This window comes from Eriocheir sinensis, chromosome 29 (assembly GCF_024679095.1).
Source record: "Eriocheir sinensis breed Jianghai 21 chromosome 29, ASM2467909v1, whole genome shotgun sequence".
Taxonomy (NCBI): domain Eukaryota; kingdom Metazoa; phylum Arthropoda; class Malacostraca; order Decapoda; family Varunidae; genus Eriocheir; species Eriocheir sinensis.
Genome location: NC_066537.1, coordinates 17364481 through 17436569, shown reverse-complemented (window position 1 = coordinate 17436569; position 72089 = coordinate 17364481). Strand labels below are relative to the sequence as shown.

At 43.0% G+C, this 72089-nt stretch overlaps 2 protein-coding genes and 1 long non-coding RNA gene across 5 annotated transcripts in view; 1 reads left to right on the top strand and 2 right to left on the bottom strand.

Moving 5' to 3' along the window:
• The window catches only part of LOC127005226 (uncharacterized), a 26208-nt gene extending 18894 nt beyond the window's left edge, over positions 1–7314 (bottom strand). The window contains exon 1 of the long non-coding RNA XR_007758382.1: positions 1–7314. This exon is cut by the window's left edge and continues 18393 nt beyond it. This is a non-coding gene — a long non-coding RNA (uncharacterized LOC127005226).
• Positions 7315–13336: 6022 nt separating this feature from the next.
• On the bottom strand, positions 13337–20112 carry LOC127005222 (protein ABHD13-like). Its single transcript, XM_050873949.1, has 5 exons — positions 19799–20112; positions 16903–17440; positions 15740–15971; positions 14538–14754; positions 13337–13494 (listed from the first exon to the last, which is right to left on the bottom strand). The coding sequence occupies exons 2-5, from the start codon at positions 17231–17233 to the stop codon at positions 13468–13470; spliced, it is 807 nt and encodes a 268-aa protein (XP_050729906.1). The 5' UTR covers positions 17234–17440; positions 19799–20112; the 3' UTR covers positions 13337–13467.
• Positions 20113–26295: 6183 nt separating this feature from the next.
• LOC127005219 (juvenile hormone epoxide hydrolase 1-like) lies at positions 26296–67314 on the top strand. 3 transcript variants are annotated; one of them, XM_050873943.1, is made up of 10 exons: positions 26296–26472; positions 29674–29853; positions 33280–33458; positions 34026–34255; positions 36229–36361; positions 36689–36891; positions 37217–37379; positions 38261–38338; positions 38499–38603; positions 39269–39470. In XM_050873943.1, exons 2-10 carry the CDS (start codon positions 29674–29676, stop codon positions 39366–39368), a joined length of 1371 nt encoding a protein of 456 aa, XP_050729900.1. In that variant the 5' UTR covers positions 26296–26472; the 3' UTR covers positions 39369–39470. The 3 variants fall into 3 exon arrangements, with proteins under 3 accessions (XP_050729900.1, XP_050729899.1, XP_050729897.1); XM_050873942.1 differs by lacking the exons at positions 29674–29853; positions 33280–33458; positions 34026–34255; ... (4 more) ...; positions 38499–38603; positions 39269–39470 and adding exons at positions 52814–52993; positions 58080–58258; positions 58616–58845; ... (4 more) ...; positions 66332–66436; positions 67111–67314 and having other exon boundaries at positions 26302–26472; XM_050873940.1 differs by lacking the exons at positions 26296–26472; positions 29674–29853; positions 33280–33458; ... (5 more) ...; positions 38499–38603; positions 39269–39470 and adding exons at positions 49064–49234; positions 52814–52993; positions 58080–58258; ... (5 more) ...; positions 66332–66436; positions 67111–67314.
• Positions 67315–72089: the final 4775 nt, after the last annotated feature.

Below are 72089 nucleotides of genomic sequence, written 5' to 3'. Positions count from 1 at the left end.
TTGCTGTCTGCACCTGTGTAGTAATAATGCCTTGTACATACTACTACCTTAGGAATACAGCAGCTACCACTATCATCAAACTGACTATTCATGACCTTGGCACAGGTGGCAGGAGGGGGCTCAAACAGGTTGCCCAAGGGTCTGTTTCTTATACATATATTAGGTCTACACGTGTGTGTAAACAAAATTACTTCTGTTAACAAGTGCTAATTATTTCTTGAATCAAGAACTTTTTACCATACAGCAAAGTAATAAGCCAATTCAGTTTCAGTCATTCATGTTGTGTGCGTGTGTGTGTGTGAGTTTACTGTATTATTTATTTAATATTTTTGTTATTATTTTAAAACATCAGTTATCAATCTTTTCTTTGAGTACATACTTTAATGATAGATATAATTCTTTTTTATAAATACATACTTATCAATCATTTCCTCCTATGTATATATCAATCTTTCTTCTCAGGCCAAGCCTCTTTCCTTTTATTAATTACAGTGGGGCCCCGTGCCTAGCGATAAGAAGAGACTGATAAAACGTCACTGGTTCTGAAACCATTAGTTTGTGGGCAAACTTCAAACAGTAAAAAATACAAACATGCAGGAGCATTTCAGAAGTTTACTGTTATCTCTGTTTCACCTACTTTTAACAACTAAACTTAATTTATATATAAACTAAACTACTAATAGGCAAAGGCAACAAAAACTTGCCATTAAATGCTTGGAATGTGCTCTCTGATGAATAAAGAAGTTAGGACTTGGGATGTGTCAGCTTACTGGGAGCTTGTCCCATCATAACCACGAACCCGGCCCTCCTGCACAGCCAGATGCACAGCAGCCTATCAGTAAACTCAGTAAAGTCCATGGGTTAACAGGGCTGAGCAGGGCAACAGGAGCAATATCACACACCTGCTTTCAGTTGACCCATGGTGAGGGGATGAACCAACTGGAACAGTAGATCAGCTGATCCTAACATATATGGTGTCCCACACAGCAGCTTCCTCACAATATTCCCTCAGCAGCCCTTATAGGCATCCCTTTACCAGAAACAGCAGTCAGATGAATGAAACATTTGTAGAAAATAAGAAGATGGAGAAGAGGTGACACTGGCCACACCTACAACTAAGACATCTGTTTTCAGTATTTTGTTTACAATCACTGAACCAGCCTCCGCCCATTTTGGTGGGATATTCGGCCCCATCTTGGCAAGACTTCTCAGCTCTATTGTGTAATGTTGCACAACACTGCATGACCAATGGGTCAACTAAACACAAGCAGCAGGTGCACACCCTTTCACACAACTCCCTGCACAATGTCTCCTCAGGCCTTCTTGACACAACTTGCCCACTCTTTCTTCTCAGCCAATGGGAATATTTTTGCTAGTTCCACAACTTTGATCATTAGTTATGGAACTCAAGACTATTTCTATACTATCATTAAACTTGAAATCACTGGTCAGAAAAACGCTAGTCGCGGGGGCCCTGCTGTATGTTATTATTAATCCTTCCCCAAGGGAGGACTCCCCTTCTGGCTGCCGACTTGAGAGGTGTCTTAATAACTCCTCGAACCTCTTTCTTATCAATTTTTGCAACATTCACGGTCTTCGTTCTAATTTTCATTCTGTGGAGCACCATCTCTCCTCCTCTAAACCTCACCTTCTCTTCCTCACCGAAACACAGGTTTCTGAGGCTACTAACAGCAATCTCTGTTCTGTTCCCTCTTACTATCTCTATCCTAAATTTCAATCCAAAGCTGGATGTTGCATCTACGTACACAAAGACATCACTTGCTCTCGTGCCCACGACCTTGACTCTTCAGAATTTTCCACCATCTGGCTAAGACTTCATTGTCATTCTATTACTAAATACATCTGTGCTGTCTATCTCTCACCTAACTCTACTAACTGTTAAATTCGGTTAAATTCTTTAACTACTTGAACTCTAAAGTGAGCACATCTTGACCCACCCTCCCTTTGCTGAAATCTCCATCCTAGGAGATTTCAATGTTCTCCACCAGCTTTGGCTTTCATCCTCTTTCACTGACCAGCCTGGTGAAGCCTACAACTTTGCTATCCTCAATGATCTAGACCAGCTGGTTCAGCACCCTACACGTATTTCTGCCTGTCTCGGAGAGACACCCAACATACTAGACCTCTTCCTTACCTCTAACCTTTCTGTTTATTCTGTCAAACTATTCTCTCTGTTGGGCTCCTCCGATCAAAACCTTGTTTCTGTATCCTGTCCTATTGCTCCTGTACATTCTCTGGACCCACCGAAGAGGCGATGCTTCTGGCATTTTGCTTCAGCTCGGTGGGACGACCTGAGGATGTACTTTTCTGATTACTCATTTTTATAACAACCTCTTAGATGAGAAAAGTATCCAGATACATCCGGAACTAACTCGGATAATTTTGTCATCTTCAGTTCCTTTATATGAGGAACCTTTTTGTAGCTTCTTTTTAGTTAACAGCCTTTGATATCTCCTGTATAAAAGACAAAAATTTCAGTCCTTTACTAAGCTTACTTAGTCTTGTCTTGAAGCCCAAGTCCTTGTCAGCCTTTTTTTTTTTATTTTTTTTTTATTTTTTTTTTTTTACATGTCAGCCTATAGCAACGGTATGCTTTCTTCAGGGGCCTGGTGGTCGGCTCAAGCCCGTCATGGTGCAGGCATCCTCTCTCTTATCTCTTTCACATACCTACACCTATATTCATTTACATCCACACACACACACACACACACACACACACACATGCACGGATGGACACTTGCACGCTCAAACACATGTATGCATGTATTTGTACACACATGCACTAATTCACACACCCTAACAAGATCTTAAGAAAAGTAACAGATGAGGAGGATTGTAAAATACAACAAGGGGACTTAGGACAAGATGTGTAAGTCAAATGAGAAATTAAATTCAATGCATAACAACAAAAAATATTGGAAATGGGTAAAAGTACAAAGAAGCTGTCACAAAGTTATTCAATGAGAAAAGAACAGATCACGAAAGAGCAAGAGGAAAGAGGTTTGGGAATATTGGTCTAGGATAAGTTTGTCATCCAGAAACCACATCAATAAGATTTTAGATCAACAACTGCAAATGATATTTTACTACATAGATGGGATAAAGAAATTAATAAAGTCCTGATCTGGCCCAAACTGGAATATGTAGAAGTGGTATGGTTCCCACACAATAAAAAGGACATGACTAAGACTGAGAGAATACAAAGTGCAACAAGCAAGACAATCCCCAGGCTGGTGGATTTATTGTACAAAAAAGACTGAAAAAGTTGTAGCCTGTCTTTGGAAGAAAGAGGTGACATGATTACAGTATTCAGGAGAATGATGGGAGTAGACAGAATTGATAGAAAAGATCTGTTTGTAAGGGATAAAAGTGAAAAAGAGAACATGGAAAGAAACTGAAGAAGACAAGGTGCTTGAAAAATATCAAACAAAGTTTTTCACATGGATGCACTGATCTTTGGAATGTCCTAGGCAGGGAAATAATCCAGCCTAAAAGCTTACATGAATTTAAAGCAAAATTTGACTGACTGAGACAGAGACAGGACCCCATGGGTGTAGTTCATATTCTGTATATCACAAGTGCATACACACACTTTCTGTCTTCACCTTACAGGGTGAAGGCATGGTCCCTGGCACTCCAAAGCAGCCATGGTCAACCTGTTGACCAACTCACTTCATCTCTCCACACCCACCCTCCCTCCATCATTCTAGAATACCAACACAATTTTTTTGTGTGTGTCATGCAATGACAATACTGTGATAAAAAAAAGTGCAGTGTATCCATGGTGCCAAAGAAAGGCAGCAATGACTGTGTGCCCATCTATCCATCTACCCACTCTGTCTATATGCCAAAGTTCCCAGGATAGGCCAAACTGCCTATTCTGATGCTGGCAGTCTGTCCAATGACAATGCATTGTTGGAGTCCTCACCAATTAGCCAAACAAGCCTGCAACCATTCACCAAGGCTGTACAAAAGCCCCTCCAATGTCAAGCACCATCTCTCAGCAAAGCAGTGAACCCTGCTCCACTTATTTTGCTGGAACTGACATTGTACTTTACTATTCAGCAAGTAACCTGAGTGACTTTTTGACACTGCTCCACCTGCAGTCTGCCATCAGCTATCACATGACCAATGGGCTGACCTGGCGATCACCTGGCAATGACCTTGGTTGACAGTCGAGAGATACTGTCCAGTATTGATGCCACCACAATGCACTCCACCTGACTTCCACCTCATACCCCATCATCCACACTATCACACCAAACCCCAAACCCCTTCATTTTGTACTTGTTGTTTTTATTCTTCTGTAAATTGTAGTCTGTAAATTTTCAGCCTAATGACTGATGAGATTTGAAAAAATATTATTACTATTTTCCATGATTATTATTTTACACACACACACACACACACACATAACCAATTTAAAATGCTTAGTAACAGACAAATCTGCTCTAAGATTTTTCTAATAGGTTCCAATAAATAACAATAATAAATGAACTACCACAGGGCTACCGTGAGAAACTGCAAATATTTTTTCTAAACTTCTCTCTTCATGTGAAACCAAATTCAGGATATGAAATGCAGACTTTATAGAAGTCTTCACTGATAAATGCCAAGGGTATCCAGTCACCACTCTTCTCTGGACACCCCACAGTTTTCACCCTCTATACAGAAAAGGTTCAAGGTTTTTTGAACTTAGGTTTCCCCAGAACTGTTGTAATTTTTTTTAATTCCTTGCTACATTTTATCAGTCCCTGTCAGCTCTCATCTGACTTGTACCCTTTTACAATTTGCGTACTGGCTGAGTGCACATTTTACTTCCTGCCAGACTTTGTTAGTTACTGGCACCACTCCCCTGCTGATCAATGGTTCCTCTTATACCTCCCTACTGTACTTGGTTTCATTACACTCGTCCATTCACATATGTGGATTTTAATAGATGTGGCGCATGTGTATTGCTAGCTTGTGATTGGGTGGATATCAATGTACTCTATATCACTGGTAAATATTCAAATATTAAAAATATTCAATATTCATGAATATTCAAAATATTTCTTTACTAATATATTGGAATGTTTATGCATACAAAGTGCCCCCACACCTTATATAAATTCTAAACATGCTGATTTGTACTGATATTATACTATACAAACACATGAAAGACAAGTTTGTATCAAACAGTTTAGTCATATCATATGCAAACAAACAACAGGCTTTAAAACTATCTATGCTTATCTCATTTCAGGCACATGTAAAGACATCTAGCTCTGCAAGTGCAAATAAAAGCTATTTTAATAATCTAACACTCTTGCGCACTTGACGCACATGTGCGTCAAAATATCTTCATGCAAAAGACGACTTGACGTACATGTGCGTCAAAAAACTTATTTAAATTTATGGAAAATAACTTTTTTGGTGGAAGTGCATCAATTTTTGGTGCATCAAAGATGAGCAAAAGTTTTATGAAAGTAAGGAATTGGCAACTTTGTCCCTTCCATAGATAGGCAGGGCAAGTGGTAAATGAGTCGGTATTTGCGCGTCAGGCAGGGTGTTCACTCACTCTCTCCGACTGTCTCCATTTTCTGTGGAGAGTTTCCCGTACGTAGGATAACTCGTGTTGCTGAGGGGTAACTCCATCATCGGAGATAGCGTGCTGATTTCAGTTTTCCATTACTTTTTGGGGATATAATTTACATTTTGGAATGATAATACCACCATTGGAAAGCTTGTAAAACGATGGTCAAATGGAGTGTAGCACATAAAATGTTCATGAGAAAAGTTTTGAGCTATGATGTTGGGAACATTATTTGTTCTTGGTTTATGTTTATTTTTGAAGGATAAAATGCCTTAAATTATCTATATAATGGAGTTTTATGTAATCACTTTACAGATAAATTTCTTGCAAGTCTAGTGGTATGTAATATGTGCCTACTTATGAGTTTGTATGGGATGTAAACTGGATACTAAGCAGGTTTATGCAAGGCGCACGGATACGCCACAAATGCTTCTCAACAAATGAGGTATTGGAAAGAAAACTTATGAAACTTACTGGTGTGTGAGGGTTAATGCATGTAAATCACACAGGTAATATTCCAAATAGCCTAGCATCACATTCAACAATATTTCATATTTCAAATATTACCCATGTAGCCTAGATTCACACGCAATAGGTCATTAGAATACCTTTTATTTGTAGCCAGATGTCTTTTTATGTGCCTGAAATGAGATGAAGCATAGATATTTTTTGATGCCTATTGTTCTTTCATGTATGATCTGGCTTTCATTTGTTTATATGGTATTTTATCAATACAAATCAGTATGTTTGGGATTTATGTAAGAATATTTGAGGATTCTTTGCATATATAAACATTCATATATATTACTGAAGAAAGAGTTTGAATATTTAGCACAAGTAGCCAACAATATAGAACCCGATTTTCACCCAATCACGAGCTAGTAATGTGCATGTACCACATCTACGATCATAAGTGGACAGATGGAATGAAATCGACTCTAGTGAGGGTGGCTGGCCTGGTGAGTACAACACAAGCCTTTGCTGTGGGGACCTGCAGCCAAAACTTCTCATCACTCAATTAACATACCAGTAAGTTGTTAAAAAAATCAATCATGGTACAAATCAGCCACAGGCTTGACGGACTATTTCACCTGTAAAAGGAAACATGGGCCTTAAAACACATGTATAAGCATACCAAGTGCAAGCACCAAACATTTTTAAATGTCAATTTCTCTACTGCTGTCACTGAAAATTTACGTATTCCCAACTTCTTAACCATCCTCACTTTTATTTGTCCATCCCTTTGTGTGGAGTGCAGATAACAAGGTGCTGCTGCTGATCTAGAGAATTTGGGGCTCAGAAAAGCATACAACTCCAGGATGAAGCACAGGAGGCTGGGTGCTCCTCTTGAAGACCTGGGTAAAGACAAGGGTAAAATAATAGCTGTGTACACATCCCCACACACACACACACACACAAAAAAAAAAAAAAAAAAAAAAAAAAAAAGTACAGTTTTCCATACAGGAGTGTGGATACATGGAATGGACTAAACAGAGACATTGTTGAAGCAGGCATTGTCTTTGACTTGTACAAAGAGATACGCAAGTCCTCGTCGAAAGACCGACTTGGTCAGCTAGGCTGACGTAAGCTGATAGTCAGTCTATCGGCATCCTCCCCTCCCCATCATGAGCCGTCACCCGGCAAGGGTTTGTGGTCCCTCCTTGAAGGAACGTAGGCACTTGACCATGATGGCCTCCATATAGCCTGTGTCCCCACCTGGGAGGTGGAAAAAAAAAAAAAAAAAAAAAAAAAAAAAAAGGGGAACATATAGAATGCTCGTCTACCAAGTCACCACTCGTAAAGCAAGGCATTTTTGTGGGATCTTTTTTGCTCGTAAATCAAAACACTCGTAAACTAGGGCACTCATAAACCGAAGTTTGACTATTAGAATAGCATTTCACTACTTGGATGGGGATATGATGAAGAAAATAATAACAATATTGATTAGACCAAGGTTAGAGTATGCAGCAGTTGTTAGTCACCACAAAAGAAAAAGTATATAAAGAGGAGACCTGATAGTGTTGTACAGGAATACAAGTGGAATGGACGTGTTGGATAGAAATGATTTAGTTGAGATGGAAGGGAGGATGCAACTAAGAGGACATAACAAGAAATTGAGAAAGGGGACTTGTTTGAAAGACATACAGTTTTCCATACAGGAGTATGGATAGAAGGAATGGACTAAACAAAGACATTGTTGAAGCAGGCAGTGTCCATAAAATGAAGGAAAAGTTGGTCAAATATAGATTGAGAGATAGGACAATCTGAGCTTGAGCTCAGGCCCTGCATACTACAAACAGGTAAATACAAATAAGAAATACATGCACACCCACATACACACACATTCCCTCCTTCCCTCCCTCACTCAATCACTCACATTCTTAATAAACAATTGATATATATTCTCTCTCTCTCTCTCTCTCTCTCTCTCTCTCTCTCTCTCTCTCTCTCTCTCTCTCTCTCTCTCTCTCTCTCTCTCTCTCTCTCTCTCTCTCTCTCTCTCTCTCTCTCTCTCTCTCTCTCTCTCTCTGCCTGGCCTGAGAGGAACAGTGTTGGCACCACCACACGGCACATCTTGTACTTTGACAGGTACTGAAGGACAAAAATTGGAGGTAAACAATGAGAAGGTAAGAAAATATTTGACCTACAGATTTTGTCTCCATTTTCATTTCTGAGTAAAATGATAACTTAGCTGTATTATACATACATAAAAATGACATGTCAAACTACTGAAAATATATTATCATATGGCACAGAATTTTCACATAAAGGAGTAATATAAAGTTCTCTTTCAATTGTTATATCAACAATAATCATTGCAATGTGTGTTTCTACTGCTTGGTCACTATAGATTATATTCTATCTCTCTATCTATATCTCTCCTTGCTCTCTCTCCCTTCTCAGGAATCTTCTGTCCAGGGGTGTCTCAGAAGTGTCTCCATCTCTCCCTGTTCCGGCACTCCCTTTCAACACACTCAATCCTGTTACTTCCAACTCTCTCGTTCCAATACTCACTCACCCCATTGATCCACTTCACAGGTGGTCTTCCCCTGACACCCCCTCCCTCAATCCTTCCCTCATACACTCTCTTCACGAATTCATTCTCCCCCATTCTCATCATGTGTCCAAACTATCTCAATGCACCACGCTTCACCCACTCCACCACTCAACACTCCACTCCTTTCGCTGTCACACCCATACCAAACCGCTCATACATGCTTTCATTACTTTCTCCATCCCATCCTGAAACACCACATGCACCTCTTATATATAACTCATTTCCACTGCATGTATTCTTGATTGCTGTGCTGCATTCCATGTCCACATTTTTGATGCACATGACAGAGCTGGCAGGATAATACTATTCCTTATTCCCCTCTTTACCTTCCTGCTCACACTTCTTCCTTTCATAACTCAATCCAATGCACCCACCACCTGTCTGCCCTTCACTGCTCTTTCCCTCACCTCACCTTCCATACTGCCATGCTTACATAAAACTGTCCCTAAATATTTAAACTCAGTCACCTCCTCCATCCTCTCCTCCCCTAACCTTATCCTACACTTCGTTGTACCCTCTGTTCTAACTCTGTACACCTTTGCAAAATCCATGAAATGCTCTCTCATCCTCTCAAATACTATAACCTTACTCTTTCCAGCATGAACTCAAAGCTTTCTCCTCTTACACACCCTGTCAGACTCATCCACTATCCTCTGCAGCGTCCCCTCATTCTCTTCCAACAACACTGTATCATCTGCAAACAGGCCTGCCACCAATGACTCCTCTGTACCTCTCAGCTTTGGACCAAGCTCCCCCATTCTGCCTTTCATTCTTTCTCTGTCCATGTACACATTAAAAAGCCATGGTGACATCACACACCCCTGTCTCACACCCACATCAACACCAAAACTCTCACTCAACTCACCATTCACGCATAGAGGCACTCGCATCCTCATAGAAGGATCGGATGCCCTCCAGCAAACGCCCCCTAAACCATATATCCTTAGAACATCCCACAACCCCTTCTTGTCAACCTCGTCATATGCCTTCTCTAGGTCCATGAAAGCAGCAAACAGCTTCCTATCCTTCTCTAGCTATTTTTCAACTAACATTTTTAGTACAAATATTTGGTCTACACAAACCCTCCCTTTCCTAAAACCCCCTTGATCATCACTTACAATTTTCTCAGTTATTTTCTTCATCCTCTCATTTAAAACCCTTCCATACACTTTTCTTGACACACTGAGTAGACTTATTCCCCTGTAACTATTACAATCACCTCTGCTTCCTTTCCCTTTGTACAGCAGCACAATAATAGCCTTTCTCTAGTCCTATGGCACCTCACCCTGTTCCCATGCTAGGTTACATATCCATAATATCCATTCCACAACTACACCTCCATATTTCAGCATTTCTGCTGTTATGCCATCAGCTCCCGGGGCCTTTCCTACTTTTAACTTATTCATTGCCTCCTCTATCTCCCCTCCCTCCACCCTCTCCTGTGGATCTGGCCGCCCCACATTGATCTTTATTCCTGCACTAGTCACTTCTTCTCTCCCTCCCACACTCTCATTCATTAAAGTTTCAAAGTGCTGCTTCCATACCTCCCTTATCTCCTCATTCCCTCTCACAAGCACCCAATCTTTCCTCTTCATCCTAAAAATGTCATTCTTTTCTCCCCCCATTTATCTTTTAACTTCTTTCCAGAAAAGTTTTTTATTCTCCTGATATTTAGCCGAAATTTTCCTGCCAAAATCCTCATCCACTCTCTTTACTTTCCCTAACCAATCTCTTTACCAACATCTTACTCTCCCTGTATTTTGTCCCATCTCCCTCTCGTTTCACCCGTCACATTTCTCTGTAACATTTTCTTGTAGTTCCTTCTTTTCTCCTTAATCCCTCCAAACATCAAAATTTTTCTCGGGAGATCCCTAATGACGCAAAAGTCAGCGAGAAATACACTTTGAAACTGAGAAAAAGTCATAAAAGATGTTTTATAGAAAATTTTCTGGCATACCCTGCCGTGAAGTCCATTTCTTTCCAGGTTGTTGCATTTGGCTGGACTTCAATGATTCCCGAAAAATTCCAACTTTTTACTGGTGCGACGTACAGAAAAAAATATTGAAGAAAAGTTGCTCATTTTATCACAATGGAGTCTGTAAAATATAGTTTACAATCTTTGACCTGGAAATTTACTGCCCACAGAGAGCAAAAGTTGTGGTGAAACTCAATAAATAGTTTTGGTAAATTTTTGTAGTTTTTTTTTTTTCTGGATTGAATCTCATTGAATAAAAGTTGTACAAAATCATCCGTATAACGCAACTGTGAAATCAGATTATAATTTGGACTGACCGTTTGGCTGAAATTCCATGATTCCCGAAAAATTCCAAGTTTTTACTGGTGCGACGTACAGGAAAATTTATTGAAGAAAAGTTGCTCATTTTATCACGATGGAGTCTGAAAAATATAATTTACAATCTTTGATCTGGAAATTTACTGCCTACAGAGAGCCAAAGTTGCAGTGAAACTCGAAAAAATATTTTTTATAGTTTATCATTCTGGAATCAAATCCCAATGAATAAAAGTTGTAGAAAATCATCCCTATAACTCAACTGTAAAATCAGATTATGATTTGGACTGACCGTTTGGCTGGAATTCCATGATTTCCAAAAAATTCCAACTTCCACTTCCCACTCCTCTGAACACTCCTGTGAACAAGATATTGGTTCATCTAGAACATCATGTATATCAGTGGAGGTGTCAAGACTACGGTCAGCACGCACACAACGAGCAGAAACTAAAGGAAGACCGCCGAAACAGATCGGCTGAGGGAACATAATCGCTCTGCAGATGCCATGATGTGTAGGCAGGAACTGTAGACTATTTTTAGCACGGAGTCGTCTAAGGGGCAAAAGAGGTGACAGTTAGTCACTTAGCATCGACAAATACATAGTTGCGCGCGCCGTTTAATTCCCAGAGAGCTTTTCGCTCTCCGGCGCTGGCGTCATGCTCATCAGAAAAAATTTACTGACGCCAGCGTCAGTGGTGTCATTAAGGGGTTAACTGCCTTTTTTATCTCATCCATCCACCACGCACTCCCTTTCTTTCCTTTTCCATATGACCTATTCCCGACTACTTCCTCAGTTGCCCTGACCACTGAACTCTTTAAACACCTAATAAACCTCATCCACTCCTTAATTGTGTTCTAACTGTGCTCTTGCTCTTCCAAGTACTTCCTCCACTTTCCTCCTATACATCTCCCTGTGGCCACTGTCATGCAGTTTCTCACTTGCCAGTTCCTTCCTACCCTTTTCCCTCTTCCCATTCCCTCTGAATTCCAATTTCTTTTTCATCCTAATATTGGCTACTATCTTGAAGTGATCAGATCCATTATATATTCTTCTCACAACTTTTGCATCTATTACTTATTAGATGTGATTAAGATAAATAACTTGTTCTTTTAGTAAACTCCAGAGTATAGTAAAACTATACAGGCAATCTCCATTAACTGACCACTCACTATTCAACATTTAAGATTTCTGATATGTCAAAGTGACTGCCTTTCTTGTTTTGACAAACTCTTTTCATAGTTTTTCATAGTTTCATTTCATAGATTTTTCAAATTTTATGCCAGATATTAATTTTCAAATACTAATTTTGAAACTGTGCCCCAGACATTCCCCTGCCCCCCAACTAATGCTGCGGATAGCAAGTCAAGTGGAAGTTTTTGCCTCACACACACACACTGTGCCTCGTAATTTGACAAGTGTTTGTCGCATCAAAGTGTTAACACATGGAACAGCTTGCGGGAAGAGGTGGTGGAGGCGAACAGTGTCCAACAAATGAAGGAAAGACTGGATAAATTGGAGAGGGGACTATTAGAGCTTAGCTCGGGCCAGGTAGACTACAAATAGGAAAATACACACACACACAGCACCTTGCCACTGGAGAAACCTACTGTATTTCTCCATTTTTGTATATTGTAGATTTTCAACCTAAAGACTGTCAAGAAATTAATAAACCATTTATTATTATTATCATTATTATTATTATTATCATCATTATTATTATTGTTATTGTTATTATTATTATTGTTATTATCACATACACAAACATACGTGTGTGCGCATGCGTGCTTGTACCTGCATGTGTATGTGTGTGTGTGTGTGTGTGTGTGTGTGTGTGTGTGTGTGTGTGTGTGTGTGTATTTACCTAGTTGTGAAATACAGGAAAAGAGCCGTACTAGGCTCGTGCTGTCCCATCTCCATAACGCTTATTATCCAGTTTGGCTTTAAATTCAGTGTGTGTGTATTTACCTACTTGTATTTACCTAGTTGTAATTTTACAGGGCCTGGGCTTACGCTCGTGTGGTCCCGTCTCCGTATCTATAATTATCCAACTTTTCCTTGAAGCTCTGCACACTCTTCGTCGATAATATTTCTTCACTTAGTCTGTTCCAAACCTCTATATTTCTTTGTGGGAAGCTATATTTCTTTATGTCTCTTTAGCATCTTCCCTTCCTCAGCTTTTTACTATATCCTCTAGTATTCCTTCTGGAAGGTTCTTCTCTTAGTAGCAATTTCTCATTATCTACTTCTTCCATTTTACTCAAAAGCCTGTGTGTGTGTGTGTGTGTGTGTGTGTGTGTGTGTGTGTGTGTGTGTGTGTGTGTGTGTGTGTGTTATCATGCAGGCATGCATGCCTGCATCAACACTATTATGGGCTTAGCAACTGACCTTATTCTTGTGGCACCAGTGGGGGAGGCGTGCCAGGAGCCTAACACTGGAGAAGAGCACCTTGGCCATGTCTGGGATGGAGGTGAAGGTGTTCTCCAGCACCACTGCTGCCACCCGGCTGCTCACCTCAGCCCGGCTCACACAGTCCACAGCCACTGCCCCACCTACCCAGGCCAGACAAAAAAAAAATCAATAGTTACATGGGTTAAAAACAGCATTACTACTGTATTGTCACTTCAGCTGTTGATATTCTTCCTATCATTCTGGCATAACTAATGTGATGTTCTACATAGGGAGTTTTCATGATTTTGAACTTGTTTTGCGAGTTTTAATTAAGAATTGCTATGACAGTTACATTTGCCTGTGAATGAAGTAGTATTCTTGAACTGCATTTCTACTGTAAATTCATTATTCTAACTGACAATTAGACATGTAGCGTATACCTATCGTGACATTCTCTGCAGAGTGAAGCCCCACAACAAGCATTTTTCTAACTACTGATTTCAAGTTTAGCGATAGGATAGAAACACTACTACTACTGCTGGGCCTGTGTCTGTGGAGGGCGTCAATTATTCGCATAAAATAATCATTCATGGTAGTGTGTGTCCCTTAACCTCCACATATGTGGGGCATCACCTGCACAGATACATGGGATTTCTTTATTTTTCCATAAAAAGAAACATCCATTGATAATTTTAAGTGAAGAGTTTCCCCATTATCCACGTCTTTCAGTTACACTTTATCAAAATTTGCCGTTAGAGAAATGCATAATCCTTAAGACACATGATTTATAATTATTTTTTTTTACAATCATCAACCTCTATCATTATATTTTTATATTTTGCTTCGAGCAATGAGGTGGTTCAAAGTTCAAACTGGCATAGAAAGACGAGTCCTCTGTGACTGATCCTCAGAAAGCTTAACATATTACCAAATTAGTATTATTCTTACTTCCACACTGACCATAACAGTAATGATGATGATGGTGGTGGTGAAAATAATGAGGATCATGATAATGGTGGTGGTGGTGGTGGTGATGATACTGATTGTAGTGATAATGATCATGATGATGGATGATGCTGATGGTGACAATGTGATGACAATACTCTCAGATAACAAAAATACAATGACTATTATGTACCTTATCAGAAAGGCTCAACTTTAGAGCATGCAATAAAAACTACAAAATTCCTTGCTCTTAACTCACCAGAGTAGCTTTCAGAGACTGACCTAGGGATCTGCCAAAAATTATGATCTTATTTTGATCAATGTCTGGGCGAGTCTTAAGGTAGGAGACGGCAGCTTGTGCATCCAAGTACAGCCCCTCCTCGGACGGTGCTCCCTGACTCAGGCCATACCCACGGTACTCCAGCAGCAGCAGGTTTACCCCTACGCAGCGGTACAAGCCATACACATTGCTCAGCCTGCCCAGGAAATAGGAAACAATGCAGGGGGAGGGGGCATGAGACCACTATATTCTCTCATACACACTTTCATTACTCATTCCATCCATTCTACTCACACCACAAGCACTCCTCAAATAACTCATTTCCACTGCCTGCACTCTAGACCTCTGACTTTCATTCTAGGCCCACGTTTCACTTGCATACGTGAGGGTTGGTACTATTATTGTAATTCTTAAATCCCTTTTTACCTCCATGCTCACACTTCTGCCATTCATGATTCATCCCAAGGACCTTACCACCCTTCTTCCTTGCAGTGCCCTTTCTCTTATCTCTCCTTCCATACCACCATGCTTACACATAACTGATCCAAGGTACTTAAACTCATTGACCTCCTCCATTTCTTCACCATTCAAAATTATTTTGCATTCTTTCTCACATTCAATTCCCACTCTATATGGGCATACAAAATTGACAAACTCACTTCTACTTCACTATCACTTTACTTTTGTTGACACACACACACACACACACACACACACATGACTATGAAGACAGATTGAAGGAGATGGAATTGACGACACTGGAACAAAGAAGGGAGAGAGGAGATCTGATCATGCTGTATAAGTTGGTAAATAAGTTTGATGAGGTGGATAGAGATGATCTCTTCTCAACTGCGAGAACGCAGGGGCTAAGAGGACATGGAAAGAAACATAATAAAGGAACCTGTTTGAGTGACTTGAAAAAGTATAGTTTACCACATAGAAGTGTTAACACATGGAACAGCTTGCGGAAGAGGTAGTTTAGGCGAGCACTGTCCAACATATGAAGAAAAGACTGGATCAATGTAGATATAGAGACAGGACTATTAGAGCTTAGCTTGGGTCCGGTAGACTACAAATAGGTAAATACAAATAAGTAGGTAAAAATACACACACACACACACACACAAACACACAAACACACAAAAGCATGCTCCAATAAAACTCTACAACATGGTATGCACCTGTGGCCAAGATTTCCAGCATTTCCATGAAAGTATATGAAGGTGGGGGCAGTGTGGATGGTTGAAGGGTCCTGTTTTATGAAAACAGCATGGAGCTTGGTACCATCACGGGCATACAGGAACAGGTTCTCTGATGGCAGGCCAAGTGTGGCAGGTGGCTGCACCAAAACTCTCGAATCGGGTGGGAAGTTAGGCCAGTACACTAGGAGGTCACTGACCTGGTACACCACGCCTGCATGTAGGAGAGAAGAAATAGTTTTGATACAGGATGTAAGGGGCGTGTGTGTGTGTGTGTGTGTGTGTGTGTGTGGAGGGGGGGGGGAGAGAGAGAGAGAGAGAGAGAGAGAGAGAGAGAGAGAGAGAGAGAGAGAGAGAGAGAGAGAGAGAGAGAGAGAGAGAGAGAGAATTAGATAAAAAATTAATGATAGGTAAAAAGAAAAATGTGAATGAGCAGACAGAATAATGGATATACCAAACAGGGAATAAGAGGGGGGATGGGAATGGAAAAACATGCCATTAAAATGGAGAAGTAGGAGTGTGAGAAGTAGTGTGCGGCAGGGATGAAGTGAATACAAGAGTTACTGTATTTCCTGCCATTAAGACACTTTTTTTCGAAAAAGAAGATTCGGAAAATCACCCTGCGTCTTATACCCCGATGGTTAGGTTTTGGTAGGACTAGGGGTTATTGTTACTGGTATAAGACCAACACCTCCATTCGACTCAAAAGTTCCTAATGTCCCCAGAATGAAATCAACCATATTTTGCGGCAGATATGTAGTTAAGCACGCTAACCACTATACTACCAAGACGCGCTAGACTAGAGGATGGTTAAAGGAAGGGATGGTGGGGAAGAAAAAGCATTAAGAAGAAGGAAAAGTCAAATGGTTGGGAAAATTTGGTGGTGAAGTTTAGGAAGGGAAGGAAATGATAAACAAAAACAAAAATACTAGAAAAAAAAAAAAAAAAGTGGATGGAGTTGAAACATTGAAAATAGCAAAGATAGAGAATGTGAGAGGGTGAAACAATAGGGAAATTTTTGCACACAACAAGAGAGTACATTTATAACCACTAAGTTTTCAAGTCTTCAAGCAAAAGAAACAAAACTGAAACAAACCCACAAGACAAAGAAACAAAAATAAACCCCAATAAGGTCAAGGCCTTACCTGAGAGAGCAAAAAGCAGCAGGAGTAGGGCAAAGAGACCCCCATACAGCCAGAACAGCACAAAAATCCCTACAACCACAGCTGAAGACGTCACCCAGAATCTCCGCATCACCGCCAACACCAGACCTGCCACAAATTTTATCACAGCAAAATCTGCCTTTTGCTTTGGGGTCATGTTTTCCTCCTCGCAGTCCTGGTTTCCATGGTGATGCCCATGGTGGTGGTGGTGATGGTGGTGGTGACAGACCCTGGGCCGTGGCGGAGGGTTGGGCGGAAGGCATGGCTGTCCACTCTCTAGGTCCTCATCTGCCATCCTATCCATGCGCACCATGGCCTTGGGATGGGCTGAGGTAGAGGAACACTTAATCTGCTTATGATATTGTCATTCTATCTATTGATACTTGGGATTCTGTTTGGCTCTCTGTCTGGGGCAGCAGAACAACGGTCCAGCCAAGCTTCCATCACAGAGGCTTGGCAGCTTACTTAAGCCTCTCAGGAACACCCTCTTGCCAGGACTGGGAGGTAGCCAGGCTTCATCCTGAAGATAAAGGCATTATAAATAAAAAAAATAAATAAAGATAAGAGGGTGTGAGAAAGGAGGAAACAAGGGAAATGAGTGGAGGAAATGGGATGGGAAAAGAAGAGAGGGAGGGTCAGGTAAAGGTGAGATAAAAAGGAGAGAAAAGGCATGAGTGGGAGGGAAAAAGATTAAAAAAGAAAAACTGGGAGGGAGGTGAAAGGAAAAGAAGAAAGAAATGAGAAGGAAGGAGAAAAATACGGGGACGGAGAGGGAGAAGAAAGAAAGGAAGTGGGGGAGGAGTGAACCAGGGAAAAGACTAACGGCGCAATAGGCCGCGACGGAAAAATAAAAAATAAGTAGGTGATGTAGGTGCTTATTTAGGTGTGTTCCTACTTACGTTGATTTATATCGTTTTCATTTTTTAGGCTAGAAAATGCTTATTTAACCGCAAAAAATATTTGAAATAATAAATGTATAAAAATACCTATAAACTGCAAAATCCTGCGATATAGTGAAAAATCTGTGATATAATACAATTTAAAAATCTGCGATACAGCGAGACTGCGATAAGTGAACCGCGATACGGCGAGGGATTAATGTACTTTAGAGAATTTGACAAGTGATTACTGTGTGGATAGCTAATTCAGTCTGCCATGACCTCACAGCACCACCTATGACAAATAAGCCCACCTCAAGATCACTCACCCACCACAATGACCCACAGCATGCATGGTGGGTTGCTCTATGCTGCCATCACCTACAATTAGCTCGAATTAGGGGTTTTGAGCCGAGCCCCAAACGGAGTCCGCCGTTTCAGCGGACCGACTTACGGGAGCCCCAATCAGGGTCTGCCGAAACTGCCGGGTTAGCAGGGGGGTCGAGGGGGGCAAAGTCCCCCTGTTAGCAGGTCATAAAGTTCGGTTGGAGTAGTTTAAATATGCTCCCCCACCCAAATACCCCGACTTCCCGCGGGTCCCCCAAGATCGTTGGGGGAAGGGGATTAATTCGGCTTCTTTACTTTTAAGTACTTCCGCCTTTATATTATGGTTGAGGGACATGTATTTTGTTTTTTTAACTATATATATGATATTTGGAGGCGTATTATCGTATTCTGGAGGCGCGGAGTCAATATCCACAATCACCTTGTATACTGGGAATACGAACCCGTGAAGCAGATTCAAAATGCGGTCAGTCAGGATTCACGTGCTCGAACAGCTCGGGCAGGAGGTTCGAGAGCCTTCACTGCTCTAGAACCCGCAGTACTGTTTAAGACGCAGTGTTGGGCGGATCACGGCTAGCCGGTGGCTTTGCTTGTGTCAGTGATAAACAATGAAGATACACTGTGTTTGGTGCCACGGACTCTACTTGGAGGACAGAAACCTTGCGATGAGGTGACAACCTACTAGAGAGAGAGGGCATGAGTGTGGTGTAGGCGGTTTATCTCAGCGCAGATGGCCTCTGGCGCCACGCCAGATGGTGAAGTGAGCATCGTTTGGTGGTTTCACTACGCTTCTCTCCCAAAACAAGCTTGGGGATCCAGTGAGTGCGTGGTTTCCATATGGGAAACACTAAATTCGTCGCAAACGCTAATTTTAGTGGTGGTGGGGGAAAAAATACCTAAATTTAGGGAATTTCCCTAGATCTAGGGAGTTCCAGTCATGTATGGTGCGTGGAAAGTATGAGTGCTTGTATGCGTCACTGTTAATGTGGTATGTTTGGTATTTATAGAGGTGTGTGTTACGAGTACGTTGACTGTTTGCGTTGTGTAGGTATGTTTGTGGGTCAATGTCAATGTGAGTGTTTGTGATCTTGTACATAAGTGTAAGTCTGTGTGCTTGTCTGCATAAGTGAAGAGCTTCCATGTTTATCTATTGTTTGATCGTGTTGTGATGTCAGGCGTTCGAGTGTAATTGTTTGTAATGAACCTAGCCGCCTTGGTGTTGATTTATTCTAACCTTTCAATGTTTCTGTGTGTGTAAATATCCCACACTGTGGAGCAGTATTTAAGTGTTGGTCTCACAAGTGTGTCATAAGCTATGTGTTTTATGTCAGGTGTGCAGTTACATAAATTCCTCCTCAGGAACCCCAGAGTTCGGTTGGCTGTGGCACCGATGTGGTCCATGTGAGTGTTGAACTTTAGGTTAGTGGTGAGGTGTACACCAAGATACTTGTGTGTGTGGACTGATTCAAATTCTGAATTATGGAGAGTAAGTGTGATGGATGGGGTTGTGAGCTCTGGTGAATCTTAATAGTTTGCACTTGTCAGGGCGAAAATGCATCTGCCAGGTGCGCTCCCACCGCTGGAGGGCGTCCGCCCCTTATCTCATTTCCTTGGCTCCCTTTATCCCATTGTTACCTCCTCCCTGGATCCCTCACCTTCCAGCGCTGAGGCACAACACAGGTGGCGGGGCACCCCCGGGGCAGGCGTGGAGCCGTGGACGAGCACCAGCAGCAGTAGGTTCCCTGGCGGGCTTGTGTCGGCACCTCCTGCAGGAGACAACACCGGCAGTCTTGCGGGGCACGTCGCGCCAGGCTGAGCCAGGCCAGTGTCGTCACCGTACCGCCGCCGAGACTGTACCGCCGTCAGCCGCAACAACACACACAGGGCCGGGGGCCGGGGGCTCCCACTTTCAAGGATATTTTCTAGTTTTAAGGGAGATACGGTGTCAGGAAATTTTCAAGTGCGTGATCTAAGGAATGTTTAAAGAAATTTTTAAGCAAATTTAGTGAAAAGGGGATAGATAGGTCATAAGAATTTCATAATAATGCAGGGGGTAAAGCTAGCGCAGTTTCCATCTAAAAGGAAAAAGAAAACGGTTAGCATCAGCTGACAGCACTGAAAATGCTAGTTTATAAGTTAGTCTAAAAAAATGTCATGGGTAAAACTCCGGGCCAAAGGTCTCATATGAACCATCATTCATGACTGCGCAGTCATGACTGATATGTATGAACTATGGAGGCCTCTACGATCACAAACTTTTACATACTAGACTGCTCGCCAAGGCCCTCCAAGTGAAGCCGGGCCCTAAGGGGCCGTGGGTGTTCCCAGGTCATCCAAAACTGACGACTTCACACAAGTCATTCCCATCCTGTTTCCTGACCCCAACATTCATTTTTAAGAAAAAAAAACTAAGACCACCATCATCTTCCTGGGAAAATTCTGCATATACTAGCATAAAATTGTAACAATAATGTAAAAATACACATACGGAAATCAGAGTTAAATAAAGCAGGGAGCACACATTTTCTTGCACTTATTTCCCTTCAACTCCTTATAGTCATCAGCTGGTTTTCGACGCATCACTTTTATGAGCCAAGATCCTAAATCTGCATGCTTTTCGATCTGCTTCTGACGGTGTAGATCGAGTACGTCACGATCGAGGTAAAAATATATACATAGGGTCAAAATCGCCTCCGAACATAAGACGCGCCGAGACGGTGGAGTGTCGATCCGTGCGTCCCTTCCACAGCCTACCTATACTATTATGATCATATCATATCATATTATTCTCTCTCTCTCTCTCTCTCTCTCTCTCTCTCTCTCTATATATATATATATATATATATATATATATATATATATATATATATATATATATATATATATATATATATATATATATATATATCCTACTTCCTTCTTTCCTCTTTCTCCTTCTTTCTTCTCCCTCCTTTTCTTTTCCCTCTCTCTCTTCCCTCTTTCCTTTCCTTATTTCCTTCACATGTCATGAGAGTTATTATTATTATTATTATTATTATTGATGTAAGATTATAATAATAATAATAATAATAATAATAATAATAATAATAATAATAATAATAATAATAATAATAATAATAATAATAATAATAATTATTATTATGACAATAATAATAATAATAATAATAACAATAATAAAAGTAAAAATAATAATAATAATAATAATAATAATAATAATAATAATAATAATAATAATAATAATAATAATAATAATAATAATCATAACAATAAAAATAATAATGATAATAATATTATCAATAGTAATAACGGTAAGACAACATTAATAATAATAATAATAATAATAATAATAATAATAATAATAATAATAATAATAATAATAATAATAATAATAATAATAATAATAATAATAATAATAATAATAATAATAATAATAATAATAATAATAATAATAATAATAATAATAATAACAACAACAACAAGAATAATAATAACAACATATGCGGGGTGGCAAGGGTCAGATTAGACTGGTTTTTCCTAAGTGGACGAGTCTTCTTCAACATCCTCTGCTTGCGCACTTTCACTCGCCTCCTTTCCTTTCCAGTCTTGAGGTAAAAAATTCTCTCTCTCTCTCTCTCTCTCTCTCTCTCTCTCTCTCTCTCTCTCTCCCAAGAAATCAAAAGTGGTAATGGGTGGATTGTAAGTTGTTTATCTTTACGTTTACTGCCCCATCAACATGCCACGAAAGCAGAAAAAAGTAAATTGCTTCCAGACAACACCAAACTATTAATTCCCACCCTCGAGAGCCAGGAAATGAGCTGCTCCATAATAAAACATAATGTTCATTCACACATAAGCTACTAGCGTTTCACCCATGCTTAATATTTAGTTTTGCGTCACAGGCGGATGTTGTGATCCGTAAGAATAGCATATTTTGACATTTTTCGGTTGTATATATATGACTACAACGAAACATTCAGTTGTTGGGGATGTGATGGGTGAATGGTCAGCGTGGGCCGGCGGTGTCGGACCAAGTTGAATCGTGGCCTCCGATAGATACTGGGGCTTGAGTTGATGATGTCAGATGAGTAGGCAGATATGAAGGTCAGACCGCGGTGCCAAACGGAGTCGAACGCGCCAGCTATGTCCAGGGAAATCACGAGAGAGGGGTGGCCGTCATCAAGGGCGTCGTGCCAGGACTTTGAGAGGAGAAGGATGAGGTCGGAGGTAGAGCGGCCCTTCCGAAAACCTAACTGCTTCGGTGACTGCAGGTGGTTTTCCTCGAGGAAGGATGTCAGTTGCTCCCCGATGATCCTCTCAAATATCTTGCTGATGATTGGGAGGAGTGATATTGGCCTGTAATTGCCTGGCTCAGACCTGGATTTTTTCTTGTGTACGGGTGTGACTCTGGCCTCCTTCCACTGTGCAGGCCACACCCCGGTCTGCAGGCATCGCCAGAAGATCTGGGCGAGGGGGCTGGTGAGTTCATCGGAGCATCGCCACAATAGGTGAGGACTCACGCTGTCAGGGCCTGGGTCACCTGGGGGGCTGCCTGTCTGGTTCCTGGGTTGTCATCTTTTGACTGAAATGACAGGCCAGCTGGTCAGCTTTTTCCCGGCTGGTGATGGCCAGGTCTCCGTTAGGTTTCCTCAGGGGCGGGATACGTTCCTGGAGGGTAAGGCCTTGCTGTTCTCTCTCTCTCTCTCTCTCTCTCTCTCTCTCTCTCTCACTGTTCCATGACTGGCAGGCACCTCCAGCAGCCTTCAGACTGTGCCTGTGGGCACCTCACGTCACCTTCAGCGTGCAAGCATAGCTACTGCTGATGCGTCTTGTATATACGAAAATAACCTCAACTTTAAATAGAAAAATATTATATAAATGCATACGGCAGTGTCAACGATGAAGATAATGATGATGATTATAATGAAAACAGAAGAAAATTAATAATAATATTAATAATAATATTAATTATAATAATAACGATCATAATGGTAATGTTGATAGTAATAATAATTATAATAATAATAATAATAATAATAATAATAATAATAATAATAATAATAATAATAGTACTGAGGAGGCGGTGGCTGAGCGGTCTGCGTGCGGCCGCAGCATCCTGGAGGACACAGGCTGGAGTCCCGCCCGCCGCTACAATATGACAATTTTCAGTCCTCGCCGAGTGCCCTAAACACTGTCCTGAAGATCATCTATCAACCCGAACTCTAGGTTAAAAGAGGATCAAAGATAGCTCCGGGGGGGCATCATGAGCTAAGCAAGACACCGGCACTGTAAACACTTGCCTGTCCCATAACGGGCTGGGGCCAACCACCAAGTCCAACCGGTGCCATAGGCAGAACGTAAAATATTACGATAATAATAATAATAATAATAATAATAATAATAATAATATTATTATTATTATTATTATTATTATTATTATTATTATTATTATTATTATTATTATTATTATTATTATTATTATTATTATTATTATTATTATTATTATTATCATTATTACTATTATTATTATCACTTAATTTTATTCATATTTCTATTCATCATCATGAAGATTATTATCATTGTTCTTCTTATCATCATAGTAATAATAATCATCATCGTGACTACTACACTCCACAGTAGCATCTTTTTTTAGTTGACAACAACTTATTAGAAACGACATTCTTTATCTTTTATCTGCACCACTCAAATGAAGGAGGAAGAGGAGAGGGGCGGGGTAGGGAGAGGGACGGGGACGCGGGAGGCTGGGGGAGACGGAAGAGTGGGAATAAAAATATAATTAGAAAGGCGGAAGTACGGAGGGAGGGAGATTAATAGACGAGGAAGCGGAAAATGGAGAGAGAGAGAGAGAGAGAGAGAGAGAGAGAGAGAGAGAGAGAGAGAGAGAGAGAGAGAGAGAGAGAGAGAGAGAGAGAGAGAGAGAGAGAGAGAGAGAGAGAGAGAGATTTACATAGATTTACATAGAATATCAGACCACACAGACCCCATGGTCCAGACTAGGTGGTCTGTCCTTAAACCCAAGTGATTCTACATTAATCAGAAGGCTCCAAAACGATGCATTTCTACTCTAGTTAATATTAAGTTGAAGGAAGTGACGGTCGAGCTTGTTTTTGAAGGAGTCAATCGTGTTACACTGGACCACTGACGGTGGGAGCTTATTCCATTCTCGCACTACAACGTTGGTGAAGAAAAATTTGGTGCAGTCTGAATTTACTACATTTGAGTTTTACGCCATTGTTCCTCGTACGCAAAGTGTCATCGATCATAAACAATGTTGATCTATCTACATTCGTGAAACCATTAAGTATTTTAAAACATTTGATCAGTTTTCCGCATGCGGCCCTCAAACAGTGGGTTGAGCATCCCTGGTCTAATGCATGCATTTTAGAATCAGAACAACGGCGTATTTTTTTTTACAGCACAGAGTGCAACTCAAAGGCAGCAAAAAGATGTTAAAAAAAAAAAAGCCCGCTAACTGTTGCTCTCATATAGCGATAAGTATAGAGTGGCCAAAAGAGAGGTTAATTTCGGATGAAGAGATGTCTTGATACACTCTTCTTGAAAGAGGCCAAGTCATAGGCAGGTGGAAATACATATGAAGGAAGGCTGTTCCAGAGTTTACCAGTGAAGGGGATGAAAGAAAGGAGATGCTGGTTAACTCTTGCATAAGGGGTTTGGATAGTATAGGGATGAGCATGAGTAGCAAGTCGTGTGCAGCGGGGCCGCGGGAGGAGGAGAGGCATGCAGTTAGCAAGTTCAGAAGAGCAGTCAGCATGAAAATATTGATAGAAGATAGAGAGGCAACATGGCGGGGGAATTTAAGAGATAGAAGACTGTCAGAATGAGGAGGGGAGTTGATGAGACGAAGAGAGTCTCTCTCTCTCTCTCTCTCTCTCTCTCTCTCTCTCTCTCTCTCTCTCTCTCTCTCTCTCTCTCTCTCTCTCTATATATATATATATATATATATATATATATATATACTCTGTCCAAGAAAGCTGTGATAGTGGAGTCCCCCCCACACATGTGATGCATACTCCATACGAGGGCGGACAAGGCCCCTGTATTTGGACAGCATCTGTGCAGGTGAGAAGAACTGACGGAGACGATACAGAACGTCCAACCTCGAGGAAGCTGATTTAGTGAGAGAGGAGATATGGAGTTTCCAGTTGAGATTTTGAGTTAAGGATAGACCGAGGATGTTTAGTGTAGGAGAAGGTGACAGCTGAGTGTTGTTGAAGAATAGGAGATAAGTGTTTGGAAGATTGTGTCGAGTTGATAGGTGTAGAAATTGAGTTTTTAAGGCGTTGAAGGACACCAGATTCTTCTTGCCCCAATCGGAGATGATAGTAAGGTCTGAGGTTAAGCGTTCTGCAGCCTTCAGCCTGGAATCGTCTAATTCCTGTTGAGTTGGCCTTCTGTCAAAATAAGTTGAGAAATGTAGATTAGAGTCATCGGCGTAAGAATGGATAGGACAGTTTGTTATGGAAAGAAGATCATTGATGAATAAAAGGAAGAGAGTGGGTGATAGAACAGAGCACTGTGGAACACCACTGTTGATAGGTTTAGGAGAAGAACAGTGACCGTCTACCACAGCAGAGATAGAACGGCCGGAAAGGAAACTGGAGATGAAGGAACAGAGAGAAGGATAGAATACGAAAGGGGGCAGTTTAGAAAACAAAGAGTTGTGACAGACTCTATCGAAAGCTTTTGATATGTTCAGCGCACTTGAGAAAGTTTCACCGAAACGGAACTTGAAACATAGGTGGTATACCCCAGTCCAATACTCATTTGATTTTCATTCGTATAACCTTTCCCACCTTTCTAAACTGTGGTTCACACCCAGACATGGTTTGATAATTGCCCACTGATACAACAATTAGGGGAGGCGGTGGCTGAGTCGACAGCGTGACGGCGCCGCGTTCAGGACGACGCGAGTTCAATCCCCGCCCGGTGCCACCAAGCTGGTATTTTTCAGCCGCCGCCGAGTGGCTTAAAACTACCCACATGCTGTCCAGAAGACCACCTATCAACCCGGACTCGAGATTCTAGGATTAGAGATACTCAGATGAGCATCTCTAACTTCAAGGTCAGGATAACGCTGCGCGCTGATTGTGGCACTGGTTGGCCCTAGAGGCGGATGACTGCCAGTATCCACCAAGCAGCGCGAGTGAGAGGGCGGAGGACAAACATCCACTGAATTCGCCAGCCAGGGCCTGCACACGAATCAGAGGAGATCTACCAGCCAGCACGACTTCACACTCTGCCCCCTGCCTCTTGTTCTCTCTCCTCCTTTCTCTCTTTTTCTTCCACTCAGGTAAGGTTGCAAGAGGTGTGTTCCTCCCGGTCTGCCGCACTGTTCACTGGGTGTGCTGTGTAAGCTTAGTATCAACTGTGTGTGTGTGTGTGTGTGTGTCAATAGCCTGAAGGAGTGTGGATTTAACCAAAGCCTGTGTTGTCATATTAGTTACGTATAGTGTCGCTGCGAAGGATGATGATGTCCGGACTTTAGTGTTTGTCGGGGCGTCGGCGCCACCTCCCCTTTTCTGTCCGTTGACCGGCTTGAGGGAGTGTGACATCCACCCCCTCCCCCTTCTCCTCTCCCTTCGTTGGCTGAGGGAAAGAGGGTGTGCTTCGGCTACTCGTAGCTTAGGAGCTTCAACACCCTGCACCTCGCCACCCACGAGTCCCAGCACAGCCCTTCTTGGTTTCGAAAGGCGCTACTACGGAAGAACTAGCCTTCCCAGAGGCGTCCATGTCCTCCCCTCCCTTGACTCAGGGATGGGGGCAGTGAATGGAGTCGGTGATACCTTCGTGGCTAATACAGAGAGCCTTTGACCGATAAAAAATATTCCACATCTCATCGAAGGTCCAGGTCACCCTGACGATGGGTGGGGTTTTGACAGAGGCCTCTGCCCTTCCCTCTGTCCATGAGGCCGGAGGCAAACCCTCGTTTTGTCTGATAGTCGCTACTCCGGGCGAACAAATTTTCAGGGGACCTTCCGCTTCCTCCCCTCCCGTCCTCAGGGATGGTCGCAGTGGTGGGTTTCTGTGTTTTCTCCAGGGAGAATGGTGGGTCCGTTTGACAGTCTGGAACGGTTCTCCGTCCGCTTACAGGACTGGATTAGGGCATGGCTTAGTGGTAGGAAGCAGAGAGAGCAAATCAATGGTAAAAAATCTGAACGGGGCAGTGTTACGAATGGAGTCCCACAGGGGTCGGTGCTGGGTCCGTTGCTTTTTATCATTTACATCAATGATTTGGACACAGGAATTTGTGGGAATGTCAATAAGTTCGCAGATGATACCAAGATCGGTAGAGTAATCCAATCAGACCGGGACGCTAGCGTTCTCCATGATGAGCTTGACAGACTATATGATTGGGTGGGGAAGTGGCAGATGGAATTCTATGTCGGGAAGTGTAGTATTCTGAGTGTAGGTAGGAATAACCCATCACACAATTACTCCTTAGGGGGGGCGACTACGGGGGGTCCTTCTGCGCATATGGTACGTCCAATAGCTTCGAAATTTTAGTATGTTATTTGTAGGTGTAAAGGTATGATATTCTGTGAATTTCATTAAATTCGGGTGAAGTTTAGGAAAGACTCAAACAAAGCGTATTTTTCTTTTCGTTTTTGTTTCACAGACTTTATTTTTCAGTTGATCGGTACCATAGAAACTTTGTTTACCTATCTACATTTTGTTGGAAGTAACGTTTTGATTTTTTGTTTTGTCTTCGAAGCAAAAAAATTACAATGTTTTGTCACTTATTATTTTCTCCACTCTGTGTCCCGTTTTCTTTTGACATTATTGAAAATCTATTCCCAACAAAATATTGCCCTTTAGTTGTAGTTTTAACTGATACCTAACAAAAGTCGATCAGACTTTTTACCGATTATGTGAAATTATTTGAATTAAAAAAAAATATTCGAGATATTGGCTCCTAAAGATTTTTTTTTTCATTTCATTCCTGTCTTGCCATTTGTATTTATTTGATTGGCATGAAATTTTCACATATTATTGTGTATATCTTGTTGACTTACTGGAGAATGATAAGGCATCTGGTCCAGCGGCATTCCCGCTACGTGGGAGTGCTGCGGGAGTGCCTTGCTTCTACGGTACTCTCTTGCTTTTTTCTGAGGCTTGGCCGCTCCATAAGCCCTCTTGATATTGGTGACTCTTTTTTCTGGTTGCCTTGCGCTTGTACATCATTTGTAAGGACGTGTTTTTGGCTGGAGAGGAGAGAAAAGTACGACGTACTCTTCCTATCTGTGTCTCACTTGGCACTGACGTTGTGGTGCCTCTATTCCTCCCCTGCCTCTCCGCTCGAAGAAGAGAGAATGACAGATGACAAAATTTACGGAGAAATAAAATATTCTACTGCAATTTTTACGTATATACAAGCATTGAATGATACCGCATATGTTGACGCACATGCCCGGCTATGACGCGCATGTCCGGCTATGAAGCAAAAGCCCCCCCAGGGGGGATGGGTTTTAATTTTACGAAAACAAACCTCACCACATGGCAATTTAGGGGTTCTCGGCCACGCTGAGCGAAAAACATGTACTCGTCCGATTTTAAATATATTCGTCAAAAAAATACCCCGTAGTCGCCCCCCTAAATGACACGCTGACCTCCGTCCTAGGGCTCAATGCATTCAGGCTGAAAATCGTGCAAACAGGGTATTGGGTTTCATCTCAAGGAGCGTAAACAATAGGAGCGCTGAAGTCATCCTCAAACTTTACTTAGCACTAGTTAGACCTCACCTCAAGTATGCATTTCAGTTCTGGTCACCCTACTATAGAATGGATATCACGTTAGAATCTGTACAGAGGAGGATGACAAAGATGATTCAGGGGGTGAGAAACTTGCCTTATGAAGACGGACTGAAGCATTTAAATCTACACTATCTAGAAAGGCGAAGGTTGTGAGGAGACCTGATCGAAGTCTATTAATGGATGAAGGGCTTCAATAAAGGGGATGTCAAAAGGGTTTTGGTTGTAAAAAAACAACAAAAAAACAACAACAACAAGTAGGACACGTAGCAATGGTTTTAAGCTTGATAAATTCAGATTCGACAAAGAAATAGGCAAGAACTGGTTTACCAACAGAGTGGTGGATGAATGGATCAGGCTTGGCAGCCATGTTGTGGGTGCCAATACCATAGATACATTCAAGATGAGGTTAGATAAAGTCATGGGTAGTGAGGTAAGGTGGGGTTAAGAGTACAGGAGATGCCTTGTAACCTATAGGCCAACCGGCCTCTTGCTGACTCTTTACGTTCTTATATTCTTATGTAATCCAAACGTTTTTTGAACGTTTATACATTATATATTCTCTCTCCAAACTTTTTTGCGTGTGCGTTTTTTGTGCCATTGCTTCGTTTCTGGTTTCGCTTTTTTTTTTTTTTGTATCTACGCATTTTTTTTTTTTTTTTGTCTGTCTTTCTCTCTCTCTCCTCACCTCCACACGGTGCAACACTACCACTGCATAATCCACTTCTCTCCTCCTCCCTCAGATGGGGATGGTCAGGCGGTTGGTGTTGGGCCTGGTGGCGGCGCAGGTTGGGTACCTGGTGTGGCAGTTCATGCAGGAGCCCCCAATGCCCTACCTCGACCCTAACCCATGGTGGGGCCCAGGGCAACCCCGCCCTGAAGACACAAGCATCAGGCCCTTCAAGATTGACGTTCCCAAGGCGGTTAGTTAATGTTTATCTGCCCAGCCACCTGTTTTAATACCCGAGTGCTAAATAATGGCCAGTGCTCGCTAGTTTTCCACTAAATTGATATAAAGGGCTATTATCGTCGTTGTTAGCGATGTTACTGTTTGTTGTTAATGATGATGATGCTTTTATCACAATCCCTGAGACTTAGGGAGTAGGAATGCACGATTTCTTATTCCACTGTACAGGAAATTAAAGCTAAGGTTGGTATTCTCAGACGCTTCCACCTCTCACATCAACAGTTTCCAAAAAGGAGATCATGCAGACGATTAGTAATGATTTTTTAGGGTCATGGTACAGGAGAAATGTCACACTAACACCAGGGTTCTAAAGCTACCCCTGGGAATGTTTAAAACTTCAACGAAAGCCTTGTCAAACATGTGAACCTTGACACCGAAATGTTTAAGAATATAGCTCTAAGCAACTTTTTTTGACGCCGGAAGCTAACCTGCTCCCCTCAGCTACTTTTTGTTGCGTAAAACACCCGCTAGAGAGGTCACGTGGCCTTGCTGATCTCCAGGTCAGTCTGTGGGATAATGAGTCACTGCGATCATTAACTCTAGATTCTAGGATTAAAGATGAGCTCCGGGAGGGCAGCATGAGCCAATGCAAGATGGCGCCACTATAAACACTCGCCTGCACCAGAACGGGCTGGGCCGACCATCAGGCCCCACCGGGAAGAAGCCTTGGACCGACCATCAGGAATCCAGGATCCACCGAGAAGAAGCCTACCGGCGCAATAGGCCAAGACGTAAAAAAAAAAAAAAAAAAAAAAAAAAATCGCCAGTATAAGAGAGACATTACTCACTAGTCATCAATGATCTTCTTTTCATAGCAAACTGTCCTGTCCACTCATACGCCGACGACTCCACTCTGCATTATTCAACTTCTTTCAATAGAAGGCCATCCCAACAGGAAGTACACGACTCCAGACTGGAGGCTGCAGAACGCTTAACCTCAGACCTTGCTATCATTTCCGATTGGGTTAGAAGGAACCTTGTGTCCTTCAATGCCTCAAAAACTCAATTTTTCCACCTATCAACTCGACACAATCTTCCAAACACCTATCCCCTATTCTTCGACAACACTCAGCTGTCACCATCTTCAAAACTAAATATCCTCGGTCTATCCTTAACTCAAAATCTCAACTGGAAACTTCATATCTCCTCTCTCGCTAAATCAACTTCCTCGAGGTTGGGCTTTCTGTATCGTCTCCGCCAGTTCTTCTCCCCCGTACAGTTGCTATCCATATACAGGGGCCTTGTTCGCCCTCGTATGGAGTATGCATCTCACGTGTGGGGGGGCTTCACTCACACAGCTCTTCTGGACAGAGTGGAGTCTAAGGCTCTTCGTCTCATCAGTTCTCCTTCTACTGATAGTCTTCTACCTCTTAAATTCCGTCGCAGGTAGGTCGGGCAGATCGGGCAGATCGGGCAGGTAGTTCAGGTCGGGCGCCGCCTGGGAAAATGAAAGCACAGACACCACCAGGAAATTGATCGCCCGGGAAACAGTGTAGCTCTTCACATTCAGGCACTGTAATGCATCGTTCACTGCGATGATTTTGATATTGACAGTAATGATGATGACGATGACGATGATGAAATTAATAATAATAATAATAATAATAACAATAATAATAATAATAATAATAATAATAATAATAATAATAATAATAATAATAATAATAATAATAATAATAATAATGCTATTAACAATACTTCTACAAATAATAGTAGTAATAACAGTAATAGCAGCAGCAGTAGTAGTAGTAGTAGTAGTAGTAGTAGTAGTAGTAGTAGTAGTAGTAGTAGTAGTAGTAGTAGTATAGTAGTAGTAGTAGTCATAATAACAATAATAATAGCAAGGAGCCAGCAAGTAGCAGGGCAAGGACCAGTCCCGCCAACAGGGTGAGCGTCTCCCTTAGGAACAGCTCAGCACAGGACACGGCGTCAAGGCCAGCGTTATCTGCCACTCCAAGATGATTCTGCATAGCGCTGCCTCTTTGCTCCTTCCCTCCCCCCACTCCACCTCCTCTTCTCTCTCTCTCTCTCTCTCTCTCTCTCTCTCTCTCTCTCTCTCTCCAGATATATATATATATATATATATATATATATATATATTTATATATATATATATATATCTATCTATCTCTATATATATCTCTCTCTCTCTCTCTCTCTCTCTCTCTCTCTCTCTCTATATATATATATATATATATATATATATATATATATATATATATATATATATATATATATATATATATATATATCTTTCTGCGGCACACACGCAAGCAGGCCACTTTTTCCCTCAACGCTTCCTTATCTTGATCAAAGTACCGTTACATGGGAATACATAGGAATACATAGGAAGAACAAACACCAGAACACCTGTCGGTCTATGGCGAGGGTGTCTGTCTACTATCGCTACTACTAGTGATCTATGTGTAATAGGACAGGAGTGTGTGTGTGTGTGTGTGTGTGTGTGTGTGTGAGAGTGTAATTCACCACGGCCTGATCACAAGTTGGGCTCGCTTTCGCCAGCAGATACCAGCCCGACGTGAGCAAGTGCACGCTCATTATCGTCGATCTCTGGGTACTGCCAGGACCTCACACACCACAGACCCCATCCCCCTTGCTCAAGGGGGACAGTAACCACTCTTACCAACGGAAAGAATCCGGCCTGAGCGGGGCTCGAACCACCGCCTGATTGGCCGTGAAGCCTTGCAGCACAGCGCTCTACCGATTGAGCTACCAGAGCGGTGTGTGTGTGTGTGTGTGTGTGTGTGTGTGTGTGTGCCGCGTCACCATTACTGGCAGGTCACGTGTGGGCGGCTAATCTTTCCTTTTTGCCGCTGATGCCAGTGACAAGACCATGTATTGCTAGAGTGCCACCACCCCTGCTGCTGCTGCTGATGATGATGATGATGATGACATTAATGATGATGATACTACTACTGCCAATAATATTAATAATAATTATGACAATAATAGTAATAGTAGTAGTAGTAGTAATGGTAGTAGTAATAGTAGTAGTGGTAGTAGTAGTAGTAGTAATAATAAAATAATAATAATAATAATAATAATAATAATAATAATAATAATAATAATAATAATAATAATAATAATAATGATAAAAATAATAATAATAATAATAATAATAATAATAATAATAATAATAATAATAATTATTATTATTATTATTATTATCATCATCATTATTATTATCTTTATTATTATTGCAACTACTCCTCGTTTTGGTAGTGGTAGCCTCAGTGACGCAGTTAGTGGTGTACCGGTGCCATGGCACACCTGCTTAAAGAAGTGCCTCTTTGAAATCCTGAGTCAAGCAGGACTTTGTGTCTCGTCCAACGCCGCGCTTCAACCCCCCTTCCTCCCGCAGGATCTTGATGACCTGAAGATGCGTCTGTCCATGCCCCTCCGCCTAACACCGGCTCTCGAAGGCGCCAACTTCACCTACGGGTTCAACGATGCCACCCTGGACGAGGTGGTCAAGTACTGGCGGACCAAGTATGACTGGAAGAAGAGGGAGGCTCGGCTCAACTCATACCCACACTTCAAGTACGAACCCCCGCACTAACTTGTCTTGGTGACACTAAGCAAAACGATGTTTCCTTTTTCGTTGTGCCTAATCAACGGCAGTAATAATTAGTCCTCTGCAGGACAAAAGCCTTTTCCAACGTTTATTATTATTATTTTTTTTTTTTTACGTGTACGCCTGTTGCGCCGGTAGGCTCTCTTGAGGGGCCTGGATGGAAGTCGGCCCCAGCCCGTCATGGCGCAGGCAAGTGTTTATAGTGGCGCCATCTTCTCTTTAATAATAATTTAGTTCTCAGTCAATCGCTAAAGGAAATGATCCTGCTCTGATAAGTTCTAATTTCATGTCTCCAGGTTTTGTTTTCCCTGACTCCTATAGTTTCAGGGTTGTCACTCTGTTACTTGTATTGTCCATGCATCTGTTATCAGTTATACGCATGACGTGACTTGCTCCAGTCCACGTTTTATTCTAAAGTCATTAGAATTTTTCAACCGTCGTACCTCCCCATGTCAAGCCCAGTATTTAATATCCATTCCTCTCACATATTGATGTTCCAAACACGGCCTCCCTCCTAAACCCGGTATCAACAGGACCAAGATCGAGGGACTAGACATCCATTTTCTGCGGGCGGCAGCGAAGCCGGGGCCTGGAGTGACTGTCCTGCCCCTGCTGATGGTCCACGGCTGGCCAGGCTCGGTGGTCGAGTTCTACAACATCCTTCCGCTAATGACCACGGAGCAGGAGGGGAGCGGAGTGGCGTTCGAGGTGATCTGCCCATCCATACCAGGCTACGGCTTCTCGCAGGAGTCTTCTAAACAAGGTGATTGCTCTCTCTCTCTCTCTCTCTCTCTCTCTCTCTCTCTCTCTCTCAACAACCAAAAGGTCATGGAACTCAAACTTTTTTTCGAGGGTTTAACGTAAAAGCTTTGCAGGTTCTGCACTTTCACTTTCTTCCTCCTTTCCCTGTCCCGCGTGTTGGTACTCGTCCTCCGCCTCTCTCAGATGACGCTGAGCCGAGGATTGAGGCAGTGTCACTGATTGAGGTTAAGAGAGAAATGGCAAGGATGTTAGTGTGTCTCGGGGTTGAGCGACGAGCGCTGGAAAAGAAAGTCAAGATACAAAAGCGAGATGCGTATGATGCGATGGTGGGGATGAGTAACAGGCGGAGGGTTAACACAGAGAAGAGAACGATCAAGTGTAGCACCTTGATATAGAGAGGTAGGCGAGACGGAAATTAATTAAAGGTACTGAAGTGAGGTGAGTTTGAGATGGTGCTGGAGAGATGATTGACGTGAGGGTGGCGATGAAGTAAGAAGGCGAAAGGAGTGGTTTATAAGATGAGGCTGAACGTGAGGGCAGGAAACTTGGTGGCAGGGGTCATGGTGCTGTGCTCTAGTAAAATTTGTTAGGAATAATACTCATACATACATACATACATACATACATACATACACACATACATAGTGGCCATTACTTGCCTCTTAGCAGATAGGTACTGATAGTGATGGGTGTAGTGGTGGTGGTGGTGGCGACGGAAAGGCTGGACGAGTAGTGTAATGTTGCTTTAGAGTGTTAATAGAGTGTGTATATGCTTCCCCCAGAGGACCGTACTCTGTTCCTAACGGTACTGGTGGTGGTGGTGACTGAAGTAGCTGCAGGGAAGGTGCTGGAACAGTACTAGGCTGCGGTAGGATTATAGCTAAAGTGCACACTCTTTCCCACAGCGGACGTTACTCGCTGCCCCCAAAAGTGAGTCACATTATCACGGGTTATCAGTCGCCCTATCACCTCAGGAGAAACGATTCGTTTGATTATACGAAAACGTAAAGAGACACTTTCTTCAATGATTATTTCTCTTTCTTCCAACACACGCGCAGGAATGTTTTTTTGCGAATTTATTCGATTTTTTACCCTTTCGAGTCGGTTTTTGAGCCCGGTCGATTATTAAAAATTATAGCCCTTTCATTTTGCCGTCGATTGATACCAAAAACATTTCTGTAGCCTCAGCAATAAGGGAGTTATGGCAATTCGCACCAAAGCGGTTGATTTTCCAAAATTCGCGGCTTAATGACAAGGCCTAGGCAAGTTTCCGGTCCATAGTGTAGGGTTCACTGCCCCTGTGCGTGCTCTCCGCCTCGCAGGGAAGGTGCGTACAGGATGGCTCCATCCAATGGCGCATCCAGTCACAAAAAGCAGGCGTTGTTTTTGCGCGGCACCAGCGCATGCCTTACTGCAGTGTTGTCCAAACTGGGCTCCGCGTACCCCTGGGGGTACGCAGTATTGATCAAAGGGGTACGTGGAAAGACGATGAACACACACACACACACACACACACACACTAAAGAAACTTCCCATGTTCTATGAAGGAAAAGAGAGAGGGAGGGACAGGCACCTTTATGAAGGACGCGTAATGTACGTGTACCTAAATATAATATAATATAATATAATATAATATAATATAATATAAATATAACATAATATAATTGAGTTTCATCAGCCATGGGGGGTACGTAACAGTAGGGGAAGGTAATAAAGGGTACAATAGGCGAAAAAGTTTGGACAGCATTGGGCCCTTAGCATACAACTTTCAGACAGGTCCAGTTCGTGACAGGACCTCCCCGGCTCCTGCTCCTTACCCGCCCTCGCCTCCACCTCCGCATCCGCTCCTTTCCCTGCCACAACTTCCTCGTCGCTGCTCCCCACTCGGGCCCCTTCCCCACCTCTTGCCCCTGCCGCCTTCTCGCCGCCCCCCGCCGTGCGTACTTTGTTCCATCAAGCTTGTGTCCTGCACAGGTCTGGGCATCCTGGAGACGTCGCAAATCTTCCTGAAGCTGATGAAACGGCTGGGCTACGAGCAGTTCTACACGCAGGGAGGTGACTGGGGCTCCGCGATCGTCTCCTCCATGGCGACACTCTACCCGGACAAGTGGGTGTTCTACTTGCACTACTATATATAGTCCGCGAAAAGTACCGCAGGAAATTTGAACGCGGTACCGGTACTCCGGTACTTTCAGCAATCCTTTGCGGTACTGCGGTACCGGCTTGGTAGTGCGGTAGTACCGCAGTGCCGCAGTACCGCAAAAAGTACCGCAAGTGCCCAGCACTGGTGTGTGTGTGTGTGTGTGTGTGTGTGTGTGTGTGTAAATACTGCAGCTAAAACAGGTGCCGTTCCTTGGCTCTTCCACGTACTGGGGCGAGAGTTTATGGCTCAGTCCTTCACCTCCTGCATGTCTCTGCTCTTCCACCCCCGCAGCGTGTTGGGCGTGCACCTCAACATGGTGGTTGCTCCCATGATGGCCAGCACCTTCAAGGCCTTCTTGGGCTCGGTGCTCCCGGCGGGGCTGCTGGTGGCCAAGGAGGACCAACACAAAGTCTACCCGATGACGGACAAATTCAAAGTGATCCTGCGGGAGACCGGCTACATGCACCTCCAATCCACGAAACCTGACACGATAGGTATGAGGGCGACGCTGCCGCCTCCACTAGTACTGTTGATGATGGCGATGTTGATCGTACCACCAATACTACTACTACTACCACTACCACTACTACTATACTACTACTACTACTACCAATGATAATAATAATAATAATAATAATAATAATAATAATAATAATAATAATAATAATAATAATAATAATAATAATAATAATAATAATAATAATAATAATAATAATAATAATAATAATAATAATAATAGCAATAATAATAATTATAACAAGAACAAAAACAACAACAACAACAACAACGACAGCAGCCATTATCTTCACCCCCACACAGGCGCCGCCCTGAACCAGCACCCCGTCAGCATGGCCGCCTACGTCCTGGAAAAGTTCAGCACCTGGACACACGGAAACAACCCTCACCTGCCCGACGGCGGCCTCCTGCAGGCTGACTTCCCGATAGCCCTCGACGAGATGCTGGACAACGTGTGCGTCTATTGGTAGGTGCCACACACACACTCAGCGCCTCCTACCTACCCCTGCTGCCTCTGTTCAGCGAAAACAGAAAAAGAAGTAACGGGTCTGTAATCGGTGGAATCAGAATAGCTTTACATGATTCTGAGGTTTGTGTATTAACTGAATGAAATCATATTTTAGCAAAATGATGGTTGATTAGCAGCTTATAAACAGCATCACAAAAAAAATGTTTGTCAGATTAGCTGCGCCAAAGGTTATATTGTGATGAGCAGACAAACTTTATTCAGGAACTTTAGGGAAGACCCAACAACGCTTTTAGCAATTGCCATGCAGGTAATGGAGTTGTTCACAAGGTCCACAGTGATGGTCATGCCACTGACACTGTGTCCCTAGTACAACTCCATGTCCTTGTTTTATTTCTTTCATTCAATTGTGTTGAATGCATAGATATTCAGTCTTTACCACTACACCGAGGAGCGCCGTCCAAATTAACACTCATGAATTAGTCAGCCATCCCATGACTACTTTCACTGATTTTGCCAACTATTTATGGCTTATGAGACTCCATCGAAACTAAAACAAATCCCCACTAAAGTGCACAATATTTTAAATCGCTGTCATGCAATTGGATTTGCTCCGGCGATGGAAATACTCGTATGTACTGTCCGTATTTGGAAGGTTAGAGGCGTGAAATGAGTCACCTTCTTTCCCAGTCTGGCCTCGGTGGAAGGGCGGCAGAAGGCCGTTACGTCTGTGACATACTCGCTGCTCCTTATGAAAAATTTAATTCAGGAAAATTGGAGTTAACGCTTTTTAAGTGTTGTGCCCAGTATGTAACAAGTAGGGCCTCTGTAAGAAAAGTTTGAATAGCTCTGCTCTAGCCCGTGCCTCCCATCCCCCACAGGTTCACGGGCTCCATGACGTCCAGCATGCGGTTCTACACAGAAAACTTCAGCAGACTTTTCACTCGAACAACTGACAAGTAAGTAAAACGCCTTAATATGGCAAAAAAACATTTTGAAATAGCTCAAAAATGCACAGTAAGTTATGATCGAATTAAAATAAATCACCCTTCTCTCTCTCTCTCTCTCTCTCTCTCTCTCTCTCTCTCTCATCGTCACCGTCGTCGTCGCAATGGTCAGTATCCCGTGCCGTGTGCCCGCCGGCCTCGCCGTTTTCCCACAGGAGCTCGTCAGTGACCCCAAGAACTTCATGGCCCACAAGTTCTATGACATCGTGACCTACAGGTGAGGCTGGTGCGGAGAAGGGGGAGGGCTGCTCACTATCTGGCGGGGAAGGGAATGCTCACGCTCAGAGGCACGGAGTGGTAGGGTAGGACTGAGAGGGAAGGGTTAGGGAGAAGTTCTATGTGGTATTGACTTTGCTTTATACAAATATGCACAATTACCTTCACCATGCAATGGCCGCAGCTGATTGTATTCAGGATTACGATGTATTCGTCGCGTGATGGTTGGCTATCGAGTGTCAAGAAGTGCGTTTTCCAGAGCATTTCCATAACCATAAAATTATACGAGTTTCGGAGTTTGTAGATGAGTCCTGTTTTTCAGCTTTGCAACGTTAGGGGCGCGGTAACTCCTTTGTAGGTGCGACTGTTGACGATACTGGTTGGCGGCATGGGTTCGATCCTGCCCTTACTCCTAAGTTTTTCGCTGGGTTATTGGCCGCTTTCTAGGCACACCCTGCTGTAACGGGTATATGATTAACCATAACTAGGGCGGGTAAGGTAAGAAAGAACTGTCAGGCTGAGTCATCTAACTTGACGCTTCATGGAACCCAACCTTTAGCTTTTTTCTATAACGGTTTCTCTTTTGTAGGATCTGTTTAGAGCATTATGATCTTTGGGAAAAAACACCAATGGGCTGAAACTTTACAATTCCTCCACCCCTTGCAGAGACCACCCCGTCGGCGGACACTTTGCCGCCATGGAGCGTCCCCACCTGCTGGCCGCCGACTTCCACACCTTCGTGAGGGAGGTGCGACGGCGGCAATGATCCTTCCCTCCCCCACCCCCAAACCTGCACGGGCCAAATTTACCTGTGTAAATAATTGTTACCAAATATGTTACGAATAATAATAAAGTATTACACACTGTATGCTTTAGATTCACTTATTTAATCAATCTCTCTCTCTCTCTCTCTCTCTCTCTCTCTCTCTCTCTCTCTCTCTCTGTGTGTGTGTATGATAATGTAACGAACTGAATTCCACCTGACCTTATCATACCTCCACACGACATCTGCGTGTCAAAATATATATATATATATATATATATATATATATATATATATATATATATATATATATATATAATGAGAGAGAGAGAGAGAGAGAGAGAGAGAGAGAGAGAGAGAGAGAGAGAGAGAGAGAGAGAGAGAGAGAGAGAGAGAGAGAGAGAGAGAGAGAGAGAGAGTTTTCTTTAGTCGAGGGCTAAGCAATACAAAGAGAACGGGAGACATGACAGTGTATTAGAGTGACCTTCATTGGCTTCTGTTCTTCATGAAATGTTTTAGGGTTTTTTTAAACTCTTTTTTTTCTCTTAATTTTTGGTCTAACAGCTCTCTTCTCTTTAATGAGACAAAAAGTTAATTAGTGAAGGAGCTGGTTAAATAGTTAGTTGTATGGTTATTTATTTATTGAATTATTTATTTATCTATTACTTTATCTTATTCTTTTCTTTCTCTTCTTTTCCTTTTTTCTTTTCTTCTTTGGAGTTTTCTTCTAGTTCTTATTCGCTTTAATACGATTTTCTTTTCTTTTCTTGGAACAGACTCAGGACCACATTCTTAAAAAAAAACAATTCGACGCTCATGCACCCACATCTGACAAGGCTTTCGTAGGAGTTGTGGGCATTGCCAGGGGTAGTTTTATGACCCTGGTGGTAGTGTGACAAAGCCTCTGTACCATAAACGTAATAAAAGAGAGAGAGAGAGAGAGAGAGAGAGAGAGAGAGAGAGAGAGAGAGAGAGAGAGAGAGAGAGAGAGAGAGAGAGAGAGAGAGAGAGAGAGAGAGAGAGAGAGAGAGAGACTCATCTTTGCGCATTTGAAACTTTACATTTACTTTACTCATTTAGAAAATAAGGTAAGTAACGTGATTTGTGTATTTACGTTTTTTTTTTCTTTGGTTAAAGCTTAATGGGCGGCTGAGGAGCCTAGGTGTGTGTGAGGCGGGTAGTGCACGTCACGGTGACGGGCCGAGCATGTATGCGTTCGTCATGATGAGCGGCCGGTTCTGCACATCACAGTGGTCAGGCGGTTGCTGCACATTACCAGTGATGGTTTAACACCTATGGACATGAGCTTTCCGTCCCTTAAATGCCCCTCATATTGTCGTCTAGAAAATAGTAAATAAGCAGACTCCTATGAAGTCTACTAGAGCAAAGAGTTGTCAGGAAAAAAAAAAAGAGTTTTGAGGCATTAAAGGTCGTAAGGATTTTTTTCTGCCTGAATCTGAAATATCATAAAGGTTTGGAGTTTAGCCTCTGCAGCATTTTAAACCCATAAGAATTGAGGAACTCCTGTTAGGAGAGACGTCTGGAAAATGACGCTGAGTAATAGAGAGTAGGATTATTGACGTGATATACATAATTACATATGAGCAGAACAACTAGTTTTGGGGTACATCAGTGATAGCAAGAGCGTCGGTGATACAGCAGCCCAGTGGAACACCAGAGCATTGTTTTAGGAGAAGAGAAGTGACTTTACTACTACAGCATAAACAAATTAGAAACTTTACAGGAAACTTGAAAGTAGAGAGAGAGAGAGAGAGAGAGAGAGAGAGAGAGAGAGAGAGAGAGAGAGAGAGAGAGAGAGAGAGAGAGAGAGAGAGAGAGAGAGAGAGAGAGAGAGAGAGAGAGAGAGAGAGAGAGAGAGAGAGAGAGAGAGAGAGAGAGAGAGAGAAAATTGATAAGGAAACTTTTAGAAAGGATTTAAAAATATTTAGAAAGCAAAGACTTGTGCCAGACAGTCAAACGTTGGTTGATTGACTGGTGTTTGATTGACGAACTGACTCAGTTTTTCACATTCTACGATAATCAAGCTTACAACCTTACGAACACCGCCAGCCTCACCACCTCGCCGCGGCCCCGTTGCACAAGGCTGTGTTCCAGAGCCGTATATATTTAAAATTCTACGGCCCTGCTCTACCACAGATCCCGTGTGGTGCCAATTTTTTAAGGGAAGATAAATCGGAATCGTTGGAAAACTCCGGAACAACATTTCCTGGGTACGCACGAGGCTTTAACCTTCAGATATTTCGGAATTTCGCAAATTTCGATTGAGGTCTCCCCCAAATTAGTCCGATTTATATGGGGTTTACTGTACTTAGGTATATATGTATGTATGTATGTATGTATGTATATATGTATGTATGTATGTATCAATGTATGCATATATGTATGTATGTAGGCAGGTAGGTAGGTTAGTCAGGTGTCAGCACAATAAGTATTTCCAGCCTTCAGGGCTCAACCGTACGAGGAACGACTCAAGCGACTCCATCCCTTTACACTGGAGAAAAGACGCCTACGAGGGGATATGATTCAAGTCTTCAAGTACCTGAAAAAGTTCAATAACGTCGATTACTCCAAATTCTTTGAACTGCAAACCAACTCAAGAACTAGAAGTAGCGGTTTACCCATTCAGTCGAGTCGATGTAACACAGATATTGGAAAGAGTTTCTTTTCAAACCGGGTCATCCGCCACTGGAACAATCTTCCCTCAGAAGTAGTAAATGCGAATACCATCAACTCCTTCAAATATAGAATCAGAATCGACCGTCATTTCGCTGCGTCGGGAGTAAACTGAATAACGAGGTGCTTTCATCTGCTCCTCAATATCGAATGCTTTCATCTGCTCCTCAATATCGAATGCTTTCATCTGCTCCTCAAGCCGCAAGTGGCTGTCGAGCAGATTGAATCACCAAAACAGGCGACCTCGTAATGAGCCAATAGGCTTTCTGTTGCCTGCATTTCCAAGTTTCTCTTCCGTTTCATATTCCGGGGCGGGGTTTTCTTATATATAATAAAATAAAACCATGATCAGGGTTATATTATTTCCTGTGCGGGTTATAGCTTCTAATGTTTAAGCATCCGCCACCTTAAAGTCCTTCTCAGAACCACCCAATCAACCAACCAACAAACAAACACACCAACCAACCATTCTATCAACCAACCAACCAGCCTACATACCAACCAACATACCATTCAACCAACCAACCAACCAACCAACCTATCAACCAACCAACCAACCAACCTACATACCGACCAACCTACCATTCAACCAACCAAACAACCAACCAACCTATCAACCAACCAACCAACCTGCATACCAACCAACCAACCATTCAACCAACCAACCTACCAGTCAACCAACCTACCTGCAAACTAACCAATCTACCATTCAACCAACCAACCATCCAACCAGTCAACCTACAATTCATTCAATCAACCAGCGAACCAACCAAATAACCATTCAACCAACCTACCAACCAACCAACCTATAATTCAATCAACCAACCAACCAAACAATCAAGCAAAAAGCGAGCAAACAAAAAAACAAACCTTACTTACACACATACATACATACATACATACATACGTACATACATAGATTCATACATACATACATACATATACACAAACATTTTCTTAAACAACGGAAAGTATAATGTATTTCATAAGGATTATAGGAAGGATACAAGGTGTGTGTGTGTGTGTGTGTGTGTGTGTGTGTGTGTGTGTGTGTGTGTGTGTGTGTGTGTGTGTGTGTGTGTGTGTGTGTGTGTGTGTGTGTGTGTGTGTGTGTGTGTGTGGTTTCTTCCCCTCCCCTCACGCTCTCCTCTTCCATCATCTTTCCCATCTCACCTTTCTTCTCAACTTTCCTCTTCTTTTCATATTTTAACTCTCTCTCTCTCTCTCTCTCTCTCTCTCTCTCTCTCTCTCTCTGTGTGTGTGTGTGTGCGCGCGCTCTCACCTGGCCTCATCACCTGTCTCTGTGCTCTCATGAAGCCCTGAAGTCCTCCCTTTCCACCGCCACCTCGCCGCCGCTCTCGCCTCTCCCTCTTCCCTCTTTCCTCATTTCCACACTATCCAATCGCTTTCAGGCTTCGGTGTCGACTTTCCCCCTCCCCCTTCCTTCATCTGCCTCATCCCTTCTCTTCTCTCCTGTCTCGTTTTTCCTCTTCTTGTAACTCTTCACCCCACGACCTGCTCCTTCCTCCATCCGTCCCTCCCGGCGGCCAGCAGCAATCACATCACTGGCGCGCTTGTAACTTCTTACCCTTTGTGTATGCGTGTGTGTGTGTGTGTGTGTGTGTGTGTGTGTGTGAGAGAGAGAGAGAGAGAGAGAGAGAGAGAGAGAGAGAGAGAGAGAGAGAGAGAGAGAGAGAGAGAGAGAGAGAGAGAGAGAGAGAGAGAGAGAGAGAGAGAGAGAGAGAGAGAGAGAGAGAGAGAGAGAGAGAGAGAGAGAGAGAGAGAGAGAGAGAGAGAGAGAGAGAGAGAGAGAGAGAGAGAGAGAGAGAGAGATGGAGACTAGGTGGTCTGTCCTTAAACCTAAGTGATTCTACATTAATCAGAAGGCTCCAAAACGATGCATTTCAACTCTAGTTGATATTAAGTTGATGGAAGTGACGGTCGAGCTTGTTTTTGGAGTCAATCGTGTTACACTGGACCGCTGACGGTGGGAGCTTATTCCATTCTCGTGTAACGGTGTACCGGGGGGCGTTGAAGGGCGTTGATTAAGACTCAGCTTCCTTTAAGGCGAATATATTCTTAAGCCTATATGTACAGGAGCGTCTGAGCGAGAGAGACTGCAGGTGTGTGTCAGTCGGACTCTCGTGAAGGAGTCACGAGTTATAGATTGGAAAATAATGAAGTTACAATTGGTCACGTATGTCAAGGTGACCTCTAAGCTTGATGAAATGCTTTGTATACAAACTGAGACGGTAAACACTGACGGACGACATTCCTATAAGGTGGCGTGATCTATCTGTCGTGGGTTTTTTCCATTGACAATTGTATGCCTAAATCGTGGTGATATTAAATAATAATAATAATAATAATAATAATAATAATAATAATAATAATAATAATAATAATAATAATAATAATAATAATAATAATACATTGATATCCTACTATAACACTCGCACTACAACGTTAGTGAAGAAGAATTTGGTGCAGTCTGAATTTACTTGTCTATATTTGAGTTTTACGCCATTGTTCCTCGTACGCAAAGTGTCATCGATCATAAACAATGTTGATCTGTCTACATTCGTGAAACCATTAAGTATTTTAAAACATTCGATCAGTTTTCCTCGGAGGCGACGTTTGTCAAGAGAGAACATGTTAAGGGTGGAAAGCCTTTCTTCGTAAGATTTGTTGCGCAAGGAAGGGATCATTTTTGTTGCCCGACGCTGAACACCTTCTAATTTAGCAATGCCCTTTGCATGGTGGGGAGACCAAAACTGTACCGCATATTCCGAGTGGGGTCTGACTAAACTATTGTAGAGTGGAAGTATTACATTTTTATTCTTGAATAAAAAGTTTCTTTTAATGAAGCCCAACATTCTGTTCGCTTTATTTGCTGCATCGATGCATTGCTGTGAGATTTTGAGGTTTGACGCGATTTAGACCCCCAGTTCCTTAACGCATTGAACGCTTTTGAGTTTAACGCCGCGCATATCGTAATCGAACTTCTTATTCATTGTTCCAACTTGAAGGACCTGGCACTTGTCTACGTTAAAGGGCATCTCCCATCTATCAGACCAAGCTGAAATTTTGTGCAAATCCTCTTGGAGGCTTTGCCTGTCTTCGTCAGTGTGAACCGAGTTACCAATCTTTGTGTCGTCTGCAAATTTACTAATGCGATTATTGAGTCCGACATCCACATCGTTGATGTAAATAATGAAGAGCACTGGGCCAAGAACCGAGCCCTGAGGGACGCCACTAGTGACCGGCGCCCACTCTGAGTTAAATCCGTCAATCACCACTCTTTGTTGTCTGTTGCTCAACCAATTCGCGATCCATTGGTGTACTTGACCGTCAATACCTATTTGCTTTAATTTGTTAAGTAATTTATGATGTGGGACTTTATCAAACGCTTTCTGGAAATCAAGATAGACTACGTCCAGTGATTTGGTTACGTCATAAACCGTGAAGACGTCGTTATAAAAGGTTAATAGGTTTGATAGGTAGGATCTTTTGTTACGGAAGCCGTGTTGTGAGTTCCCAATTAATGAGTGGCTTTCAAGGTAACTCACAATTTTGTCTCTAATTATGCTCTCAAGTAGCTTACCTACAACCGAAGTTAGACTAATGGACCTGTAATTACCTGGTACTTTTTTGTCTCCTTTCTTAAAAATCGGTGTCACGTTAGCCTTTTTCCAATCCGAAGGGACGATGCCTTGTCGCAAGGACATATTGAATACGGCTGTGAGGGAGGAGACTATTTCACTCTTTGTTTCTTTGAGCAGAGTAGGATATACTTTGTCAGGTCCAGGACTTTTATTTGTTTTAAGTGATTGGAGGGCTTTAAGGACTTCATCGGTTGTTATTTAAAAGTTAGGCAATGCATGCTCGGGATTTACATTAATATTGGTGTTGGTGGTAGTGGTGGGAGGACTGTTAGTATTAAACACCGAGGAAAAGTAATTGTTTAATAGGTTTGCAACGTGTTGGTTGTCAGTCACTAGTGCACCGTCGTTGTTTGTTAAGGGTCCAATTCCACTTCTGATCGCCTTTCTGTTGTTTATGTAATTATTTTAAGAGAGAGAGAGAGAGAGAGAGAGAGAGAGAGAGAGAGAGAGAGAGAGAGAGAGAGAGAGAGAGAGAGAGAGAGAGAGAGAGAGAGAGAGAGAGAGAGAGAGAGAGAGAGAGAGAGAGAGAGAGAGAGAGAGAGAGAGAGAGAGAGAGAGAGAGAGAGAGTGAGAGAGAGAGAGAGAGAGAGAGAGAGAGAGAGAGAGAGGGAGGGGGGGGGGTCGAAGAGTTTATGCACTACAATAAGGCAGGTGAGTGGGTCCTGGGTGGGAGCTTGTTTGGGGGGGTCATTCCAGCGATACCCCATGATCCTGCGAAGGCACTTGGTAACAAATAAACTTATAAAAATATATAACACAAAAAATACATAAAGGCTAGGAATAGATGATAACAAAATAGATCAGAAGTAAAACACAAAACAAACACAATAAAGTGATGAGAAGATAACACTGAAAATACTTCATATAAATGGGAACAAGGAAAATTAGAAGTAAAATGCAGAAGCAACAAACAAGTGAAACAAAATACTGGAAGCATAAAACGTAACTCAAGAAGCAGGTTAAATATTGTAACATATAATGCCTCAGAGCATGCATCATTCCCGCCAGTGACTCTTATCCTTATACATACATAGGTGCAGTGTCGTGAATTATTCTAAATGTCGTGTTCGGCGTATTGAAACAATGTGTTCTTTAGGTCTAAAAGAGAGCACATATTTCTAAAGCGTCGTTCAGTCTGCAGACACCCGCAAGTACAACCCTTCGTCCATACAGGCAAATCACCACGACCTCTCCTGTTCCATCCTCCGGTTTCCCAAGCTAAGAATAAGCCACTCGATGGTTCTCATTAATTATGTAACTCTCTGTGAATGCAGTGAGCTGAAAAACTCTGTTCCATACATTCAGAGTGTAAGAGTTATAGACCGTATATCGAATATACGATATGATTCAGTCCACACTTCTTGGTATAACACCTTGTATGGAGTCACTAACGTCTGGCACATCATCGGTCAAAAGTTCGATTCCGCAGATGAGAGCTTAAGGTACCGTTATGGTCGAGCATCGGTGAAAAATCGATATTTTACCTCCTCAGCAATTCCTGCATATTTGCATGCTAAAATTATCCAAAAATATCCTAGAAATGAAAATAAAATGTCATCTCTCTACTCTGTCCCCTACTTTGGCCGTCTAAAGGGACAGGGGTTTAATTAACCCAATGACGCGCCATCGGCCTGTATTCCTGGGTATGTACGGGCTGTTATGCCTTGTTCAGAGGCTGTGTGCGCTCTGTAAAATGTTCACATAGGGTGGAGCCGGCAGGCAACACCGGGTATCTAGCGCTTTCTGTAAACCCTAATAACGCTCCCTCCCTCCCACCAAGCAGAAACTTATGTTCCTAGGGGCGGTGACCTGGCCTAGGCAAGTGTGATTGGTGAGGAAATGTTATGGAGGGAGGGGAAGTGCCCCCTGCTGGCTAAAAAAAGAAAAAAAAAAAGTATCCTGTGAAGTAACTTTCTGATGACCCCCAGGAGTAAGGTAAATGAAATTTACCGGTAAAAGTACATTTGAGTGGTTTGTATACTGCTACCCCATGGCGATATCCCCACTAAAAACAGTAGTAAATACTGAAATAATTTGACGGCTCTGTGAGGAATATCTATATAAGCTGATATAAGAAATATATGGAAATCATTGAAAATGAGTAAATACAGAGAGATCGAGACAGACATTATAAAACTTTAAATGTCGATATCTCAAAACATGATTTTTTTTCTTATAAAAATTCGTAGAGAATTCAAAACTAATATATTTCCTTGTGCTTTGGCATGTTTGTTCAGGATGATAGATACAACAATCGTATAGGATGCTTTTTTTTTTCAAAACCAAATAGCAGGCGTGCAAGTTGGAGTAAACTGCATGTTTTTCGCAATGAGCGGTCATGCATGATAAAGCACTGGCGACATTTCATGAACTACGAGGAGTTTAAAAAAACTAAACCTATAAATAAGTACATGCATACATAAGCATCTTTCTGTCACACATGTAATATTGGCTGTGTCATGATTTTCATAAATTTTGTCATGCTGTCATGACACTGCAAGACACCATGCATTTCTTTATTCAATTATGCAATCATCACTGAATATATCCTATTAATTTCAAGTCTTAGCTGCTGATAGCTATTTTTTATTAATTCTTAATGTGTACATCTACTCTCGACCATAGCGCTACCTTAATTACGAATGCCGGAAAATCACCATCGGGCCAACAAGCATTTTCCGGCCTCATGCAGCTGCCCCTCGTGTGAAGTAGTTACATCGTCTAATGTATGCATTTTAGAATCAGAACAACGGCGTATTTACGATCTTGAAACATTGCTGGCATAGCCCAGTCCAATAATCTTTTGATTTTCATTCGTATAACCTTTCCCACCTTTCTAAACTGTGGTTCACAGCCTGTAAGTATGGTTCATGGTTTGGCATGTCCACTGATACAACAAGCTTGCTGCGTCACTGGGGTAATAAATACTGTCAAATTTCACTGTGACAGCAATTGAATCTAGCTTGTGAAAATAACTCATCATCGAAATTAAGACTGTAGTAATGGGCATTAATGGGCTTAAACAGTTGTGCTTTTGAAGTGTGTGGCCCCGTGTGGCGGGGCACGGCTCCCTAGGCACGAATGCACGGCTCCAGTATTTATGCGCACCATCAGGTAAAGGCGTTGCTAAGGCGATAAGTGCAAGGTTCGAAGGCTAGGTCCACACCCCTCAGGCTATTGACACACACACACACACACACACACAGTCCCGTCCCCGTCCCTGAGGTGGCATACCCAGACACCCCTGGCCTGGGTACTACTCCCCAGGCACCCCCAAACTTCAAGGTCAGGATAACGCTGCGCGCTGACTGTGGCACTGGTTGGCCCTAGAGGCGGATGACTGCCAGTATCCACCAAGCAGCGCGAGTGAGAGGGCGGAGGGCAGGGATCCGCTGAATTCGCCAGCCAGGGCCTGCGCACGAATCAGAGATCTACCAGCCAGCACGACTTCACACTCTGCCCCCTGCCTCTTGTTCTCTCTCCTCCTTTCTCTCTTTTTCTTCCACTCAGGTAAGGTTGCAAGAGGTGTGTTCCTCCCGGTCTGCCGCACTGTTCACTGGGTGTGCTGTGTAAGCTTAGTATCAACTGTGTGTGTGTGTGTGTGTGTGTGTGTGTGTGTGCGTGTGTGTATTTACCTATTAAATTTTCTAATCTACCGGGCCCGAGCTAAGCTCTAATAGTCCCGTTTCCATATCTACATTCACCCATCCTTTCCTTCTGTGTGTGTGTGTGTGTGTGTGTGTGTGTGTGTGTGTGTCAATAGCCTGAAGGAGTGTGGATTTAACCAAAGCCTGTGTTGTCATATTAGTTACGTATAGTTTCGCCACGAAGCGTAAACACGGCATCCCGGTGAATGATTCATAAGCTACACCGGTAGTGCTACAGATGAATTAGGCAATGTGACTAAATGGCTTGTTGCAGGACAGCCTCGTCGGGGAAGGGTGAAACGAGCGAACCAGGCAGGAAGGGGGATCAGAGGGGAAATGTCTATTATTGTGCTGTGGGTGAGTGAGTGAGAGGGTTGGTGGATAGTTACATGCCGTTCATCCACAGTTAACATCGTTAATTAAATATTGAAATAAAAGCTCGACACGTCGCTACACAGCATGTGAGAGATAGAGTCGAGGTGTTACGTCCTGACACCAAGAGGTGTGTGGCCTCGGTGGATGTTAAACTCAATTGTGGCTTTTGGGCCTCTGATACATGGGACGCTTCATAGCGCGACGCAGGCCTCACCACGCCACCCGCCAGATGGCCGCGACAAACCCTCGCTGGTGCCAAGCCGTGTTGCACTGGAAATGCATTTGTGGACTGGGATGGTTCTGTTGGATTCCTTGCCCGCTCCGGTTTAAAATACAAATCGTGGCGGGAGAAACGAGTCTGTGCCGCTGAGCACGCCAGCCACCGACGAGATCCCTGTGGTGATAGTTCTCAGTGTGTCGAACAGGAAACCAAACTGATACCAAATTCAAAGAACTAATGATATTGCAGGAATTTTTTTATAGCATGTGAAAACCGAGAAGTGGTAGCGCAGGTTTTTTTGCTAGGCTGTCAACAGAGAACACTTTAGTTTGAGTTGGTGAATGTGAAGGTGCGTTGTGCGGGTTTCCTTGCGAAGTAGTGAACAATCACAATAACCTTATTCATTTCATTTCTCATTTAAGTCTTGGCTTGATTTGATTTATATATCATAGGTAATACAACCTCTGATTAAAATTCTTAAGAGGTTTACATGAGGCATCGAAACACGATTTAAGTAAATTCATAAATTATATGATTTTCCTACTCACTTATGATCTCAAGATGTCATGCTGACGGAAATATGAAATACGTGTTTCTCATCGGAGCCAAAAAATGTCTTGTGATGAAGCGATGAGTTGACTTCTTCACTGAGGCGCGGGGCTGCGCGGGGCAAGGCAGTTGTGTGGGTGCAGGTGTGGGTGGGTGCGCCACGTGTGTAGGTAGACGCGCAAAATGTGGGAGAAGAAGTGCGTATGTGTGTGTGTGTGTGTGTGTGTGTGTGTGTGTTAGCAGATGCGGTGGAGCGAGGAAAAGGGGGAGGGGCGATAACAAGAAGGAAAGAAAAGAGAACAATAAGAGGAATGTTAAGAAACAAAGACTCCAGGTCCAGAGGCAAAGCTGCTTGTGGAAACCGCTTGCCTGAACGATACAAAAAATGAACTTTCTCCTTGTCTATTTAATTAAACACATATCAGGAGTTACAGAGAAACAGAGCGAACCGGTGTGTGTGTGTGTGTGTGTGTGTGTGTGTGTGTGTGTGTGTGTGTGTGTGTGTGTGTGTCGCACATCACAATAAACAATGTGTGAACCGGAGAGACAAGGTAGTGGTGAAGTCATAAGAATATAAACATTTCAAGTCTTTACAAGTTACGGCCCCGACGACAGTCACCGCACCACTGTGGCCGTGCCCTTCAAGAAAACAAATGAATACAAAAAACAAGTAATATTGAAATGAGAAAGACGTGTCACAAGTGTTTCAAAGAAGAAGTCATCAAGGAGGGAGAGGTGAGGTTCTGGCCATTCTGCACCAGGGTGGCCAAGTCGGCTCCAGGGTAAGTTACGCTCAGGCACCGCCCTATTTAATAGATTCAGTGCAAACCAGAGTGTCTAGAGAAGAAAGTTCTTTTATATACTAGTCGCGTCGGGAGATGGTGGATGTCTTCGCCTTGGTGCGTGAAAAAAATCTTTAAAGAAAAAATCTAGAATATTATAATTCATTATGAAGAACTTTGATGTATAATATGTGTGTGTGTGTGTGTGTGTGTGTGTGTGTGTGTGTGTGTGTGTGTGTGTGTGTGTGTGTGTGTGTGTGTGTGTGTGTGTGTGTGTGTGTGTGTGTGTGTGTGTGTGTGTTAAGTTTCTTTGTCTACCCATGGAGATTACAGGGGGGGGGGGGGGGAGAGACGGGAGTTGAGGTGGTGGTTAAGGGATGAGGGGCAGAGTGATAGGAGGGGCGGGGAGGGGGCGAGTTGGGGATGGAGGCTGTGTGGCGCGGTGATAATATGATACGTTGAAATTAAGGGGTTGGGGGTTGAGGGTGGAGGGGAGTGAGGTTGAGGTGGAGGCTATGGGGTTGGGTGGAGGTTGAGGTAGAGGCTTTAGTGTTGGGTGGAGGTTGAGGTAGAGGCTTTAGTGTTGGGTGGAGGTTGAGGTAGAGGCTTTAGTGTTGGGTGGAGGTTGAGGTAGAGGCTTTAGGGTTGGGTGGAGGTTGAGGTAGAGGCTTTAGGGTTGGGTGGAGGTTGAGGTAGAGGCTTTAGGGTTGGGTGGAGGTTGAGGTAGAGGCTTTAGTGTTGGGTGGAGGTTGAGGTAGAGGCTTTAGTGTTGGGTGGAGGTTGAGGTAGAGGCTTTAGTGTTGGGTGGAGGTTGAGGTAGAGGCTTCAGGGTTGGGTGTAGGTTGAGGTAGAGGGTTTAGGGTTGGGTGGAGGTTGGGGTTTCTAATTTAAATTGCTATCGAAATAAAAATCCAGGTGGTCCGCTATTACGAAGGATAAGCGTGGAGGAGGCACTGTTGGAGCCCCTGAGAGGGAGGCCCTGCAGCAGGTTCCTCCCGTGCCCCGGCTAATGGGTAATGAGGTGCAGTCTCAGCCCGCGTGTGTAAATTCTTTAAAATGGTTGCGTCCTGCTGCTGTTGGCCCCACTACACCCCCGCGCAGGGCCATGGCTACTCCGGGCTGTAAAATAACACACACACACACACACACACACACACACACATACTCTCTCTCTGTCCGAACGTTTTTTGCAAGTTTATTTTTGCGATTCGTTCGTTTCTGGTTTCGTTTTTTTTTATATATATTCTCTATAACCTTTTTTGTGTGTGCTTTTTGTGCCATTGCCTCGTTTCTGGTTTCGTTTTTTTTTATATATTCTCTATAACCTTTTTTGTGTGTGCTTTTTGTGCCATTGCCTCGTTTCTGGTTTCGCTTTTTCTTATTTTTTCATCTGTATCTACGTGTATGATTTTTTGTTTTGTTTCTCTCTCTCTCTCTCTCTCTCTCTCTCTCTCTCTCTCTCTCTCCTCACCTCCACACTACCACTGCATAATCCACTTCTCTCCTCCTCCCTCAGATGGGGATGGTCAGCCGGTTGGTGTTGGGCCTGGTGGCAGCGCTGGTTGGGTACCTGGTGTGGCAGTTCATGCAGGACCCCCCAATGCCCTACCTCGACCCTAACCCATGGTGGGGCCCAGGACAACCCCGCCCTGAAGACACCAGCATCAGGCCCTTCAAGATTGACGTTCCCAAGGCGGTTAGTTAATGTTTGCCTGCCCAGCCACCTGTTTTAATACCCGAGTGCTAAATAATGGCCAGTGCTCGCTAGTTTTCTATTAAATTGATATAAAGGGCTATTATCGTCGTTGTTAGCGATGTTAATGTTTGTTGTTCTTGCTAGTGATGGTGTTGTTCTTGTTGTTAATGTTGATGTTGCTCTTATTACAGTCCCTGAGACTTGGGGAGTAGGAATGCACGATTTCTTATTCCACTGTACAGGAAATTAAAGCTAAGGTTGGTATTCTCAGACGCTTCCACCTCTCACATCAACTGTTTCCAAAAAGGAGATCATGCAGACGATTAGTAATGATTTTTTAGGGTCATGGTACAGGAGAAATGTCACACTAACACCAGGGTTCTAAAGCTATCCCTGGGAATGTTTAAAACTTCAACGAAAGCCTTGTCAAACATGTGAGCCTGGACACCGAAATGTTTAAGAATATAACGCTAAGCAACTTTTTTAACGCCGGAAGCTAACCTGCTCCCCTCAGCTACTTTTTGTTGCGTAAAACACCCGCTAGAGAGGTCACGTGGCCTTGTTGATCCCCAGGTCAGTCTGTGGGAAAATGCGTCACTGCGATCATTAACTCGCCAGTATAAGAGACATCACTGACTAGTCTGCACATACTGGTGTTATTATCACTACTTTTATATTTACCATCATTATTATCATCATTATCATTATTATCATCGTAAGTATGAGTTCCGTCAGTCTCCTCATTATCAACTCCAAAATTGTTGTTAATGTTACTGGTGTTTGCCGCCATAATTACTGGCGTCCGTTGTGGTCATGTCCGCCTGTTATTATTCTTTCATCCAACGTCAGTCTCCTTTTCCTTGCACTTGTTCACCGTTATTCATTGCCGCTTTTAGTCTATCATTACTAGAGTCATCACCTCTCTTACTTCTCTTTTTATCTTCGCTTCCGCTTCGCTTTTCATGGTTATAGTCACTTTATATGCCAGAACTACCTGTTATTATCGTCACTACTCACACATCATTACCGCTCCCCATCCCCCTCACTGCCACCCCCCCATCATCATCACCACCATCAGCACTTCAAACCCGCCGCATGCTGGCACGACAGGCTTGGTGTGGGCAGGCAACACTCGGAAGGGAAAGCCGAACTTAGTAGAAAAAAAACACATCCACAAGAAGTGACCACAGCACACACACACACACACACACACACACACACACACACACACACACGCACAATTTTCTCTCTCTCTCTCTCTCTCTCTCAATAAAGATTAGATAATATCTACAGTTTTCCACGTTCAGGACCACACCGAGACCCGGTAAGACTGTGAATAGGCTGACACCTGTTTGAGTACTTTTAGAGTAACTCTTATTAAAAGTTCCATCAAATTTTTAAAAATACGCATAACGAAGAACAGATGTCCATGAATATGAGAAGACAGGAAACGTTCCTGTTGAAGGAAGTTGTAAAACTGGAAACCAGCAAAAGTTGCAACCATTTTTTGCATTGAGTGCTAATGTTTCTCGATAAACAACTTTCAAATCAACAAAAAAAATGTGAGCGGCTGAGCAAATGCAGGAAATTAACTGCTTTTTCCTCTAATGCCGCTGCCTGCCTGGCAGGTGACGAGCCGACCAGCGCGAGCACCCTACCAGGGGCGCACATACCCCCAAGGGCGCTTCACTTACCATATATATATATATATATATATATATATATATATATATATATATATATATATATATATATATATATATATATATATATATATATATATCATCTCAAATTTATGCAATAGAAAGACGTCAGTCAAGTCAGTTCTCATTCCTACACTGATTTCTCCTCTGCAGGCAGCATTCCTATACTATACACCAACCACTACTACAATAACAACAAAAACAACTTGTTTTGCGGCAACAACAAAAACTACTATTACTACTACAACTACTACTATTACTACTACTTCTGCTACTACTTCTACTACTACTACTACTACTACTACTACTACTACTACTATTGCTACTACTACTACTACTACTACTACTACTACCACTGCTACGGTACTACTGCTACTACCACCATAATTTTTACTTACTAATGCAAATTCTATTACTACTAGAACTACTACTACTGCTACTTCTACTATAAAATAAAAGTCGGTTCACCCAAGTCTGAAAGTAGGCTACGCATAACAAACAATCGTCAGTGTCAATAATATGCAGGCAGCAATAACAAATACCGTCAATTATAGTCGATTTTGAGTTAAAAAATATTAGTACTGTCGGAAAAAGCTGTTTTATTAATATAAAGACAGCTAATTTTCTCGGTGGTGGACAGCTTCAAAGCTGTTTAATAATCATAATTAATCAGCGATCTTGTAAATTAACAAAACAGCTGTTTGCAACGTTACTAATATTTTTTTTACTTACATTCGACTATAATTGACGGTATTTGTTATTGCTGCCTGCATATTATTGACGCTGACGATTGTTTACTATGCGTAGGTAGCTTACAGTATCCACGAAATCGGACGCGCCGTGTGAAAGCAGGTTGCCAGCGCACGACAATGCTCACTCCAGACTTGGGTGAACCGACTATACTACTGCAGCTATTACGACTACAACTCCGATTAACTGTTTCACCAAAATTGATGACGAAAACGTCATAATAATGTTAACACCACCACCACCACCACCAACAACAACAACAACAATGGGTACCTGTAGAACCTGGGGAAGGTAAACTGTGGTAACCCGAAAGTCACACTGGCCCGGTGTCCCGGGTGCTGGGTTCATCTCACCACAGACTCAAGGGCCAATGCGGCGGAAATTAGCACTGAGGCCACGCGCAACTATACCGTATGCCTTCACCTGTACCTAGAAAAAAATAATAATAGTAGTAAATAATAAGGACAATGTTAATGATATTAATAATAATAATAATAATAATAATAATAATAATAATAATAATAATAATAATAATTATAATAATAGAAAATAATGCTGCTGCTGCTGCTGCTGAAGATAATGATGATAATGATGCTGATGATAACGATGAGTGCATTAATGATAATGATGAAGATGCTTATACTGACAATATTAAGGATAATCTTGATTACTGATAATAACATGAAGATTAACGTTAATGAATATGATGACAATTCTAATAATGATGGTGATAATACGGGTAATTTTTATCACTAACTATAATATGAACATCAACACTGAATACAACTATTGTTATTATTATTATTATTATTATTATTATTATTATTATTATTATTATTATTATTATTATTAATATTAATATTATTATTATTGCTGTTCTTGTTGTCATCATCATCAGTATTCCTGTTCTTATTACCATAATCAGTCAGCCTGCATGCCCAAGGCGGGCAGGTCGGGCAGATCGGGGTGGTCGGGCGCCGCCTGGGAAAATGAAAGCACAGACACCACCAGGAAATTGATCGCCCGGGAAACAGTGTAGCTCTTCACATTCAGGCACTGTAATGCATCGTTCACTGCGATGATTTTGATATTGACAGCAATGATGATGACGATGACGATGATGAAATTAATAATAATAATAATAATAACAATACTACTACTACTACTACTACTACTACTACTAATAATAATAATAATAATAATAATGCTATTAACAATACTTCTACAAATAATAGTAGTAATAACAGTAATAGCAGCAGCAGTAGTAGTAGTAGTAGTAGTAGTAGTAGTAGTAGTAGTTGTAGTAGTAGTAGTAGTACTAGTAGTAGTAGTAGTCATAATAACAATAATAATAGCAAGGAGCCAGCAAGTAGCAGGGCAAGGACCAGTCCCGCCAACAGGGTGAGCGTCTCCCTTAGGAACAGCTCAGCACAGGACACGGCGTCAAGGCCAGCGTTATCTGCCACTCCAAGATGATTCTGCAAAGCGCTGCCTCTTTGCTCCTTCCCTCCCCCCACTCCACCTCCTCTCTCTCTCTCTCTCTCTCTCTCTCTCTCTCTCTCTCTCTCTCTCTCTCCATAGGAATACATAGGAAGAACAAACACCAGAACACCTGTCGGTCTATGGCGAGGGTGTCTACTATCGCTACTACTAGTAATCTACGTGTAGTAGGACAGGAGTGTGTGTTTGTGTGTGTGTGTGTGTGTTGTGTGTGTGTGTGTGTGTGTGTGTGTGTGTGTGTAATTCACCACGGCCTGATCACAAGTTGGACTCGCTTTCGCCAGCAGATACCAGCCCGACGTGAGCAAGTGCATGCTCATTATCGTCGATCTCTGGGTACTGCCAGGACCTCACACACCACAGACCCCATCCCCCTTGCTCAAGGGGGACAGTAACCACTCTTACCAACGGAAAGAATCCGGCCTGAGCGGGGCTCGAACCACCGCCTGTTTGGCCGTGAAGCCTTGCAGCACAGCGCTCTACCAATTGAGTTACCGGAGCGGTGTGTGTGTGTGTGTGTGTGTGTGTGCCGCGTCACCATTACTGGCAGGTCACGTGTGGGCGGCTAATCTTTCCTTTTTGCCGCTGATGCCAGTGACAAGACCATGTATTGCTAGAGTGACACCACCCCTGCTGCTGCTGCTGCTGCTGCTGCTGCTGCTGCTGATGATGATGATGATACTACTACTGCCAATAATATTAATAATAATTATGACAATAATAGTAATAGTAGTAGTAGTAGTAATGGTAGTAGTAATAGTAGTAGTGGTAGTAGTAGTAATAGTAATAATAAAATAATAATAATAATAATAATAATAATAATAATAATAATAATAATAATAATAATAATAATAATAATGATAAAAATAATAATAATAATAATAATAATAATAATAATAATAATAATAATAATAATAATAATAATTATTATTATTATTATTATCATCATCATTATTATCTTTATTATTATTGCAACTACTCCTCGTTTTGGTAGTGGTAGCCTCAGTGACGCAGTTAGTGGTGTACCGGTGCCATGGCACACCTGCTTAAAGAAGTGCCTCTTTGAAATCCTGAGTCAAGCAGGACTTTGTGTCTCGTCCAACGCCGCGCTTCAACCCCCCTTCCTTCCGCAGGATCTTGATGACCTGAAGATGCGTCTGTCCATGCCCCTCCGCCTAACACCGGCTCTCGAAGGCGCCAACTTCACCTACGGGTTCAACGATGCCACCCTGGACGAGGTGGTCAAGTACTGGCGGACCAAGTATGACTGGAAGAAGAGGGAGGCTCGGCTCAACTCATACCCACACTTCAAGTACGAACCCCCGCACTAACTTGTCTTGGTGACACTAAGCAAAACGATGTTTCCTTTTTCGTTGTGCCTAATCAAAGGCAGTTATTGTTAGCCTTTCCCAACGTTTACTTCTCAGTCAAAGTTCTAATTTCATCTCTCTGTTTTGTCTTCTCTGACTCCTATAGTTTCTGGGCTGCCACTCTGTTACTTGCATTGTCCATACATCTGCTATTTGTTCCAGTCCACGTTTTATTCTAAAGAGTCATTAGAATTTTTCAACCGTCGTACCTCCCCATGTCAAGCCCAGTATTTAATTTCCATTCCTCTCACATATTGATGTTCCAAACACGGCCTCTCTCCTAAACCCGGTATCAACAGGACCAAGATCGAGGGACTAGACATTCATTTTCTGCGGGCGGCGGCGAAGCCGGGGCCTGGAGTGACTGTCCTGCCCCTGCTGATGGTCCACGGCTGGCCAGGCTCGGTGGTCGAGTTCTACAACATCCTTCCGCTAATGACCACGGAGCAGGAGGGGAGCGGAGTGGCGTTCGAGGTGATCTGCCCATCCATACCAGGCTACGGGTTCTCGCAGGCGTCTTCTAAACAAGGTGATTGACTCTCTCTCTCTCTCTCTCTCTCTCTCTCTCTCTCTCTCTCTCAACAACCAAAAGGTCATGGAACTCAACTTTTTTTCGAGGGTTTAACGTAAAAGCCTTGCAGGTTCTGCACTTTCACTTTCTTCCTCCTTTCCCTGTCCCGCGTGTTGGTACTCGTCCTCCGCCTCTCTCAGATGACGCTGAGCCGAGGATTGAGGCAGTGTCACTGATTGAGGTTAAGAGAGAAATGGCAAGGATGTTAGTGTGTCTCGGGGTTGAGCGACGAGCGCTGGAAAAGAAAGTCAAGATACAAAAGCGAGATGCGTATGATGCGATGGTGGGGATGAGTAACAGGCGGAGGGTTAACACAGAGAAGAGAACGATCAAGTGTAGCACCTTGATATAGAGAGGTAGGCGAGACGGAAATTAATTAAAGGTACTGAAGTGAGGTGAGTTTGAGATGGTGCTGGAGAGATGATTGACGTGAGGGTGGCGATGAAGTAAGAAGGCGAAAGGAGTGGTTTATAAGATGAGGCTGAACGTGAGGGTGGAAAGTTGATGGGGGAAGAGGGGGGGGACTCGGGGGTAGCTTGAGGTGTGGTAAGGGAGAGAGGCGAGGGGGAGAGCTGGTGGGGGAAGAGTCGGGAGTAACATGACGTGGGGTAAGGGAGAGAGGCGAGGGGGAGAGCTGGTGGGGGAAGAGTCGGGAGTAACATGACGTGGGGTAAGGGAGAGAGGCGAGGGGGAGAGCTGGTGGGGGAAGAGTCGGGAGTAACATGACGTGGGGTAAGGGAGAGAGGCGAGGGGGAGAGCTGGTGGGGGAAGAGTCGGGAGTAACATGACGTGGGGTAAGGGAGAGAGGTGAGGGGGAGAGCTGGTGGGGGAAGAGTCGGGAGTAACATGACGTGGGGTAAGGGAGAGAGGTGAGGGGGAGAGGTGGTGGGGAAGGGAGCAAGAGTAACATGAGGTGCGTTCAGAGGGAGAAATGTGGGTGGTCGAGGACGCTGAGCAGAGGAATGTGATTATTAAGATGTAGCGATTATGATAGTACTGTCAGAGGCGGTGCGGGCAGGAAACTTGGCGGCAGGGGTCATGGTGCTGTGCTCTAGTAAAATTTGTTAGGAATAATACCCATACATACATACATACATACACACATACATAGTGGCCATTACTTGCCTCTTAGCAGATAGGTACTGATAGTGATGGCTGTAGTGGTGGTGGTGGTGGCGACGGAAAGGCTGGACGAGTAGTGTAATGTTGCTTTAGAGTGTTAATAGACAGTGTGTATATGCTTCCCCCAGAGGACCGTACTCTGTTCCTAACGGTACTGGTGGTGGTGGTGACTGAAGTAGCTGCAGGGAAGGTGCTGGAACAGTACTAGGTTGCGGTAGGATTATAGCTAAAGTGCACTCTTTCCCACAGCGGACGTTACTCGCTGCCCCCAAAAGTGAGTCACATTATCACGTGTTATCAATTATACGAAAACGTAAAGAGACACTTTCTTCAATGATTATTTCTCTTTCTTCCAACACACGCGCGGGAATGTTATTTCTGCCATATGCTCAGATCGAAGGTCCACTACACGAATAGTCATGGGCCGGGCGGCTTTTTTATGAGCTGCTCCCTGTCTCTTGTTTAGATTGCACTAGCGCTTTCTATTTTTCTATTAATATCATAATTCCTAACAACCATGTGTGTGTGTGTGTGTGTGTGTGTGTGTGTGTGTGTGTGTGTGTGTGTGTGTGTGGCGACAATGGTGTACGTAAAGTGATATGAATATGGTCAAAGTATTGAAAGACACGAATACTACTACTACTACTACTACTACTAATAATAATAATAATAATAACTGTAACACCAACAGTAATACAACAAAAACTACTACTACTACTACATTACACAGAAGGATCGGCAGCGGGTAACGTTCATGGGAAACCTACCATTAACGTTTAGCCTCTGAGGGGAAGAGAGGCCTGAAACATGGTTGTACGGGTGAGGTAACGATAGCCCCTGTGCGTGCTCTCCGCCTCACAGGGAAAGTGCGTAGAGGAAGGCTCGCGGGGGGGGCTCGTCTCCAATCACAAAAAGCGGGCGTTGTTTTTGCGCGACACCATCGCATGCCTTAGCATACAACTTTCAGACAGGTCCAGTTCGTGACAGGACCTCCCCGGCTCCTGCTCCTTACCCGCCCTCGCCTCCACCTCCGCATCCGCTCCTTTCCCTGCCACAACTTCCTCGTCGCTGCTCCCCACTCGGGCCCCTTCCCCACCTCTTGCCCCTGCCGCCTTCTCGCCGCCCCCCGCCGTGCGTACTATGTTCCAGGTGGACGTGGAATTCAGCCCACACGGGATTCAGCCCATGGAATTCAGCCCACGCGGGATTCAGCCCACGGAATTCAGCCCACGCGGGGTTCAGTCCACACGGGATTCAGCCCAAGGAATTCAGCCCACACGGGATTCAGCCCACTGAATTCAGCCCACACGGGATTCAGCCCACTGAATTCAGCCCACGGAATTCAGCCCACACGGAATTCAGCCCACATGGGATTCAGCCCACGCGGGATTCAGCCCACGCGGGATTCAGCCCACGCGGGATTCAGCCCACACGGGATTCAGCCCACACGGGATTCAGCCCACACGGGAATCAACCCATGCGGGATTCAGCCCACGGAATTCAGCCCACGCGGGTTCAGTCCACACGATTCAGCCCACACGGGATTCAGCCCACTGAATTCAGCCCACAGGATTCACCCCACTGCATTCAGCCCACACGGGATTCAGCCCACTGAATTCAGCCCACACGGGATTCAGCCCACACGGGATTCAGGCCACGGTATTCAGCCCACACGGGATTCAGCCCACACGGGACTTAACTCACGGGCCCACACTGTTGAGTTGAATAGGGGTTTAATTGACATGGAACCCTTAGAAATATGACCATTTCTACTGAACGGATTTTTAGAAAAGAAAAGTAAATAACTTAAAGCAATATTATTCTTTGACTATTCATTATTTTTACAGTAGTTAGTGCTCTATTCGCCGAACCCAGCTTGCACCACGAGGAGGTTGAGCACCATAGCAAGCCTTTTATATAGCTATATATATATATATATATATATATATATATATATATATATATATATATATCTATATATATATATATATATATATGAGGAGGTTGAGCACCATAGCAAGCCTTTATATATATATATATATATATATATATATATTTATATATATATATATATATATATATATATATATATATATAAGAACATAAGAACGTAAGGAGTCTGCAAGAGGCCGGTTGGCCTATACAAGGCAGCTCCTGTACACTCAACCCCACCTAACCTCACCATCCATGGCTTTATCTAACCTCTTCTTGAATGTATCTATGGTATTGGCACCCACAACATGGCTCCCAAGCCTGTTCCATTCGTCCACCACTCTATTAGTGAACCAATTCTTGCCTATGTCTTTGTTGAATCTGAATTTGTCTAACTTAAAACCATTTCCACGCGTCCTACCTGGCTCTTTCACTCTCAAAATTTTATTGACATCCCCTTTATTAAATCCCTTCATCCATTTATAAACTTCGATCAAGTCTCCTCGCACCCTTCGCCTTTCTAGAGAGTGTCTATATATATATATATATATATATATATATATATATATATATATATATATATATATATATATATATATAAAAGGCTTGCTATGGTGCTCAACCTCCTCGTGGTGCAAGCTGGGTTCGGCGAATAGAGCACTAACTACTGTAAAAATAATGAATAGTCAAAGAATAATATTGCTTTAAGTTATTTACTTTTCTTTTCTAAAAATCCGTTCAGTAGAAATGGTCATATTTCTAAGGGTTCCATGTCAATTAAACCCCTATTCAACTCAACAGTGTGGGCCCGTGAGTTAAGTCCCGTGTGGGCTGAATCCCGTGTGGGCTGAATCCCGTGTGGGCTGAATCCCGTGGCCTGAATCCCGTGTGGGCTGAATCCCGTTTTGGCTGAATTCAGTGGGCTGAATCCCGTGTGGGCTGAATTCAGTGGGCTGAATCCCGTGTGGGCTGAATTCAGTGGGCTGAATCCCGTGTGGGCTGAATTCAGTGGGCTGAATCCCGTGTGGGCTGAATTCAGTGGGCTGAATCCCGTGTGGGCTGAATTCAGTGGGCTGAATCCCGTGTGGGCTGAATCCCGCGTGGGCTGAATCCCGTGTGGGCTGAATTCAGTGGGCTGAATCCCGTGTGGGCTGAATTCCGTGGGCTGAATCCCGTGTGGACTGAACCCCGCGTGGGCTGAATTCCGTGGGCTGAATCCCGCGTGGGCTGAATTCCATGGGTTGAATCCCGTGTGGGCTGAATTCAGTGGGCTGAATCCCGTGTGGGCTGAATTCCGTGGGCTGAATCCCGTGTGGGCTTAATTCCGTGTGGGCTGAATTCCGTGGGCAGAATCCCGCGTGGGCTGAATCCCGTGTGGGCTGAATTCCGTGGGCTGAATCCCGTGCGGGCTGAATACCAATGGAACCTATGTTCCATCAAGCTTGTGTCCTGCACAGGTCTGGGCATCCTGGAGACGTCGCAAATCTTCCTGAAGCTGATGAAACGGCTGGGCTACGAGCAGTTCTACACGCAGGGAGGCGACTGGGGCTCCATGATCGTCTCCTCCATGGCGACACTCTACCCGGACAAGTGGGTGTTCTACTTGCACTACTGTTTAGTATGCTCTACTACTACTACTACTACTACTGATGATAATAATAATAATAATAATAATAATAATAATAATAATAATAATAATAATAATAATAATAATAATAATAATAATAATAATAATAATAATAAAATAAAAATAAAATAATAATAAAATAATAATTACAATAATATTTATAATAATTATAATAACTATAATAATAATTTTAATTATAACTAATATAATAATAATAGTAATAATAATAATAATAATAATAATAATAATAATAATAATAATAATAATAATAATAATTACTATAACTAATTATTATTGATAGACAGCTTGGCAATATTAGATTTATAATATATAAAAAACAAACGTGTGTGTGTGTGTGTGAGAGAGAGAGAGAGAGAGAGAGAGAGAGAGAGAGAGAGCAGGACCTGGGTTTGCACGGATCACTGAGGGGTTATCACATAATTAAAAACCTGTTGCATTTGTATTTCCTTGTTACTGGCAAAATGTTGAGCAGTTCTCTCTCTCTCTCTCTCTCTCTCTCTCTCTCTCCGGTTGTGTCGAATATAAAGTATGAATAATGTACACGCGATCATTCCCGTAGCCTGAAGCAGGTAATAAAGAATCCACGCATGCAGCTGCCTAAATAAATATGTAAATGAGTAAAAGTGGTAAAGCAAACAGAGAAATACCGCAACAAAAACTGGTGCCGCTCCTTGGCTCTTCCGACCTAGTGGCGCTAGACTCCGTGGCTCAGTCCTTCACCTCCTGCATGTCTCTGCCCTCCCTCCCCCGCAGTGTGTTGGGTGTGCACGTCAACATGGTGAAAACTGTCATGATGGCCAGCACCTTCAAGGCCTTCTTGGGCTCGGTGCTCCCGGCGGGGCTGCTGGTGGCCAAGGAGGACCAACACAAACTCTACCCGATGATGGACAAATTAAAAATGATCCTGCGGGAGACCGGCTACATGCACCTCCAAGCCACGAAGCCTGACACGATAGGTACGAGGGCGACGCTGCCGCCTCCACTAGTACTGTTGATGATGGTGATGTTGATCGTACCACCAATACTACTACTACTACCACTACTACTATACTACTACTACTACTACTACTACCAATGATAATAATAATAATAATAATAATAATAATAATAATAATAATAATAATAATAATAATAATAATAATAATAATAATAATAATAATAATAATAATAATAGCAATAATAATAATAATAATAATAATAATAATAATAATAATAATAATAATAATAATAATAGCAATAATAATAATAATAATAATAATAATAATAATAATAATAATAATAATAATAATAATAATAATAATAATAATAGCAATAATAATAATTATAACAAGAACAAGAACAACAACAACAACAACAACGACAGCAGCCATTATCTTCACCCCCACACAGGCGCCGCCCTGAACCAGCACCCCGTCAGCATGGCCGCCTACGTCCTGGAAAAGTTCAGCACCTGGACACACAGAAACAACCCTCACCTGCCCGACGGCGGCCTCCTGCAGGCTGACTTCCCGATAGCCCTCGACGAGATGCTGGACAACGTGTGCGTCTATTGGTAGGTGCCACACACACACTCAGCGCCTCCTGCCTACCCCTGCTGCCTCTGTTCAGCGAAAACAGAAAAAGAAGTAACGGGTCTGTAATCGGTGGAATCAGAATAGCTTTACATTATTCTGAGATTTGTATATAAACTGAATGAATTCATAGGCTAGTAAAATGATGCACAGCATCACAAATTTTATTTTGTCAGATTAACTTTGCCTGATGTTTATATTACTGTAATGAGAGAACAAACTTTATTCAGGAACTTTAGGGAAGACCCAACAACGCTTTCAGCAATTGCCATGCAGGTAATGGAGTTGTTCACAAGGTCCACAGTGATGGTCATGCCACTGACACTGTGTCCCTAGTACAACTCCATGTCCTTGTTTTATTTCTTTCATTCAATTGTGTTGAATGCATAGATATTCAGTCTTAACCACTACACCGAGGAGCGCCGTCCAAATTAACACTCATGAATTAGTCAGCCATCCCATGACTACTTTCATTGATTTTGCCAACTATTTATGCCTTTAAGGACCGTGTTTCCACACGACCCGCTTGCACAGAATGTCACGGGTTTTTTTCCTTAATGTGTGAGACTCCATCGAAACTAAAACAAACCCCCATTAAAGTGCACAATATTTCAAATCGCTGTCATGCAATTGGATTTGCGCCGGCGATGGAAATACTCTTATGTACTGTCCGTATTTGGAAGGTTAGAGGCGTGAAATGAGTCACCTTCTTTCCCAGTCTGGCCTCGGTGGAAGGGCGGCAGAAGGCCGTTACGTCTGTGACATACTCGCTGCTCCTTATGAAAAATTTAATTCAGGAAAATTGGAGTTAACGCTTTTTAAGTGTTGTGCCCAGTATGTAACAAGTAGGGCCTCTGTAAGAAAAGTTTGAATAGCTCTGCTCTAGCCCGTGCCTCCCATCCCCCACAGGTTCACGGGCTCCATGACGTCCAGCATGCGGTTCTACACAGAAAACTTCAGCAGATTTTTCACTCGAACAACTGACAAGTAAGTAAAGCGACTTTATACAGCAAATCACCATTTTGAAATAGCTTAAAGCTGCACCCTAAAGTTGTGTTAATTCAAATATAAAAAAATCACCTCTCTCTCTCTCTCTCTCTCTCTCTCTCTCTCTCTCTCTCTCTCTCTCTCTCTCTCTCTCCATCGTCACCGTCGTCGTCGCAATGGTCAGTATCCCGTGCCGTGTGCCCGCCGGCCTCGCCGTCTTCCCGCAGGAGCTCGCCTGCGACCCCAAGAACTTCATGGCCCACAAGTTCTATGACATCGTGACCTACAGGTGAGGCTGGTGGGGAGAAGGGGGAGGGTTGCTCCCTATCTGGCGGGGAAGGAAGTACTCACGCTCAGAGGCACGGAGTGGTGGGGTAAGACTGAGGGGGAAGGGCAAGGAAGCCGTTCTTTGTAGTATTGCCTTTGCTTCACATGCATATGCACAATTACCTTCACCATGCAATGGCCGAAGCTGAGTGTATTTAGGATTACGATGCATTCGTCGCGTGATGACTGGCTGCCAAGTGTCAGAAAATGCATTTTTCTGAGTATTTTCATAACCATAAAATTGTACACGTCTATAGACGAGTCCTGTTTTTCAGCTTTGCAACGTTAGGGGCGCGGTAACTCCTTTGGAGGTGCGACTTTTTACGATACTGGTTGGCGGCATGGGTTCGATCCTGCCCTTACTAAGTTTTTTACTGGATTAATGGCCGCTTCCTAGGCACACCCTGCTGTAGCGGGTTAATGGTTAGCCATTACTAGGGCGGGTAAGGACCACGGGGAAAGAACTGTCAGGCTGCCCCATCTAGCCTTTGCGTTCCCTACCCTTTATGTTCATGGAACCCAACCTTTAACTTTTTCTATAACGATTTATCTTTTGAAGGATCTGTTTAGAGCATTATGATCTCTAGGAAAAAAGGCCATTGGGCTGAAACTTAACAATTCCTCCACCCCTTGCAGAGACCACCCCGTCGGCGGACACTTTGCCGCCATGGAGCGTCCCCACCTGCTGGCCGCCGACTTCCACACCTTCGTGAGGGAGGTGCGACGGCGGCAATGATCCTTCCCTCCCCCACCCCCAAACCTGCACGGGCCAAATTTACCTGTGTAAATAATTCTGTTACCAAATATGTTACGAATAATAATAAAGTATTACACACTGTATGCTTTAGATTCACTTATTTAATCTCTCTCTCTCTCTCTCTCTCTCTCTCTCTCTCTCTCTCTCTCTCTCTCTCTCTCTCTCTCTCTCTCTCTCTCTGTGTAACGAACTGAATTCCACCTTTCCACACCTCCACACGACATATGCGACTCACGAAACACACAAGAAATTAATCCTTACCTGGAAAGAGTTGCCACCGCCGGGGAAGTAATCAGGCGGCCAAAGAGGCATCACATTCGCTGTGTGAGTTTGGGAGGTTTTCCGTATCGGGTTGGTCCACAACAATAAGGCTCGACAGCAACACAGCTCGGAAGGGACTTGGTTAATAAAGACAAGACTGGACGTCACTAATATGGCCTCTTCGGTAACGTGTCACTCGAACGTGCAGCGTCTTCCGTCACCTCAGCCACCGCCTCTATACTCTCAGACCCTCCTAAGTGTTGACATATACTTCTGAAGGCATCACAGCCCGTAACACTTGGACAGTAATGGTCAGGATTATGGATGGGAAGGCGGTGGTCATCGCGTGGACGTGGTGATCCCAAGGACCCGGATTCACATCCCGCCACAAGACAACGCCAACTTATCACCATCGTTGAGTGGCGGGATTACTCACATGCTGTCAGATTCAGATCCTCGATCCACCTAAACTTCAGCGGCTTTAGTCAAGAGGAGCACCGGGGAGAGCATGGGCAAACCAAATCAAGTCATATCACGGCAGCCACTTTCAATAAAATACCCCCGGGCCTCTCAACCAGGCCCCACTAGATAATTTACTGGCGCTATGAACAGCAAAAAAAAGGACGTACAATCTTAATTATTTCTCGCTGGTACCAGTTTTCGTTTGAATTCATATGGACGTCACATCACAAATATAACGCGTAGCCTACTGAGCTATCATATCTGTGCATATGAGTACATGAACGTGAATGATTTTAAGGTTTTACACAAGTACACGATAGCTGCAGTAACCCAGCGCTTATGGGTTCTGACGTTGGCAAACAAGTCAGCTGATATTCCACATTTCATCCGCCCCGGCCCAAACTTATTTTGTACTAAATTTTCACATATTTGAGACATGCACGAAATAGTATGCACGAAATATTATAATGTATATAATATATATATATATATATATATATATATATATATATATATATATATATATATATATATATATATATATATATATATATATATATATATATATATATATATAAATATAATCAAAATAGTGCTGTCAGGACGTCTGACTTACGCATATTATAGTGAATTTACAGCAGCTGCAGAGTAGACAACTTGGTAATCTATTGTGTGGCTGTTGTAAGGCTGCTGAAGGCTACGCGGCAGGCTACTCACCTTCAGGTACAGTGTCAGTAAACTCAAACAATCAATAAGAGCATTCGACGGGGGGTAGCAGGAAGGCTTGCCTAGCCCACTCTACGATGTCCTGGGGGATCCCTCCAAGCAAGCCCCGTCCAGGCACCCTTCCTATCCTGAGTACCACCTGGCAGGATCTGTCGACTTGCTCAAGTCATGAATTCTGTGGGCGTCCCCTTGGCGTCCTCCACTGAGGGTTAGAGAGACAGCCCAATGAGCAGGGTTGGCTTCTAGGTAACGTCCGACGTGCCTATTTAGGAGTTGACGTTCACGGACTATGTAGGTAATAGGCCTCGATTCAGTCTCATGGGGTAATAGCTGTTTGGACACAAGTCATTCCACCGATATCTCAAGATTCTGCGAAAACACTAATTACCAAAGGCATCGATCCGCTTCTTCAAGTAACTATTTAAGTCCGTGTCTCACAGTCATAAAGTAAGACGGGGAGCACATGTCTAGCAAGTCTATAATACGGCGCCACTAACGGGATATGGAGTCCACCACCTACTTCCATACCGGAACTCGGGGCTCCACATGAAAATACACACATAAAAATAAATAGAATGCAAAAAAGATCATTAGAAACTTTATCATGAAACTGTGCAATGACATTAATCTTAATATCATATAGAAAGCTTTGAATTTCGTTCCAAAGAAAAGTTTGTCTTAGATTAAAATATCAGTCCTTTTATTAACGGTAGCCTATATCCTACGTCTCTCATCGAACTGCATGTAGAATGTGCTTGCTCCAGAAATCAAGAGAACCCTTTAATACGAAAGCTTCCCAGTAAAATGCTCTAATGAGATTTCGGGCTGTCTGTCGTAATAATCTTACACTTTGGCACGTTTGTCTGTATCCTCTTTTCATAAGTTTTACAAGTTTCCTTTTCAGCTCACGGCACCGACCATGGCGTGGCTTCGACCTTGTAATTATCTGGGAGGCCTTGACTCACCGGCATGAATCGGCACAACCTGAAAGCTGAGTCATCCTCCCCTGCCGGAACAGGTCCGCGTGCATTCCTCCATTGACCACACTCATCCTTCCGCCAGACACTGATTTGTGGGTATGCTAATCCAACAGTGTTCAACTGTTGCGTAACGCCGGGCACCGGCAATTTTACGTCTTTTCTTTTTACATTAAATGGGGCAGCTTAAAAGGCACAGAAAAGTCCGCTAAGCGTCGCTTCCCAACAAACAAAAATTATCAAAGTAATTAAATGGAATGTTAAGACCACTGTGTGGTGCATTAACATGCAGTACTTCTGAAACAACCTGCTGGCTGTAAATACAGAACCACCGCCGCTGTCCATTATTCCAATGCGAGGTGACGCCCACGACAGTTATTTACATCTTAAGTCTGGAATTATACTCTCGTGGTTGACGGGAAATCAGTTACATGGTTTGAACTCCCCGTGATGAAAAAATGTGCCTACCTTGGAAAGAAAAATATACAAGAAAATACTAAACGGAAATACTAACATTCGTCGACATTCGTTTCCTGTTCCACTGAAAGCAGAAAACAATGAAAATGAGATGTTTCTTCAGAAATATAAAGCATCCCGATACTTACAGCGGTGAATTCTTTACAGTTATTCTTTGACCATCATGGATGGATGAATCCTTGATGCTCAAATCACCAAACATCAGCAAATAATATAATGCACTCCCAAGGCACTACTGATTATATCGTTACTCCTGGCCCGTGACACTGAAACTGACATTTCTTGGGTAGTAGTTGCGGGAGTGGTGTCTAGGAGCCGCTTTCACAGTCGTTTTGTTTGTTTTGATCGTTACCAATGAAGGCGATCGCTGCTATAGAATTTCCACTTAAAACTGGCCGATGGGGTAGTGGCGGCTGTGGGGTTAGCCTAGCCCCGCACCTTACCACATACTCTCAACACCTCTCGCTTCCTCTGCAGCCGCCACTACCCCAAAGGTTAGTTTCATGTGAAAAACTTTAGCGTCGATCGGCGCCATTGGTAACGATTAAAACAAACAAAACTACTGTGAAAGCGGCCCTAAGTTTTCTGTTTACGCAAATACTCCATGGGATGCAAACTATAGAAATCGCACGTGTTCTGCATGCAAAACTCATTGGTTGGCCAACTCAAAATATGTCGTGAGTTGTGGCATAGGACTGCCAAGTGCCAGGTGAATGTAGCACAATTAATAATTATTCTACTATAGAGGCCAACTATGCGGAGCGATAAGACATGTTAATGTTTTGTTAAATAAAAATAAATAAATAAATAAAGTAATAAGTTTGATTCATGTGCTTCAAGAAGGCTGGAAAGTGCACGAGGAGCCAAGCACCCACTTGTTTCCCGAACACGTGTTTGTTACGGAGGGAAGTGTTGCGGCTGAATGGCCCAAACGATAACGGAGTAGGCTATACCCATTTCAATAGAGGTCACTCAGAAAATACGAATATTCTACTGAGCCTTACTATGCTTACTTAACACCATCCTTCGGCGCCCAGCGTGTGTGATAGCCCTCGCACACTGGAAGTAATTGTTGTGGCACAGAGACGGCGCGTGGTGCGGGGCAGTGTTTACTCACTGGCCGCCATGATAGATGCTGCTGCGCCTGATGGTTGGTTCTTTTTATCAGTAATTATATTTGTTCCTATAAAATAGGTAGTCTAGTTCACGTTATAGAAAGTACAATGTTACTTTTTTTAATGTTTTTTTTTCATCAAGGTAAGGTTATGTTGGGTTAATTATTGTTATTTTTTTCAGTACGCACTGTAAATTAAGCTGCTCAAGGGCAAATCAAGAATAATATTGAGAAAAAAAAAAGCCCAATAATCACTGCCCCTATAAAAAAGTTTAGAAGTGACCAAAAGAAAGGTCAATTTCGGGAGGAGACTGGAGAGGTGTCTCGATACTCTCCTCTTGAAAGAGCTAGGTCAAGTCGTTGGCAGGAGGAAATACAGACGAAGGAAGATTGTTCCAGAGTTTACCAGTGTAAGGGTGAAAGAATGAAGATACTGGTCAACTCTTGCATAAGGGATTTGGACAGTATAGGGATGGGCTAGAATAGAAAGTCATGTGCAGCGGGGCCGCGGGAGGGGGAGTCATGCAGTAAGCAAGTTCAAAAGAGCAGTCAACATGAAAATATCGATAGAAGATAGAAAGAAATGCAACATGGCGGCGAAATTTAAGAGGTAGGAAACTCAGTAAGAGCTGTGTGTGTGTGAACCCCCACACGTGAGATGCATACTCCATACGAGGGCAGACAAAGCAAGCCCTATATGTGGACAGCACCTGTACGGGGAAGAACTGGCGTAGACGACAGAACGCCCAACCTCGAGGAAGCTGATTTAGTAAGACATGAAGTTTCCAGTTCAGATATTGAGTTACGGATGGACCGAGGATGTTTATTGTAGAAAGTGACA

Excerpts from the sequence above, each read along its gene's own strand:
- LOC127005222 (XM_050873949.1), bottom strand. The coding sequence starts at position 17,233 with ATGGTGCGCATGGATAGGATGGCAGATGAGGACCTAGAGAGTGGACAG. Across the intron at positions 15,972-16,902 it reads GCTGCTTTTTGCTCTCTCAG|GCGTGGTGTACCAGGTCAGT; the intron begins GTAAGGCCTTGA and ends TCCTACATGCAG. Across the intron at positions 13,495-14,537 it reads AGTCTCTGAAAGCTACTCTG|GTGGGGCAGTGGCTGTGGAC; the intron begins GTGAGTTAAGAG and ends TGGCCTGGGTAG.
- LOC127005219 (XM_050873942.1), top strand. The coding sequence starts at position 52,814 with ATGGGGATGGTCAGCCGGTTGGTGTTGGGCCTGGTGGCAGCGCTGGTT. Across the intron at positions 63,532-64,342 it reads GCGACACTCTACCCGGACAA|TGTGTTGGGTGTGCACGTCA; the intron begins GTGGGTGTTCTA and ends CCTCCCCCGCAG. Across the intron at positions 66,437-67,110 it reads TATGACATCGTGACCTACAG|AGACCACCCCGTCGGCGGAC; the intron begins GTGAGGCTGGTG and ends CACCCCTTGCAG.